At 29.7% G+C, this 60,948-nt stretch overlaps 7 protein-coding genes across 9 annotated transcripts in view; 3 read left to right on the top strand and 4 right to left on the bottom strand.

The window, feature by feature from the left end:
* Positions 1 to 2,084: 2,084 nt before the first annotated feature.
* LOC109599718 (THO complex subunit 5 homolog) lies at positions 2,085 to 4,916 on the top strand. Its single transcript, XM_020015742.2, has 13 exons — positions 2,085 to 2,262; positions 2,318 to 2,661; positions 2,713 to 2,797; positions 2,848 to 2,977; positions 3,042 to 3,236; positions 3,292 to 3,419; positions 3,471 to 3,687; positions 3,746 to 3,951; positions 4,002 to 4,107; positions 4,166 to 4,351; positions 4,409 to 4,527; positions 4,584 to 4,747; positions 4,804 to 4,916. Exons 1-13 carry the CDS (start codon positions 2,179 to 2,181, stop codon positions 4,868 to 4,870), a joined length of 2,031 nt encoding a protein of 676 aa, XP_019871301.2. The 5' UTR covers positions 2,085 to 2,178; the 3' UTR covers positions 4,871 to 4,916.
* Positions 4,905 to 6,495, bottom strand: LOC109600615 (DNA polymerase delta subunit 2). Its single transcript, XM_020016793.2, has 3 exons — positions 5,980 to 6,495; positions 5,128 to 5,925; positions 4,905 to 5,075 (listed from the first exon to the last, which is right to left on the bottom strand). The coding sequence occupies exons 1-3, from the start codon at positions 6,359 to 6,361 to the stop codon at positions 4,951 to 4,953; spliced, it is 1,305 nt and encodes a 434-aa protein (XP_019872352.1). The 5' UTR covers positions 6,362 to 6,495; the 3' UTR covers positions 4,905 to 4,950.
* Positions 6,496 to 7,869: 1,374 nt separating this feature from the next.
* On the bottom strand, positions 7,870 to 11,814 carry LOC109599901 (integrator complex subunit 13). Its single transcript, XM_020015956.2, has 5 exons — positions 11,527 to 11,814; positions 11,014 to 11,469; positions 8,706 to 9,449; positions 8,315 to 8,651; positions 7,870 to 8,259 (listed from the first exon to the last, which is right to left on the bottom strand). Exons 1-5 carry the CDS (start codon positions 11,764 to 11,766, stop codon positions 7,949 to 7,951), a joined length of 2,088 nt encoding a protein of 695 aa, XP_019871515.1. The 5' UTR covers positions 11,767 to 11,814; the 3' UTR covers positions 7,870 to 7,948.
* A 5,762-nt stretch (positions 11,815 to 17,576) lies between these two features.
* On the top strand, positions 17,577 to 27,748 carry LOC109600577 (germ cell nuclear acidic protein). Its single transcript, XM_020016747.2, has 7 exons — positions 17,577 to 17,682; positions 19,714 to 20,126; positions 20,185 to 20,256; positions 21,496 to 21,942; positions 26,509 to 27,137; positions 27,193 to 27,327; positions 27,384 to 27,748. Exons 2-7 carry the CDS (start codon positions 19,718 to 19,720, stop codon positions 27,519 to 27,521), a joined length of 1,830 nt encoding a protein of 609 aa, XP_019872306.1. The 5' UTR covers positions 17,577 to 17,682; positions 19,714 to 19,717; the 3' UTR covers positions 27,522 to 27,748.
* An 18,573-nt stretch (positions 27,749 to 46,321) lies between these two features.
* LOC109599810 (telomerase Cajal body protein 1 homolog) lies at positions 46,322 to 50,191 on the bottom strand. 3 transcript variants are annotated; one of them, XM_020015871.2, is made up of 6 exons: positions 49,898 to 50,191; positions 49,525 to 49,846; positions 49,128 to 49,405; positions 48,903 to 49,075; positions 48,646 to 48,810; positions 46,322 to 46,642 (listed from the first exon to the last, which is right to left on the bottom strand). In XM_020015871.2, exons 2-6 carry the CDS (start codon positions 49,686 to 49,688, stop codon positions 46,418 to 46,420), a joined length of 1,005 nt encoding a protein of 334 aa, XP_019871430.1. In that variant the 5' UTR covers positions 49,689 to 49,846; positions 49,898 to 50,191; the 3' UTR covers positions 46,322 to 46,417. The 3 variants fall into 3 exon arrangements, with proteins under 3 accessions (XP_019871430.1, XP_019871413.1, XP_019871422.1); XM_020015854.2 differs by having other exon boundaries at positions 49,525 to 50,191; XM_020015863.2 differs by lacking the exon at positions 46,322 to 46,642 and adding an exon at positions 46,702 to 46,913 and having other exon boundaries at positions 49,525 to 50,191.
* A 61-nt stretch (positions 50,192 to 50,252) lies between these two features.
* LOC109600026 (lysophospholipid acyltransferase 7) lies at positions 50,253 to 53,002 on the top strand. Its single transcript, XM_020016089.2, has 6 exons — positions 50,253 to 50,559; positions 50,609 to 50,904; positions 50,955 to 51,106; positions 51,821 to 52,035; positions 52,086 to 52,401; positions 52,544 to 53,002. The coding sequence occupies exons 1-6, from the start codon at positions 50,348 to 50,350 to the stop codon at positions 52,787 to 52,789; spliced, it is 1,437 nt and encodes a 478-aa protein (XP_019871648.2). The 5' UTR covers positions 50,253 to 50,347; the 3' UTR covers positions 52,790 to 53,002.
* A 123-nt stretch (positions 53,003 to 53,125) lies between these two features.
* Positions 53,126 to 60,948, bottom strand: part of LOC109600537 (uncharacterized) — a 9,669-nt gene continuing 1,846 nt past the window's right edge. The window contains exons 2-4 of the mRNA XM_020016700.2: positions 58,002 to 58,258; positions 57,637 to 57,900; positions 53,126 to 55,831 (exon numbers count right to left, since the gene is read on the bottom strand). Coding sequence (XP_019872259.1) covers positions 55,449 to 55,831; positions 57,637 to 57,900; positions 58,002 to 58,258 — 904 coding nt within the window. The 3' untranslated portion in view covers positions 53,126 to 55,448. The remainder of the gene's footprint in view (positions 55,832 to 57,636; positions 57,901 to 58,001; positions 58,259 to 60,948) is intronic.

Here is a 60,948-nt window from a genome sequence, read left to right as displayed (position 1 = left end):
TGGCGAATATTCCTGTGACGAAAACTAAATTGAGTGTTAATCGTTTTAAGAAAAGTTAAGAGGTGACTTGCAAGTAAATTATGATGAGAAAAAAGTAATTTTAAATAATCAAACAGTTTTTATTATAATATGCGTTACATGATCAAAACATATTATGACTAGAACAAATAAACAGTAGATATTAAGGATAAACTAATTAAGGACACGATGCAATTAAAAATTACTCATTATTGCTTCGCATTCTTGAAGTATTTTCTGATTGTTATTTATTAAATTGTGGTTTCATTAAAAGAAATTACGCATAAATAATATATTATAAATTATATCAACTAAAAAGTTAAATTAATTTCATATTGTTTTAGAGACTTGAAGATTAGTATGACTTATTACTTCTAAAACAAAAAAAAAATACTTAATACTGACAAAAATTAGTATAATACAACGTGTTTCTAAAATAGGCGGTCATAATTTGGGAGCTGATAGAACACCAATAATGAAGAGAATCTAAATAAAACATACTTATAAAGTTTCTCTTGAAAAATACAGCCCCTCTAAAGTAAATTCCAAATATTGTTTTTTCCTCATATTTCATACCTAAACCCAAACCTATAAGGTAATTTTTTAGCCATGAAAATTAAAGAAACCATCATCAATCAATCAGCAAATTTTTTATAGAAAATATAACTACAACTCGGAATAAAGCACCTCCTTAAACGGAGTGGTACCTCGACATACGAGTTTAATTCGTTCCTTAACCTTACACGTATGTCAAATTGCTTGTATCTCAAAACAATTAGCCCTTAGCTGGCGTTATAACGTTTATCAACTCCTTCTGTTTAAACACAGTACATATCATTGATGTGCTACGCCCGTACATCCTCGTCAAGTCGATTGCTCGCAAACCTTGCTCACGTTTTTCTATGATATCACGCTTTAATTCAATAGACATCATCTTCTCCTTCGGACCTATGGTTATAAAAATAAATATGATAATGTTTTGTAAATGTACAAAAAGTAAAAAACGCGAACCCGACTTATCAAAAATGCATCTAAAACGAGAGAAACAAACACAGACAGGTCTAGTCTGAGATGGAAGATACTGTTAGATGCTATACACTATTTCTCGAATCTCAAAACACTCGTATATTAGGGCACTCGTATATCGAGGTACCACTGTATACCAAAATTTATAAAAAATATGCAGTTAGAACTGTAAAAGAATAACAGGTGCATCATAAAATTAAGTCCAAATACTTTTCTTCCTTCAGAACAGTACTTGTCGAAGGTATCTCACTGAACAGATATTGTGATCTTTGATAAAATGCATGGCAGTACTCTTCCCCATTTAATTTCCAAATGCATTTTTTTATTCTTTAATTATCAATGCTAATCAAAAGTTTATGATCATACCTACTTGATTTTTATTGTATGAAATTCACTTTAACTTTCTTCAAACATTAAAAGTGAAATATCTCAAAACGGGTGTAATAATTAAAATTAATCAAGAGTATTTTTTTCTTCTAAATTATGCAAAGCTTATAGCAAGCTTAATAGTTTTAAAAAATATTCAGTGGTGTAGAAAATAGGGCGAGAAAAAGAGAATAATCCCCTAGAATCTACCCTACTCTATGATTATAGAAAAAGTTGAAGTTTGAAAAGTTTTAGAATAATACATACTAAATTTAAATACAGTTGGACCAAATATTATCGAAATATAAATTTTTTTTTTTGAAATTTTTAAAATTTAAAATATTTACTTTGGGAGAATGTTTAGAAAACATTACTTAGATTTTCTTCATTATTGGACTTCTTCCACCACCCAAATTTTGACCACTCATTTTGGAAACAGTATTTTTGAGGGAATTCTTGCAGTGTCATTGTTTGATGTAAATCACGACACTTCGAATGACGATTATCTTTATCAATTCTCAAATGGAAATAGGTATGCCACATAAAAATATTGTAATAAACGTAAATATCACATGAATATTGAATTTGAAATAATGTAGGCAACTAAATTCACACATACAAACTGTAAACAACTAGTTTTAACAGAGCCGCCATCTGTGATTAAATTATACCTTTGAAATTCTTTCCAACCTCACTTTACAAATCCAAACATTCGAAAAATATCATTCATCAAGTACACATTTTTATTAACTTAACTATTAACTCAAAATGGTTAAAGACGGCGGCCAAGTAAAGAAGAAGCGTAAAACTGTTATCGCAAGCGAAACCGACGGCGACGTCGATATTTACAGGGTAAACGTTAAAACAAATTATGCTATATACATAACAAAAGTCGTATAATTCACAGAAAGTCGTCGAATTTGAAGAAAAAGAAGCATTATCCCGTAATCACATACAAGATGCTGAGACTTTCACAGAAACATGCAATGATATTAGGCAAATCCTTGCAGAGATGTATGAGATTAGCACGACAAATGCAACTCAGAGGAAACAGGAATTACTGTTAGATTTATGCATCAAAATCAGTGTAATTAAAAAACTCAACAGAATTGACAAAATACAGCATGTGTTTGGTAAAGAAGCACTGAATGCTGAAAAACAAAAGTGTGACTCGATTAAATTGATCTACCAGAATTTGGTATATGAACTGAATCACATTGTGCATGAGATATCAAAATGTAACTCCTTTAAGTAAGCACTTCTGTTGTAATCTGTGGGTTTACTACATTGTTTGTGTTTCAGGTCAAAACATGAGGATATTGATCTTATAAAGTTTGATGAGTTTATGAAGGAAGCACCAAGTGAATTAACAGAAAAGTTTAAAAATGTATGTATGGAATAATTTAAAAAATAATATTGATTATTCCTTTTTTCTAGGGCGATCATAATGATCCTGAATATGCTCATAATTTGACATTAGCAAGATTAGAATATGAACTTGAACAAAGAAAAGCACTAGCAAAATTGTTGGAAGTGCAACAAGAAGAAAAGAAGAAATTTGCGGGAGGTATTTTATTGATGTTACATATGCAATTTAAAAAATATATATATATATATAAATTGTTTTACAGAAATTATTGAAAGAAAAAACAAACTAGATGGCTTATTGCCTTTGTTGAAAGCAGTAGTTAATGCCACCAAACCTCTACAAGAATACTTAAATATACCAAATGACAAAGTCAGAGATGAACATGTATTAGCCAAATTACTGCCTGACCCACTTTATATTTTTTATGCTAATGCTGTAGCTTATAAAAATGTTTATGGTAAGCATTTTTTTTTTGGAACTTTCTCAGTGATTCAATACCTGTTTTTTCGCAGATGCTCAAATAAATGTGGATATTTTGGGTGATCAGGAAGAAGCTACACAGTTCAATGAGACAGCCAATATGAATGCACTTTCAGAAGCTATTGATTCTGAAGTTGACACTGAAAGTCAGGAACTGGAGGTTGTATTGAAAAAGAAAGAAATTGAATTGTTTCTGTATTGCTTGTTTTAGGAAGTGGTTGAAGTTAAAAAGAGAAGACACCGAAAATCCGTTCAAATTGATCCAATGGAAGAAAAAAAGAAAAAAATTGTTGAAGTTCATCCTCTTTCCATTAAGGTTTCACTGAATAATCCAGAGTTACCCATTGTTACATTGATCCTCAAGTATTGCACAAAATTAAAGATTGTAACTGTGACATCAAAGGTTGATCTTCCTGCTTTTATGTCTGGTATATTTCAAGATTTTTTTTAAACTGAAAATAATATTAATAAATAATAATTCTTTAGGACACTGTGCTCAGGAATTGTTGTCTGGAGACAATGTACTTAGTGAACTATCGCCGGGAGATTTTGGTGTGGAAAGTCCAAATCCTAGCACTCCATTTCAGTTAAAGAGAGCTGGAATTAGTTCATTCAAAAGTTTAATTCCTCAAATTGGTTATGCGTATAGTTGGGCACAAGCAAGTTGTGGGCTTGATTTTCTATCTAAAAAGGTTTTCATTTAATACTTCAAAAATACATTTGCCAAACCTGCTTGTTTTAGATTGCTCCTGAAGAATTGGGTAGAATTAATGTGGAATATGTTTTGAAGAGTTTGAACAAAAGGTTAACGTCAAGAACGCAACTAGCAAATCAACTGCATAAACTTGGTAGTTTTCAAGAGAAGAGTAACAAATTTTAAGTTTAATTAATTATATTTTTTTGCAGAACAAAATTTGATTCCGGAAATTTCTGATACTGAGGTACCCCTAAATATTGTTTCTTCCTTGATTAAATTCTCATCCTCAAGTTATCTTTCGTTTTGTTTAGCCCCATACACACAGTCTTTAGTGGAAGAGGAGTGTGTATCTCCATCTGACTTATATTTTCTAGCTACGATTGCCAGGAATAATGGTACGTACATTGTACTAAGTTATATAAAATGTGTTAATTTTTTATTACAAATTGCAGCAACTCTTGAATCTTTTGTGGTTATTAAAAATAACTATCCTCATGAGGCACCAGTATTTTCTTTATGCTTTAGATATAAAAATGCAACTTACAATTGTATAAACAATGATGACATAAGGGTAATAGTTTTAAATTGAAAACAATTTATTAATTGACTTATTCAAATGAATTTTAGGATATGGAGAGAGCTATAAATCTGGATGTGAATAAAGATTTGGTGGCCTCTGAGCAACTTTTGGCGGTTCAAATCACTTATTTGTGTTCATTTTTGGATATTTTTTTGCAAATTCAGTATCCTAACGATTTTCCACAAAGCGCAATGGTTGTCAGAAATATAAGGTGTGTTTATTAGAGTTTACCCTATATATTTAATATAAATTGTTTTGTCCTTTCAGCGGCAGATCCAGACGAAGTCCGTATAAGTTTAGAAAAATTGGTATTGGTATTTTTACCCAGTACTAAAATGTTGTGTGTACAAGTTTAAAAAATAAACGACTATATTTCCAAATACTTTTATTTAAAAATTTACAAACAAATTATATTTAAGCGCACTTATTATAAAAAAACATTGTATCACATTCTAATGTTTTGAGATTTAATAAAACAACTTCTGAAGTTTTGGAAAATTCAGGTACAGAAATCAATCTCACTTCCTGATTTTCTGGTCCTAAAAATAAAATATATTTCACTTCATCCTTGTGCAGTATTTAAAATCATACCTTTTACAACTGTAGTTAAAAAATTGTCTTGATTGCCAGCAAACATAACATGTGGACAATTTTCTATAATAAAAGGATCACTCTCATAAAATGGATAACAACCCAGTGTATCTGGTGCAGTTGGTGCCATGTGATTCCATTTTAAACAATTTTCCATTGCCTTTAAGGGATCCTCAATCTCGGAATACCTTAAAATATCAGTAACAGGTTGTCCAGATGTCCCCAAGAAATTCACACCCCCAACAGAACAGATATATGGATTTGGTACCAAGTTTAGACTTTTATACACCACTGAGTTAGGAAACATACAGAAGTGCATTTGTTTTTGAGGGAGAATGTGATTTGAAGGGTCATTTTCTCCTGGCATCACATCAACATCAATTACCTGACACAGTTCCAGTAAAAACGAATCAAATAATTTCACAGCTTCAATTGTAGTTGTAGCCTCTGGTACTCTTGATGTCATTGAAATTGTTTGTGCTTTCTGTTGTTCTTTCTGGGTTCTTACACTATTTCCTGCTATCATGACCCTTACAATTTTTGACACATCTTGATCTTCCATTATTCCTGATATCCATTGAATGAATATCTCCAGACTTGATGCCAACTTTTCAACATGTACCAGATCTAATCCACTCAAGAAAACGACATAACAGTCTTGCTCTAATAATGGCCGTTCAATTTGTGGTCTATAGTCAGCAAAAGTATAATCTTCAACCATAAACTTGCCCTTTCCTGTGTCTGTACCTAAAAGTGCACAAGTTATGCCTGTCACCAATTTTTTACCATCCATGGAACCTAAAAAATGTAATTTTTTAGAAACAAAATAAATTGTGCTTTAAAAATATTTACCAATAATTTGAAATCTTTGCAGTTCATCCTCTATAAAAAGTACATCTGATTCATCAGTAAACTGGGTTATAATAGGCTGCGGTATAAGTTGATTGCCTTCAGCAAGCTGTTTTAGCACGGAAGGTTTCAATTTTTGGTCCTTAAATAATGTTCCAATAACAACTGTTTTTCCTTTATTATCTTCAGATAATTTATATAATTTTTGAACAGGATACTTGTCTCCCCATTTATTCTGAATTCTTTCTAACAATATCTCTTCCATTTCTTTCAGTCTTGTTAAGTAAATGCTGCAGTATTGTTTATTGTAATCTTTTGTTTGTTTGGTGAATTTTTCAGAGTTGTTTTTATAATCTAACTCAATTCTTTCTTTGTGGATACCCATTTTAACAAACACTATTGGATGTATAATAATCGAAAAAAACGTTGTATTATATCAAGTATAAAATACTCTATTTAGTTCAATCAGTGGTACAGACCGCTTTTTGTTAGTGTTCTTCACTTTAAATTGGTGAATCTAACCTCAAGTTATAAATTGGCGCCAACAAGATCATTATTTATATTTTGAACATTTTCAAAAATGATAATTTTTATATACATAAACTGTTTGTATAACTATTTTGTTATTAATATTTAATTAATTTGATAAAAATTATATTAAACATACACAATAAAATAGTACAATGGATCAAGGTAGTTCAAAAATCACTTTGATTAAAACAATCATTAATAGATCATACTCTTTGATGGTTTGCTTTTTATAAAAATAATAGGAATTTTGAAAAATGTTTATTAATTTTTGAATCATTGAATTTTGAAAACTGACAGTGTAGCTGCTTTTATTTATACATTCAATTATTAATGCTTGACCATATTACAGAAAGCTGTAACTTTATTAATATCAGATTTAAAATTTAAATATATGGAAATTTAATATTTAATACATTAAATCTATATAAAATTTCAGAAAGTGGTGTCATAATTTGAAATTTAAAATTTTTATTTCTGAAGTCTAACTACATGAATCCACAACAGAAACAATAAGGTTTAATCTTTATTGATAAATCTTCTATGAAATGTAGCAAGTACATGGTCGTAACAGTGGGATTTATTATAAAGGTTGGCCTACTAAACGTATCGCGAGACATTAGTAGACTGGGAAAGAACTTTTCGACAAAATTGTTTAATTGTAAGGTAACTTTTGATGCTAAAAGTCTAACAAAACGTTTAACTTCTTAAGTAAGGATCACATCCTCCAAAATTTTTCTAAATGGGAATAGGTGTCACAAACACCCCAGAAGTTAAAAGTATAGGTTGATATTAATAGAAATTTTATTGTAGGTCCCTCTTTTCTCCAGAAAATTTAACAAGCGTTATGTATCTGGATTTACAACAAAATGCCAACGACTGAGCTCTGATACACATCATGGAAACGATTCTGTATGCAACGATCACGAATTGACTTTCCAGCAAAACCAAAAAGCTAGATAGACCGAAAGGGTATATTAGTAGTTACCTCGATCATCCGACGAAGTTCTTTACACTTTTGTGGTTACATAAAAAAACAAAGTTTACAGCATACACTGAAGATCTATGACGCATGCCGCAATGTAAAACCGCAAATGCTTTAGATTATACGGCAACGGTTTCTAAGTAAAATGAAATTCGATTTTTCGATTCATCAAATGCATTGTTGGTGTCTCAAAGCCCTATAATTTGGATGGATGGATTTTGAAAAAGTATAATAAATATATTGGTAAAATTTGACCTCCACTTCTATTTGAAAAAAGTTGTGGGATGACGTCTTTTTGGAATTTGTCGAAAAGTTCTATCCCAGCTGGTAATGCCTCGTGCCACGTTTCCAATGGGCCACCTTGTATACCAAACACTGTATAACTTTGAAAGATTTATTAGACATAAAATAAAATTATAAAAATATGTTCACATACAAATTGTACACACATGACATACTTTATTCAACTTCCATTCCCTCTCCCCTGGGCCTATCCCTTTCCTCAACCTGAAGATTGGGATATAGAGCGGCCTTCATTTCTCCATTCAGTCTTCCATGAAACTCTGGTCTGGACTTAATTTTGCTCTCCAAGTTTGACACGTAAATATCATAGAGAGAACGGGGTTGCGTATGAACGCCCCCGTTTCTTCCCGTTCCAGTCTTCGAAAATGTGGGGGTAATAGTTGTTAAGGGTGGAGGCGACATAGGCGAATCCGTCGTCGCTCTTATCACAGATGCTCTTTGTACGTCCGTATCGGCTTTTGCGGGGCCTAAAATGAAATCAAAATGTCTCACAAGGCCATATTTATCATTAACAAAACTTACCAGGCAAATCTAATTCCCTCAAAGCGTCGTCCAACTCGACCTTTTCAGCCTTATCTTCATCGAAATTAAATTTGTGACACTCCAACAGGCAACTATATACATTCCGGTGATTTTCAGTGTACAAATTATTTTTCAGGAGCATTTCCAATTCATTCCACATAGCTTTGTACTGTTCTTCACGTTTGGCACTCTTCATTCTTTGGCCACTGCTCGCTGGATGCAATGGTTCCATTTTAGATTCTAGGGATATTAAATTGTATATTACCTTTTTACACGTAAACACCTCTTCATCCGTTATTTTTTCCTTTGTTATCAGGCCGGGAAGAGGATCTATGTACTAAAAATGTTTAATATTTAATACAATACAGGGCAGATAAATTCGAATTCTTACGTTTTTAAGATTAAATATTACCGTTGAACTAATGGTAAGGGGCCAATATCTTGTATGTCTGTTCAGTCTTGTCTTCATTTTGTTAATTGCAGGCGCGTCTTTGTCTATTAAGCTAGATTTAATGGGTAGTAACGTATTTTGTTTAATAAACAGTCCAAAGTCTGTGATACGGTAGTCCGTAACTCTACCCCCAACTCCTTCCGATATCGATGGTGGATCTTCCAATACTGATCTTGCTGTGCAAAGGGTGTGGATGAAAATTTCACCGCCATGCGAGGCCAACAAATGACTGGTAATTTTTCCGCCAGATTTCCTCGGCATTTCCAACATGACGGATCTGCCATTTAACAGAAAATTTATCAGGCACAATGATGGCCTCGAATTAACATCCACAGGCGTTATTCGGTGCATGCCAATGCAATTTTGCAACTGTTCCGAACCCGTCGATCCTCTTGGTGTACACCACTTCAGCGTCACCGTTTCGTATTCGTGTCCCTCCTTCACAGTCCTACATGCAGCAGAATCTATGGGATTGCCCTTTAAAATAGCGGTATGGGCGTCGCTCGCATGAAAAATTTCAACGTCGTAATTAGCAGAAGAACTTGCGTTTTGTTCTTCCTTCATTGGAATACCAGTTACGGTTGTACTGGCCAAATTGTAGTGTTCCAATATCAGGGATGACAGTTTGTTGGGTATTAGGGGGGCTTTTAGCGAATGCACTTCCGTCGTTAAAATTGGTGACAGCTACAAACATTGCAAATGGAATATAAATTAAAATATTGTAATCCATATAATGTCATAAGTAAAATTATCTTACATTGATCTCTAGTTTCCGACGTTCCTATCATTTTTAATTATAATTATAGTCGCAAACAAATCAATGTAAGTCTTTAATAGATTTAATCAACAGGGCTTATTTGTCTATATATATGTCGATTATATTCTTATTCCATATTTGAATTGAGCTAGGCATAAATATAGCAACTTTAATTTTTAATGATTAATTGTGTTATTTTAACATTAACAAACATTATATATTATCTTTTTTGTTTCATAATTTTGGCCTATGGCTCCGCGTGGGTTCGAGGTTCGACTATTTTCTGAATATTCGACAAAACTACATTCCCTCAAGTCTCTTGAATTGGTGTGGTGAGTTTATTTAAATTTGTAAAATATTTGTCGAATTTAGTTATAAACGTTATCCCTCATGTTTTCTATAGGGTTTATGTCTGCTTATTGGGACGAGCAAGACAAATCATCGATGCTTTGTTCTTTTCACCCATCCGTCACAATTTTGTATTTGTATTTGGGATCGCTTTTATGTTGAAACATAATTAAAAGTATAATTTCTTCAATCAGTCTAAGGGAGCCTCTGTAAGAAGCATACCAATAGCAAATTGAACTACCTTCATGTTTCAGTATAACAACGCATATGCAGAACTACCATTAAAAAAAAACTCATCACTAAAAACTTCTTATTCCCTGTTCTGTGGTCCATTGAATGTAATCCCAAGCAAGTCTAAATTGGAGTTTCGCATTTTTAGAAGAAATCAGGGTTTTCTTCTAGGTCTGGGATCAAAGGAACCCCCTTAGACTAACCATCTTCTCACAGTCCTTGAACAAACTTCAGCAAATAATATTTCCTCCAGGTCAGCTTTAATTTCAGTTGATGATAAGTTTGGATTGTTTTTTGACATTGAATTTTTTCATAGCTACCAGTTGGCCAATTTCCCTAAAGTTTAAAATAATACTGGAAATGATTGACTTACTCATCCATAAATTCTTAGCCATCTCTTCTTGATTCTCTCAGATTTGGTAACGCTGAATTATAATTTTTCTTACAGTTTCACTTTGAACAATAATTATAATATGCAAAAAACTAGTAAATAATCAATTTAAATTCAGAGGGCAATGACAGACCATAAAGTTGCTATAATTTTGTCTATTGTAAAAGTATGCAATTTTTTAAAGAATAAAATTAAATTAACCAATTGAATAGTAGACATAACAATAAACATATTTGGTATGGACATTCAATTCAAGTAGTTCACCTCTCATTTTTAATGTATTCTAATAAGTTGCTATAATTATGGCCACTACTGTAGCTACTAGTTATGTAAATATAAAATTGTTGCTAACGATTAATTAAATTAAAATTATTTTTCAATGACATAAATATATAACATTTTTTAATTTTTTTTTTCGCAACTTTTTTGTGCGTCAATAAAAAACACAAAAGAATTACCATTAGCCTGGAATGACCCACACATAACTAATAATTTACTAAAATCAGATTAATTTTACTCACTACAGTTGGAGGATGATTGTTTACTGGTGATACAATGTTCACTGGATATGTATTTATAATAACCAAGTGACAGTGATCAATTTTCAACAAGGTTTCTGAGTTACCAACAACTTTATTCTGTTGTATTAGCACACTGAGAAAGATCTCCTCCAATCTTTTCATACTCTCATTGTCTCTCGCAGACGTGATGCAAATAACACGACATCGATTTGGAATTGGTTGTCCATCATTCTGTTCGATCTTTTCTTTCTGCAAGTCCGTGAATTCCGTTGCGACTTCGACCGCAGATCGCAGGCCATGCAAAATCGTGTAGTCTTGCTGGGGGGATCTGCTCGGTGCCAAACTTGGTGGTACACCAATAAAAGACATCCCATTCATTATGTGCAAGAGATTCTGATGTGAAGGGTTCCATGTGTTTATAATATTAGCAGCCATGTCGCTGGCTATAAATCTAACCTAAAATAACAATTATTTGTAAACGTATAAAATTTAATTCACCAACGACTATATTACCAATTTTCCTGAGGGAAACAAATCCCACACTATTCGGCAGTATTCCACCGCCGATTCCAGGCTCAGAGTCCATAGAGATTTGGTAATGGGGCTGACGGGAATGTAACCGGGAGTCCGGGTTTTCAGAAACTCGAATTCTATAGCACTTTCGCACGATATGCCGAAATACGGTGTATGATCCAATACGAATATTGTTTTGTGGTTGGACGGAAACATTTTGTCGTTTGTACTGAAACCCATTTTCGTCTACATTTAATGATTATCAGGTTAGGTTTTTCTTTAGTGGTTATGTTCTATTATGACATTCACAGAACATACTGACCGCCCAGCATTGTTATACATTTGAACTACCTGAATTTTTATAGTTTAAGATCGAATTTATCAAAACGATTTTGTTATATCTTTTTAATTATTTGATTCAAACATTAGAGAACATCACTCAGAATTATGAAAAATTGAGTGAAATGAAATTAAAACAAGTTTTGAAATGGAAAAGTGTGTGACCCAGAAGCGTTTCATGACCTAGAAATAAGTGGTAGCAAGGCCAAATTCTTGAACTTCTTTCCATTAATCACTTGAAAAAGTGTTTTCAGACTTTATGCTCTTATATTCTCAAGATACAAAATAGTAATTGTCTTTATTGTAATAATTACAATCAGAAGCTTTTTCTTCTGTTCACAACAATCACTTTTTGAAAAGAACAACAATCCGTTTTGATATGGAGATTATGTAGTTATTATACATTCAATGCCTAAATTATTGAAGGCCTCATTCAATTCTTTAAAAAAATGATGTCAGTCTCATCATAAATTATTTTTAAATGCGACATTTACAACTTATTATGTGGCAAGAATGTAAAAGAGAAATGTAAATGAACAAATAACTAAATTTTAATCAAATAAATCTTTTTTTTATTATAAATATTCTCAGATAGAAGTAACTATTTTTAATTATAATAAATGAAAGTGGGCATTTAATTTTTAATTATTACCATAATAAACTATCTAAATATTTTTGTAATATGTAATAAGTATTACTAAATTTTAGTATTGCCACAAATTTTACGAAAAAATGATGAAACAAAAAATGGTTTAATTAGAAACATTTTAAAATATTACAATAAAAATAACAATATAAGCAGACCACATTTTAAGAAAATTAATTGAGTTAACAATTAATTAATTAATAAAAGATTTTTTAATTGAATAAGAATTTTTATACAGCTACAAAATCACTAGATATTCAGATGGATTTAGTATAGACTAAGATTCCTTCATATTATCATTAATATGAATTGATAAAAAAGTGATAATAATAATAATTATTTTTTAATTTTTTTTAATAATGATAATTATAACAAAATTTTATTAATATAACAATTTAAGTTGATTGAAAAAAAAATATATGGTTCAATTTTAAACAGTAGTACAATATAAACAAACCACATTTTAATAAAATTAATTAGATTATTAATTAAATAATTAATGAAAGAGATTTTTTAATTGAATAAAAATTTGTATAGAGCTAAAAAAGTACGCATGTTCAAATGGATTTGATAAAATATGAATAAACAAAAATATGTATTTCATTTTTAATTAACGCTATAATTTTCCTAGTATGAAAAAAATGTGAGAACAATAAAATATGGTTAAATTGGAACCTTTTTCAAAATATTACAATAAAAACTATAATTTAAACAAACCAAGTTTTAAAAATGATAATATGAATAAATAAAAGTGGGCATTTAATTCCTAATTATTACCATAATAAACTTAAATTATTTTTTGTAATAAGTAATCACAAAATTTTATTATTGTAACAATTTAAATTGTATTAAAAATGTTTGAATGTAAAAATAAAATATGGTTCAATTACAATTTTTTACAAAATATTACAATAAAAAAAACAATATATAAACTAACCACATTTTAAGAAAACTAATTGAATTATTACCTAAATGGAAAAAAATTTTAAATTGAATAAAAATACGTATGCAGTTCAAAAATATACAGATTTTTAGAATTTAGTATCATCTGATTAAAAGTTTAATGTCTACAAATAAACGTTATAAGAAATATCGACGATAATTTCTTTCTTGATTATCTTAAGTATCACAAAACAAATTTTAAGGTACAGAGGTATTGTATGATCTACAATATAAAGAAGAGACTTAATAAACATAGGTCTGCAAATAACTAGTTTCGGAGATATTGAGGATTATTTCTTTCAATGGTCGTTTTGTCTTTTATTTTGATTCTCAAAAATATATGTTAGCATTATGGGATCGTAGACAGCCGCAAGAAATCTCTGTTAACATACAATTAATATTTAATAGTAGATACCTGTTGGCTGGGTCAAAAAACAATGATTTCTCTTTTTTAAATTTATTTTTGTTAAAGTAGAAGATGAGGTAATCTAGGATACAATATTACTAATTTCGCCAACAAAAACAAAAGAGAATAATGAAAAAATAATGCGACAGGAAAAATAATCCTGTATATCTCCGAACTCGTTTATTAGTTATTATTGTACTGACATACATTTATTTACATTGTTTATAATTGTAACAAATTAAATAATTTACAACACTCTAATAAGTATCTTAAGCTAGTTATTCTAGTAACAATTATAACAAAAAAATACGTTAATATGGTTCATAGCCATTTGTAGAATATTATATGGCTGCTTTGTACAATATTATAATAATATCTCTTATAAAACGAGCAAACCAAGTTTTAAATAAATTAATTGGGTAGTATAAAAATCAATAGCCATAAAGGAAAACGTTTTCGTAGACCGTTTATTAATACTGTCAGTGCGCTCTCAATTATTATGCCAGCCGGTGTAATTGTCTATAAGGATGTAATGATATGTAATAATGAAATAATAAAGGCTACTGACTAGCGGTTTTAATTAATAAGGAAAATCAGACCGGACCGTACAATATGAAGGTCGTTGATTAACCTCGATATCCAATTGAATTGCATCGAAAATTTCGGTTGGTTAGTCAGTAATTTTTAATTGAATTTATTGAAAATTATTCTATTGATTATAATAATAGGCAGTAATGCACAATAATTTAATATTGTTCAGCTAAATTAAATTATTGCACCTAAAAAGGCATATTTCGTTGCTTAAATAACTTGAATAGATAATTATTTAATTAATATTCGAAAATACGAAAGAAATAAATTGAATCAAAATGACTTATTAAATAAATTAAGTATAGTAACAATTTATGTTGACTCATAAGTGGTCAACCTACTTTGAAAGTGCATTACCCTTTTTCCAATTCTGAACATACGAGAGACAAGAAGCTCGTATGAAGATAAATCGTTGGAAGGTAAATCATAAAAGAAAGTGGAAGTTAAACACGAATCAAGAACCTTTCTCGTACGTTGAAATCGATGTCCTTGGGAATATGGGTCTCCGGCTCGTCCACCTTAAATAAATCAGAAGATGTTCTACAAGTTCACAAGAAAGTGTGTATATTTGAATAAATTAGAGGTTGTTTTACAGTAAACACCAATTTCTTCTGTTTGAACTTTTACTTTGTAAACAAACTATCAAACTATTATTTTTGCTTAAACTGTTTCTATGAAATCAAAAAAGAAAAAAAATGGGATTGAGTGATTTCACAAATGCAAAAAATTTCAGTGCATGATTCATTCGCAGCGCATTCCACCAGCCGAATCATACTAGTGGCACAGTCCACTTGTGTCTGGGCAGCATAATCTGTGATTCGTTCACTGACTTGGACTCCACGTTCTTTTTAGGGTCAGTAGGTGGAAGAAGCTACACACGGAGTTGAATAAGTAATGAGTCGATTAATATATTTTAATATATTGACCACAACAATCGCGGTTGGCTTTTGTTTAATTACATTTATATCCGCCCATACGGTTTTTCGTTTGCCTGCTTTCTAATGAGTGTCTCACGGGGGATTTTGATAGGCGTTTTCAAAGAATTGTTTAAAAAATGGTATTTTACAAATTCGTCATCATCTAATCGAATTTAAAAGCAGATCAGCATCGAGGAAAGAGCAGGAATCCATCAACTAGTTTGAAACTCTTCACTTTCTCTGTCGCATGAACTAGTATTCCATAAACAACACTTAATATTCCAAATGAAGTGCAAATAAAAACTATCAACATGAACCCGAGCAACGCAATAAAATAACCAGTCGCACTGCCGAAGATAATAAAAATCTGGATTGTATTAAATGAAAGTAAGCAATGAAACACGAATTTAACAATAAAAGTGTGCAACTTCGTGTTTGGACTTTCTTCTTAGTGCCCCGCTAATCACACTCATTTTTTTCCAACGGCACACTACAAACAAAACCGTACCAATCATGTGATCATTTCGTTTTTGTTTTGAACTAGTTTATCTCGTCTGGAATTCGTGACGGAAGTGTTTCTATTCACTATATCCGCATAGCTTTTTCGCGATTTTGAGTCGTACTGCTTTTTAGTGACTAGCGACCCAGAAATATCTATTTTTGCGAACCCAACAAAATATACCTTTCAATTTTTAACAGAATTTATGAGAATTAATTATAAGAATGATAATAAATATACTAAAAGACATAAGAAGGAAGAAAGATTGTAGATTTATTTTACTTGTTCAACAATTGTAAGAACTGCAAGATCATTTAATTTAATTGTTTATTTTATTTCTTCCAAATATATTTGAGGCCTTGACAAACCAGTAGTGCAATTTTATTTCAGGAAAAACAATTATTTATACCTTTTCACACGATTTTGCATTTATACTTGTTAATCACCGATGATTAAGTTTAATTGCCTTGAGTACTCTTCACAATTAACATATCAAGCATAGTGCTAAACAAGTAAATGTCTCTTACTGTAAACTTTACTTCCTTTAAATTTAACGGTTAACGACAACCTAAAACTGTTACATGGAGATTTTTACAAACAAACAGATGGTTAGTTTTATTTTTATTAAACCATAAAATGTAAACAAATTACATGACCACATTACTCTTCTTTTTAATGGTGAATATAAATATTATCATGGTTTACTTTTATATTTCGTCTATTATGCGATCGAATTACAATAAACTAAAACCAAAGAATATTATACATATAGCTTAAGTGAAATTTCTTGATGGTTGATCCTGACAAAAATAGTATCATGTTTCATGTAAGTTTCTAATTTGTTAGTTAAAGAAGCATTACACGTTTGCCTTTTAATAAATTTGCATAAAATTAAAATTCCAAATGGTAATTTTTTGAATGTGTTCTAAAATTTAATAAGTTGAAAAATTAGTTTTTTACATACCATTAAAGATGAAATAAATTTTTTGAATAATATTTCAAAAGATGTACTACTACTATTTCGGAAAAACAATTAAAAATACAAACAGATTACTTAATTATAGATGTGGAGGGGGACTCAGATTATTCTTGATTGAAAGAAAAACTTTATATAACTTTTATACATTTATTCTATGTTTAAAATAATTGACAAGAAAGTTATTGAAATACATTAAAAAGGATCTAATTTACACATTAATTCCAACTAAATACAATCCGTCATTTTATATCAAAAAGAATCTAAATGTTGTTTATTTTTGTATATAATGCTATCAATATATACAGAAAAAGAAGTTAGTTCAGTAACTTAAATGTAATTTTGTTTTTTATATCAATATCTTCTTCGACCTCGTAGAAATAAAAATTATTTTTATAGATTTTTTAGTTTCAATGATTAATATATGCCACTTCATCAACTTGGATAGTAAGGGTGAAGAACAGTGGTATCTTGGTGATAATTTGAAATCAATATCAATTTGAAGTTGTTAGAAGTTACCTTTTGAATTAATCAAAAATCTAGTTTCATTGATGACTTCCCAGAATGTGAAAAAGTAATCGGATAAACCAGCAACGTATCGATTTTATCAATGGACCGATGAAGATGCGGTCAAAGTGGAGGCCAGTGAAGACATGTAGAAGAAGTGGTGGCGGAAGAAGTGACGTCAGCTCGCGTATAAGAACCAATCAACCGGTGTCGGATGAGCATTTTGTTGTGTGAGCCCCATAGAACGGTTCCCCAGTAAAGGTGCGTTTATCTGGACCTAGTGACAAGTGTTGCACTTTATTCGTGACCTACTATTTCTCACACACACAAGTGGTAAGTGGTTAATTAGAAAAGGCTCTCTGCGAAAAGATAATAATTCTGGCGTGCGATTTCTTCGATAAGTGGACTGCGCTAAGTGTGACACAGGATGCGGTAGTGATTGAACTGGCGGAGGACTCGATTTGGCGATTTGTCACTGCGTTAAGGTCAAGGGAGCATCTCGTTGCTCCTTTGATACGATAATTACAGATCTGACAAGCACTTGACACAAAATTTCGCGTATTAATGGCGTCAATGTGCTTCTTCAGATTACAACTTGTTTCCGGATCCTTATTAATTATGTTGTACATTTTCGTAGTACCGATGTTACGAATTATTGAACTTCATAAATCAATTATAAGTTAATTAAATATAATATTTTTCTAGATACATATGTACTTTTTATGTAACTTAGTTCTTAATGTAAATTAGACTTTTATTTAGTCGAAGATAATTCTTCAGATCAAATTGAAAACTAAAAAATTAAATCACATAGATAATATTTAGAATTTTTTTTGAGAATTACTTTTTTTCAGAAGGCTTATTGAATTAGAAAATAAAAATTATAAATTTAAGTTATATATAATTTTACTACATTATTGACAATTAATACTAATTTTTGTACATATTTTTTATTATAATTTTATGCACAATATTTTTAATACATAATTCGGAAAATTATTGATTAATTATTACCATTATTAATTTTTAAAATGTGTACAAATTAATTAATAACTAAAATGTCTAAATAAATGTCAAAAATTAAAAATTATTTTAAAAATTATTGTCATTTATTTATTGTTAATTTGATTATGCATTTTAGAAGTATTAAAATTATTAGAATAGATGATTTTTATATTAAATAATTCAATTTGGTAAAATGATATTCTAATAATACATTTAAATTAATTTTTCATTATTTATAAAAATTATGACTTTTTTAAATTAAACTTAACTATTTTTATATATTTCATATCTAATCATCCAGATAACTGAATTATACGAGTGATATTTTTTACCTTTGAAGCAAAATTAGTATATTTAAATAATTTTATCATTTTTAACTATGTAATTAATAAATCAATTTTAACTAGCTAGCTTTCTTGTTAATTAAAGTAAAGATTATGTATTATATTATACAATCTTTATTTTGAGTTAACTAAAATTAAATTTTTTAAATAATTCACTTATTTTACTGAACTCTTATTGTAATCATGCTAAAGTGTTTGATTTACAGTATAAAAATGATATTGAACAATATTCGCACCAAACTAACATTAATGATAATTGGATCATAATCAGTTACCGTTAGCAAAACATATGGAGTGTAAGTTTAAAAAATGTTTTCTGACAAACGCATCACATGATTAAATGCTTATGCAAATGACTTTGACATCATTATGTTCGGATTGTAACAAATAACAATTTTGTGTGCCACTTACAAAAAACACACAAATTCATTGGGGAAAAGAGAAACTCTTTATTTACTCTTGATGATTAAACTTTGAATAGATTTTGACCTATATTGAAATATTTAAGAATTGACTTGGTGAAAATTTGCTGACGTATAAAATTGATTTTTTATGTTCTACGGTTAATGTGAGAACATAAAACAGTTTTATTTAATTGAACAAGTAACCAAACAGATATAACGACAGGTGACAATGATAGTACCATTATATTTTTATACCCATATGTTGTATTTTTCATACTGTCCACGGTCGTCTACTTAACTGTTAATCTGTTTACAGTTAATTTGCACCCATAAGTGAAAAAGTTCACGCTTTGACCTTATATGAAAACAAACTATGGGAATATCAACCAAGTATTGTTCTTTTATTATTAATACCAATTAAAACCGGAAGTCTGAATGCAGACACTTGAATGCGGGATTAATAAACTGTACACAATACACTTGCAGGACATTATTAAGCAGGATACAATTTATAATCGCTAATTAACACAACACACCTGCTGGCAAAGCTGCATCATTAATGAATTAAGATTTAACGATTCATAAATATTTTGATTGCTCATTTCTTCCAGAACGATGAGGTTGGTGCTACTGGGGGCAGTACTTTGTCTCGCCATTCTAGGATGCAGGGCAAACCCAATCCAAACCATAACCGTACCGGATGAAGCTAGATCGCTAACCGATCAAGAGGCTGTCCAGAAACGAGGTGAAATTCAAGAGGCGCAAACTGGTGTGTTTAAAACTGAAGAGAAACCCGAAGAGAAGAAAGAGGAAGTGAAACCAGAGGAAGCGAAACCCGAAGAACCTGTGGCCGTTGAAGAGACCCAAGCGGTCGTTAAAGAGGAAAAGAGGCCGAAGCAGAAGATCAAGGTTACTGGCAGACAGTCGAGTGATGACGAGGATGATGATGATGATGACGACGATGACATCGGTTTAGGGGATGATGACGATGATGATGACGACGATGAGGAAGAAACTGCCGCAGGTACATTGGACTCTTGTTGAACAGTGATTTTTTTTAAATACACGATTATCTTTTTCAGATGGTTCTGATGACGATGACGACGACGAAGAGGAGGACTACTTCGAAAGATTATTCGACGACATCTTAGGAGGTGAGTGTACAAAGTTTATTGGGTTATTTGGTGTTAAATCTACGTTTGTTGTTCCTAAAGATAAAAAGAAAAAAAAGCGAATGGATTATGAGGAGGATGATGATGATGATGATGATGATGCTGTTGGTGATGAAATGAGTGGTTCATCTCAGTTCATGAGCATACTCAAATTTATTCATTTGTTCTCATCTCAATATTAGTCACTGGGCTTTGTAACTTCGTGATGGAATCTGAATCTATACGCTTGGGAAAAATCTGAAATCGAACTTTTTATTGGATTTATTTGAAAATTTACCAGTTTTGATAGTTACCAAAATTATTGAAATCTAGTCAAATTTAATGTTTTATTTTGTCCAATTTGAAATTCGATTTCAGGAATTTGGTTCAGAAATTTTGTAAAATAATTCCATAATAATACCAAAACGTTTTTTGAGTAATTTTACAAAATTTAATGAGCAACTAAGATGCACGCATTAGTAATTTATGCACTAGTAGTTAGATCTAATATTGTTATCACCACAAATAGAAAATTATGATCATTTTCATTTCATGCTTTTTTATTTGGTGGTGTAGAAATTGGTTGTTTTATATTATTACTACTCAGTCACTTATCCACAAAACACACATGTTCAAACACACCTTTTCAAATCAATATTGCTGTCATTGTAAATTGTTAAATATTATTCAACTGCTTTAAGCTTTGGTTCAAAAACACAAGGCATTTGAAGCATATCCAAAACCATCTGCTAAAATGTTAAATCATCATACCGCAATAGATGTTTTTTTCAACATTCCATTACAATGTTAATAAGTCATTCACTTTTAGATTTAGTAGAGCACATAAATGCTTTTTAACAACTGGACACTCAATAAAATGCGTTACTACCTTTTTACTTTCGGCGTCAACGAAAGTGTTTCTGGTTTGTTGGACATGTTGGATTTCGCGTTTCAACTGTTGAGTTTTCAATTGTTTTTCACTTTCGGTGTTTACTAGTTTTTATATTGGTTGTTTGTATTAATTGTCTAGGTTGACTTGTTATACTGGTATTGCGAGCTAAGTGCCATACAAATGCTTTAGAAATCAAGAACTAAAACTTGATCCACTAGGAAGAATATTAATCTATAGTCAATTATGTGCCATAAGATTTAAATTAACATTGGCTCGTAGCAATTCCAAAGTGTCACGATTGAGAGATGCAATCCATTGTAACCTGGTGACATTCCTTTTTTGTTTCAAAGATGACGACGACGACGATGAAGAAGACGATGTCTCCCCATCTACCGGTTCCCAACAACCGGCCGTCGTTCAGCCCGCCGAAGTCGTCCCCGAGGTGAGCCCGTCCGAAGAGCTGGACGCCGCCGAGGAGGCCGCTGGCGAAGCAGAAGCCGCCGCTGAGGGTACGGAAACGGAAGTGTCCGAAAGCGATTCCGTAATTGACAAAGACCCGTCCGACGCTAGCGTACAGAGCACGGTTCAGCACCCGGTCGTCGTAGACCCAGTGCCGGCCGTCGAGGAAGCTAGCGACGACGATGACGATGACGATGACGACGATGACGATGACATTGGTGCACTTGACGATGACGATGACGACGACGATGACGAGGGTGACGAAGACGCGGCCGATGATGACGAGGATGATGACGAGGAAACGGATATTGAAGATGTGATCGAAGCTAAGCAAGCACGTGAGTCGAAACAATTAAAACACAGTAAAAGGTCAACAAAAAAATCTAGGAAACACCACCATAAAATCTCTTCCAACAAAGTGAGATAGATGTTAGTCGTGCCTGTTATGGACTTTAAACAAACACCTTTTTCCCCGCTATGTACAAACTGGCCAAATTCGTTACCAAAATGTTTAGTTCGATCAGTCTCTTGAAGTTACATACAATCTACCTGTCATTATAATTTCAATTTACACAGTCGCTGATTTTAATATTTAAAATCGTTTAGTCCTCAAGGCATTGGATATTCTGCAGGCTATTTATTTCCATTTGGATTAGAAATGAGCGTTGTAGAATCATCGGCTTCAGTTTTCCTTTAATCAACTGCGAGGTATATTGTATATAATTTCCTGCTTACACAGACTCAATTCTTATTTATTCACATTCTATATTTTACCTTCAAAACTAAACACTTTGGTGGTTACTTCTCAGAGTTTAGACGTATAGCCTGTAGTGTAGATCTATTTATTTCTTGTAATTTTTATATTAAATTAATTTATTTATTTATTTTAAATTATATGAAAATGCGCTTTGCATTATACTAGGTACATGTCACATAAATGGTGACTTACAGTTTTTTTAAACAAAAAATTCCATCGGACATTTTTTTGTGTATGATTCTGTACAAATTGTTTAAAAAATAGATTGTGTTTTTTAAAAATTCTGTGTTTTATTTTTTTTTTTTTAGTATTTTTCCCAAATTGTTTTTTTGTATGTTCTAACATTCAAGTGACATCTATCTAGCTAATGCATTTATCTTGTTCCACTAACTGCATGCCCTTTAACCTGTTTCTTTCTGGTCAGGTGGGTATATGATCTACTTCCATGGGCATGTCTTGCATCTTTGTTATGAGTGGTAGTAGTTAGGTGACATTAACAGGTTAACTCATTCATCATTATATGTTAACATTTTCATAAACACTACAATAGAATATACGCTAGAAGGTAAGGCTGCTTTGCTGAGATTTACAAAGAAGATTTAAGTACCAAATGGTTAACCTGTTGATTATTATAAGTAATGGAACGTGTAATGTAAGTAGATACTTGGACTAAAGACTGACATAGACATTGACTAAAACGGGGTATTTTAGAGGAGTAGCATTAACCATTCGTTGAATAACTGTCCATTGATATTATTCGATAAATTTTAAACACAACCGACAGTTATACAACGAAAACGGCCAAGTAGACTAAGATAGTTGATTAGTTTAATTGGTTGTTGTAGTTATTTTCTGGAAAGCATGGAAGGATTGACATTTTGAATCGTAGATATGAATTTGAAGTAGTATTTTGAATGCTTTAAAGTTGATTGCATGTAGTTGGATGCACCGCCAAGAAAGTCCTAAAGTGTTTTCTTAGATTTTATATAATTGAAAACCATATATATTGGAAACCCAAGGTAGGTGACAAACTCGAATATATATATATATATATATATATATATATATATATATATATATATATTCAAAAATATTAATTATGATGCACATTTACATTTTCCTTTTTGTTCAGTTCCAAAAAAGCCAATCTTTCTCAATGTATTTTCTTACATACCTTACAAAAGTACTAATTAAAATTTAGATTCGGATAATCAAATTTAGATTTAGTGATATCAATTTCGTGCGTGTTGTTGGTTCACTTTTCTCGTCCGCAGAGGGCAGACACCTGTTAATGATTTAATAGATAGAAAGCACGACCCTGACCCAATCTGGCCACTGACCCGGCCATCTCGTTCACTCGTACCGTTACCGCTCGCGCCTCCTCGTTTCCACATTGCCACGGTGAATACGACGACGATTTCCAACACTTACCACACTTACCGTGATCATGAACTTGAAGTATATATTAATTTTTAATTTCGTGATTTTAATCGATTGTTTCTTTACCAGTGAATATCAAGTATATGGGGATTGGTTTAATTTTATGCAGTTGGTTTCCAATACTGACAGTACATTATATTACAAAATAAAATGAAACAAAACAAAATATTCACTAAATATATATTTTTAAACACATTAGACATTAAAATTACTATGTTAATTATAAAAACATAACAATATTTTAGATTTTTTGATTTTTTAAAAACAAATTTGACATAGAGAAAAAATATTTTTCTACGCATTGTTTCTAAATATGTTTTACAATAATTTAAATATTAATTAATTAAATTATATAGTTCTTCTATTTCTTTTGTAATTTTGCAATATCATTTTTTATTATATTATTATTGAAAATATAATTAACAAACAATTTTATTTAATTTATTATTAGAATTAATTAAAATTAACAAATTCTTTAAAATTTTGACATGTTGATTAAGACTACAAAAACTCTTATCTATGAATATACAAAACGTTAGTCAATAAAAACAAATAAATTTAACTATTTAAAGAAAAATAAAAAAAATAAATTTGGATTAATCTTTATTATATTAATATTAATAATACAAATTATTCGCAATTTAATATAACAAAACTATTATGAACAACAAATTATTAAAATTCATTAACTAATAATAGTAAATTTAAAAAATTAATAATAATGCTTATCCTTTTTTTTTGATTTTAATTCAATTGTTTTTATTTTTTAAAATATTCTTTTATATTTTGATATTAACTCAACCAATTAAGATTTTTAATTAAAAAAGCATGAAAACTCTAAATTTTGAACACACAAAGAACCAGTTAAAGAAATATAAAAAATATATATTAATACTAATAATACAAATTACCTACAATTTAATTTAAAAAATTGAATTAATTTCTAACAATGAAAAATAATCAACAATAATAGATATAAAAAATAAAATATTTACAACAAAAAATAAGAAACATTTCAATAATACTATTTAATTTATAAGTATAAATTTTCTAGTTTTGAATATATTCAATTTAAAATTTAATATATATATATATATATATATATATATATATATATATATATATATATATATATATATATATATATATATAAATGGTTCTATTTGAGATAAAGTATTTTTTTACAACAGCATCTAAATCAATTTCATGTTTTACGAGTATCTTATACATTGAAAATGTTCGAAATAAATTTTGGTTCAAAAATATACATAAAATTTTGAAATTTCTTTAAAAAAATTTAAAGAAGAAACTACTAAAATATTTATTAAACGTTGGAATGAATCGTATTAAATATCTATAAATGTTATTATGTTACGTATTGTTATTGTTTGAATACATTTGTATAATTTAACACAGTCATTATAATAATCAATAGGACGAAAGTATCCAGTTGTCTCGTAAATATTACGAGAAATTCAAAAGATCGATTAACACAAAAAAGAAACGAATCCCCAAACGAAAAAATTTATTCAAATCGTCGCCGATTATTCCGATCGTGTCCCATCCGAAGAATTTGATCACCATCGGCGCGCCACGTTTCGCCCGTTGAACAGTCGATAAATGACCAAATTGACCCGTGGCAGCAGGTTTTCAAGTAACAAGGTCACCTGCTGACCCACATCCTGTCGAACTGTTCCATGAAACGTGATGGCCTACTGAGCCACGAGATTTTCCGACAGATTCCTGAACGTCAAACTTCATCGCCACCACCTACGGGTTTTCACTTTTGTTTCGTCAACTTTTTTTTAAACACATGCATAACTTCAACTTTGTATGATAATGCGGTGAAAGTTGGTGTTAATTGGCTTATTTTAATTGCACTCCGATTTATAATCTAAAAGTCCAAATAAATTGTACAAATATGTTGTTAGTGAAACAATTTATGAATTGCTATCGAGGAACTGCTTTAAATGGCGAATGCGCCAGTTTTACAATAAGTATTTGATTAAATTTACTACAATATATAAATGTTAAGAATAATAAGAGTTTATACGTAATAGTTACAAATTAATCCAAATATTATAAGAACATTAATTTGTACTCATATACTTTAAAATAAATATTGAATGAAAATTGCTTACTAAATATTAATATAATTATAACAATTTTGGATATTTAGTTTAGTATTTTATCAAAAATTCCATACACAATCAATTAAATTGTTTTCCAACAACCTTTTATACAAATGATTTGATAATTCTTTTTGGTGTGTATAAAAATAATCCATTAAAAATAAAATATAAACAAATATATTTTTAACATAATATTTATATACCTAAATCAGTACAAAATAATTTGTTGACGTTTGTCAATTATTCACAACTAAAATCATTAAAATCTAAATTTAAACAAATTAGTTTTAAATGATTTGAATATTTTAAGTTCTATAAAAATTTGATGTATATGGTTTTCATTACAAAATAGTAATACTAAGTATTATTATTAAGAATTATGTTTTATTAAAAATAATGAAACATTTTTGTTAATAAGGCAAATAACAACAGCAAAATACAAAAACGATAATGTAGTGGTTAAAATTTTGCCATTTACAATTGTATTATATCATAGAACACACCACTCTGTTTGTATTTTGTTGTTCATAAATATATTTCTCTCAAAACTCAACGTTAACTAATAAATAATACAGGTGCGATGCAAAGTATGCCAAAAATGCCGGCAATCTACATCTCAAAATACAACCGATTCGTCGATAACATAGTAGGTAGGATCAACAGAATCCTCGGCAAGTCGTACGATCCAGTCCGCGTCAAACTCCAATCGAACGAAGCCAAGAGCAAGAACAACAAAAGGAAGAAGAGCAACAAGAGAAGGAACAGCGTTAGGAGGAACTCCATCAAGAACAAAATGGGAAATTTGTCGATTGCCAGGAATAAGATGGAGGAAGTGGCCATTGCCAGGTCTACGGAAAGCGAAAGCAGAGAGCCGGCGTTCATTTTAATATCGAAGGCTGGAGAGTCATCCGGATATCCGATCAGAAACGTCACCGTTAACACGGAAACCAGAGCCGCGCCAACCAGAACCAAGACCAAAAGCAAGAAGAAGTCGAACAGAAATAAGACGGGCAATAAGAAAACTTCCACGAAGAAGACAACAACCAAGCCCACCACCAAAAAGAGTCCCAAGGCACGCGCCACCCTGTTTGGTCTCAGTTCAATTAAAAGGGAAGGAGACGTCATCGTCAACATGATGTCCGATCACACCACGGTCAAATCCAACTTCGTTTTGGGACCGTTGACTCTGCGAGTAGAACGAGAGGTAATCTGATACATGTTTCTTTTAAAAATTTGCTTAAATAAAGTGTTTTTTGTAGTTTGGCAGAGGAGCAAAAAGAGAGCTGAAGAGCGCCACAGCAACAACCGCGGAAATGTATGGGAGATTAAACTTGAGGATAATGCACGGTGGTGCGGCCACACTCCACTCCATCAGAGTGCTCCAACCAAAACAGGTAATATTTCTCTGTAATTGGTTTTAACTCTTATTCAGACAAAACCTCGATTGTAGGTGAGAGTGGACAGCGCTGACGATCACGAGAAAACCAAAGAGTTTATGTGGAAGAGGAGTTCCAACATTGCCTCCGTCGTATCACAAAAACTTGCATCTGCCGCTAGATCGATGTTAAAGCCGCCACCAAGATCGTAGTTGCGAGATTATCCAAATTGTACAAATCTCATAGTTTAACAATGTGTTCTGTCTAATGGGGTGTTAATTGCAACAGTGCCTCTACTAAATTTAAGAACGAACTAAACGTACTGTGCCTTTTAGATATTTTCTTAGTGATATTATTTATTGTGTTTCATTAACTTATGTATTTATTTGTAGTATTTATTGTAGTGTTATTTATTTTATACTAATAAATTGATTTTACGTTTTTATAATTACTGTTCTATAATTGAATTTTATCATTCATATTATCAGTGGCATCTGTTAGTTTGAAGTAAGAAAAATAATTATCTGCTATAGTAGCAGTGAAATCTTTTTTAAGCAAATTTTAATTTTTATAAATCACTATGTTTGTTATTACAAACAGTAAAATTCGATATAACTACATAAAACATATTAAGTGAAAAGTAATTTAATAACACTGACTTACAAATTTTGAAATATGAAAATTGTCTCTTATATTTATTATAATTGGAGTACACTGAACATGAAAATCATACATTTTTCATTTTATGAAATTTTTGTCGATTTTCAGTAATGTATAAACCGATGAAAAGAGGATAATTGAAATTCTCTGTAATTTCAATTATATGGATAGTAATTTAATTGGTATCTGCTTCCTACAAATTTTCGATAATGTCCAAATGTCCAAAATGTTTAATGGAAACTTATATGGATAAGACCATTTTGGGTCTTCAAATCATTACATATGTAGTTCACTGGGTATTTAGACATAGTTCACTTCTTGGTGCAGTACAAATGTCTTAATTAAATTAAAATGATCGGTACACTGTATGAGATTTTAAGACATATTCATCCAGAATATTTAATTTGGATTTCCAGGTTCAAGTATAACAAGATTTTATTCACTCAATTGGTTTCCTTCCCAGAAAATCTATGTAGTAAAAGCTATTAATAAAATAAAAGCTTCAATAACAAGCAAATAATGGCAGACGATAGCTTCTTAAAGACTTTATCTAGAGAAAACGTAACAGTTTAAGTGTTATATGTGGTTAAAAGAGAAACGCACTTATAATTTTATATTTATTAAATAATAAATAAATAATATACTATAAAATAAACTTTAGCATTGATTTCCTAAAATAGCTTGCTAAAATTAATTTTATTATATGAGTTAAGGAAGAAAGTAATTTATGTTTTTGATTCCTGATATATTTAGTAAAAACGTCACATTCTGAATGTATTTGGAAAAGAAACTGTAAGTGACGAAGTTGTACAATTTTGATTTTGTCGTTGTTAAAGTGAATATAGTGAGGTTTAATTCTATTATTAAACATCAATTATGAAAGAAATAGTAGTAAAATATATTCATCAACGAAGTTTATTATCAAAAAGAATATAAATAAACAATAATTTTAAGAATATTATACTATTTTTTCAACTGTAGCCTAAAGTAGGTCAGAAATACTCATTGTAGGATCTAAACTCTTATAAAATTAATTTATTTATTAATTTAGCCTAAGCAGTATTGATAGAAGGAAATACAATTTTGTTACCATCCATCTAGTAAATAATGATTATTCGCTATTAATTACGAGAAATATTTCTAGTAATAAATTATGTATATTAATATCTTCTACAAAATTTAATAATAACAGTCATTGACAAATATAAGTTATATCTTATTGTGACAAAAAAAATAAATTATATCTCATGTCTATAATATTCAAGTTTTATTTTTATGAAAAATAAATTTAACAACATATATTAGTATTTTATAATTATTATTATATTTTATTACATTTATATTTATATTTTATTATAATATTTTTATTTCAATAAAATTAATATAAAACTGTTATACTATATTTCCCTAATACCTTTTATTTTGCAAGTAAATAACTAGACAATTAGATATTGTTAATTACTATGAGGCATTGATATTTATGAAATTGACTATAAAATCTATTTTTATGTGATATACCAATTCACAGTACTAATTATTTTAATGAAAATAATTAGTACTGTGAATTGTTATTATTTGTTTTAAACTGTAGAAGTACAAGGATTTTAATTAATAAAGTAATCATCATTATCGAAACGAATTTTCATCCATAAAAATTGATAAGTTTTAACAATCTTGATTGATTCGCAGACGAATATACATTTTTATAAACATTTGAATATCGAAAATTTGAATAAGACAAGGTAAGATTCACATTCGAGTTCACATTTAGAAATTGATGCAATTCAATACATTTTGGTTTCCAAGATTTTCGAATTTGAAAAGTAATTATAGTTTAACCTAATTTTTTGTAGATCATTCACAATCCTAAATCTCGAAATTTATAACTGCATAATATATACTTTCGTTGTGAGGATAATTTTCCAGTTTGATAACACCTTTGGAAATACCATAACAATTTGATTTTAGATTGAGATTGTTTATAAAACAGCATGTACTTCTTAAAAAAACTTGTAAAGTTGAATAACATCTTTACTGAATATTATCTCTCTGACTATCAAAGATATATGATATGTATGGGCATTACACCTTACAAAATATATCAGTATTTTGCAATATATATCACATTATGTCAATTGCCCACAATTGTTGTCCATATAATATGTATGGTTTTAAAGTGGAATTTGGAATTCACCATTCGATATGCTATAATGTTTAGCTGTCATATTATGGTAATTAAAATAAAGCAATTCTTTGTGATAAAATGTGAGTCAATTATTTTTTTTTTAGTCTGTTTGCTGTACCATATTTAGTTTATATAGTTTTAATGTAATTGGGCCTATATTAATGGAGTTTAAAACACACATATATCAAAGATGTTTAGTAAAACCCTCACCAAAAATATCCATTTTGATAAGAAAAAAATTTTGTATGATTTTATACATTTACTTACTAACAGCCTGTACCACAATAGCAGCTGCTTTCTTGAATATGGACAACATATATTATCCCATTACATTATTAAAAGAAACAGAACATTATATTTCAATGCCATTGTACTACTTACATAAAGTTAGCTTTATATTATCACCCATAGCTGGTATTTCGTATGCGGCGTGCTTTTTCTTACTCTCAACATACATGGTTCATGAAGTAGATTATATAAAACAAATATGTGACAGTTTTCCAACTCATGAAGAAGCGGTTTGTCAGAAGGCAATAAAAAATAAACTGATTGAGTTAATTAAAATCCACATCCAATTAAAATTGTAAGATTAGTATATTTATATTTGCTCATAATAGATTCTCTAACAATATTTATTCCAGTTTAATTGTTAGAATTAAACAAATATTGGATAATGCCATCATCCCTTACTCAATATCTGCAGCAGTTACAGGAATATCGTTTTGTGCATCTTTCATATATTCAAACGTAAATTATGTTACAAGCATAATAATTTATGTAATATTTTTTTATTTTAGTTGGATAATATGGGATTTTTTAATAAAATTTTTCTGATTATATTTACTCTACACGGAGTGGTTTTTATTTTGGAGGGAGGACAAATTATAGAGGATGAGGTGAGTTGACAAATCGGAACACATTGATAATATAAATTTCGTTTAATTATTAGAGTGAAAAAATATTTGATTACATATCACATATGGCGTGGTACAACTTTGATTTAGATAATTCCAAATTATTATTAATGTTACTGACAAATACTTGTAGACCTATTACTATTTATTTTACCAAGGAATTGTCAGTTAACCATATATTGTTGATTCAGGTAAGATATATAAAATAGAAAAAATATGATGCAATAAATTGAATGTTTTAATTTTTAGATCGGAAAATCTATCTATTCTGCAGTTGCTTTAATGATAAATATGAATAAAATCAATAAATAATTATTTATTTATTTATTTCATTTACATATAATACATTTATTTAGATAATAGAATTATTAGTACATATGTTCAATATAATACTTAAATTATATAAAATAACAAATAATCATTTAGGCTAGCTAGGTTTACAATTTGTATTTACATCTATTATATACTAATTATATCAAATTTATTTATTATCATGAGTTAAATAATATTATAATACTTAGGAACAGGAACAAATGTAATATTTATATCAAGTACATTGTCTCAGAAGACAAAAATATCATTTCGAAATTTCATAATATATTTAAAAAGAACGGATTGAAATAAACAAAAGAAATTATTCAAATAATTATATAATCATATAGAGCGTCTATTAAATTTTAAAACGCCTTAAACATACTGTGTATTTAGATATTTTTTATTGCAATTATTTATTACATTGATGAAAGATTGAACTATAAATATGGATTACTATCACTATAAAATTGGATTAAACGAAGAATGCATTTTATTCGTAAAAATTTGAAAAATTAATAAAATATTTCGAAAAACACAATAATTTTATAGAATTTTGTAATTTTGTATTTAAAAATCAAATTAACAATCTGAAAAGTGTGTAATTTGACCAAATTTTGATAGAATAATAATTCTTTAAAAAAATATATATTTATATTATAGTAAAATAATTTTAATAATGGTATAGATTCATATTTAGTGAGCAACTATAAATATATAAAAAAACAACAAAATCCAAGATGATGGGTTCAAAAATGACCCATTTATATTTTAATAAAATTAATAACACAGATTTATGAAACATAATAAAACTATGTAAAAGTTTTGATACGTTGATTAAATAACAGACATTAATTAAATTTATATTTCCGATTATTGTAAATATTAATAAATTATTGCATGATTTTATTATATCACATAAATATATTTTAATTTTGCTATTAAATAATCTTTAAATTTAACCTTTAGCTTAATTCTAAAATTCTTTAATTTTAAATAAATAATTTAGTAATAAATTTAATTCTAATCGATTTACTGGAAATATATAAAACAAAATATATTATAAAAATACACATACATTAATTATATAAATATTATTAGAGTAATACATTTTTATAATTCATATTAGAATTGTACACATTAAAAATATTTATCAGGAAGGACGCTCCTCACTCATTGGCCATTGACCCTCAAGCTCATTGCTAATCAAAGTACTGTTTTCCTTTATATAACAATAAGGTAAGGGACACATAATTAAGATTTTCCTTGTATCGTTCTGATTAGCAAGTAATTAAGATGGAACCATTCCCATAATGTTTTTATATACCGATATTAAGGAAGAAGGGCTCAGTAAACAGAAATATTACTTTTGTAGGTGATCATTTCGAAGTTACAACGTATGTTGGTAGAGAAAGCAGATTATTTATAAATAATTGTTTTTAGTTAAAATTTAGTACAAATTTGGACACTCATTTCAAAATAATTCATTTTTATGTTATAATACAGTTAAAAACGAAATATGCCATTAAGATTTTCGTAACACCTTAAAGATAATAAAATTGTAAAGCCAATAAAACAATTCATTTCTTAACAGAACAGCATAAAGTCTAGTTATTGCTGATACACCTCGACTGGAATGGAGTACCAAACTCTCTTTGCGTCTTCCCACAATATTTGTTTATAGGTATTTTCTTAACAGAAACCATTATCCTGCTACAAACCTTGTGTGTTTGGATTAAATTCTTTGGATATTTTTCTTTATCTAACAGATTCAAAAATATTTTCTTTTGTTTCGTCACTACACGATATTTTTTGAATTGTGATTGTAGTTTCGGTTAAAATTAGATTTAGCAAATTTATATAGATCTTGTATATTTTTACGTAAATGTGGATTTTTCTGTAGAGTCAACTCTTATCGTCTTCTTATAGTTTTAATATTGACAATTACGATGTGATAAACGGATCTTTGTCTCTCTTCTAATCCGTTTATCAAGTCTACAGCTGGTTTTTCTTCGTCGACCTCTATTTCCTTGCAGTGTTGTTTCTTTAAAATTTTAACAATGATATCCTCATAACGCTTTAATGCATTCTCAATAACTGTATGCTTTTTTATTCTTCTGGAGTACAATGTATCTCACGACCTATCTTTGCACTATTAAATTATTATGATATATAAAAGTGACTTGCAATAAATATGAATAAGAAATTGAAAAATAATACTGAGACATACAACTTGTTAAAGATGTATGTATGTACAATATTTTATTTTATATAGGTATTTTTATAATATGATGCTTTGTACTCTCATTATTTTGACCATTTCTTCTCATTTGTTTGCCTTTATTTGTTATGATAGTCTCCCTTTCAGAATGGGGTAACTAATATGTATGGCACTAAGAAATCTTGCTCAATTAACATTATCAATGACTTCAATCAATTAATATTTGACATTGTTAAAATGCTGATGGATGATATTCATTATTCAATCGAAAAGCTTACTATAAAATTAAATTAAATAAAATTGCAGATTGTTATAAGCTATCAATGATAAAATAGAATAATATGTTACGAAGGCCATTATTAACGGTCTTGCGTCGATGATATTGATGTTTGATGACATTTAGTAAAAACAGTATACATAAAATATATATTACTACATAATTATGCACCGTGAATTATAACAAATGTTGCTATTAGTAGTAAATGTTTATTAACATACCTGATATAATCATAATTAGTTCTCTTTCTACAACCAACTTAAATTAATGAATAGTTATCATAAACAATTGCACTAAACACTCTTATCCAAGGAATGCAATAAACATAAATCATTTAAATATTTAGAAGTTATCATATAATTAAGACGTTAAAATAAAATTATATAACTAAAAAAAGCATATAAAAATAAAAATTGAGGTATGTATTACAATTGTTATTAAAAAATTGTTATAATAGTTTTGTGCACAGGGTACATAGCTTAAAAAATCATTAAATTTCCTATTACGCAAACATAGTCAGCCAAATCTTAAATATTAAATTATAATAAATTAATTTATGTGGAATTCGTTTGTCCAACTTTTTTATGAAACTCATTCCATGCATGAAGCCGCTTTGTATGTGTACTTTGCACGGGTTTCACGACGACATTAATCAGTGCCGGATACTCCCGTGTTCAATTTTAGGTCGGCCGCGCGCATGACGTCACGCGTAGAGTAACTTGCATTACGGAGATATGAATTTTATACGAATATTCTCAGAAATGTGTTTATTTTCATAGTTTACAAAAAAATCTAATATAAAAAATGCTTGTTATGCCATATTTTATAAATTAAAGATAAAAAAATTTTGCGTAACTGTGCTATAAGATGCATTACTGTTGCCGTAAAAAAATTTTTACTTAAAAGTTTATTACAATATTAAAGTTTATAAGGATAACCAACCATGGTTTTAAATATAAATTTTTATTAATACATTTTGACAGGTAAACATAGAACAAAAAACATAAAAACCTAACACTTGAATCTACGAAACAATTTTTTTCCATTTTCTTTTGCCGATTGATTTGTCTCTTAAAGCCCTGTTGAGTTCCTTAATTCTGAAGAACATTCTAGTTCTAAAAAAAAGCTGTTTTGCTTGTATGGGACAATCAATTTTACTACTTTTCATTAAAAGATCATGGATAAAATTCTGTTTTTCGGTTACTATGAGTTCACCATTAACTTCGAGAAACACTTTGTTTAATTCTTCAACTTGAGACATAAAACTTAACGATGGTTTTGATAAACCACCCTCAGTGAGGTGATCAATCCATGACCATGATTGACTTGGACTTTGTAAGGTGGAATCTTTTAGCTTGTAACAAACAAACCCTGCCAAATTTTGTAAAGCGTCATTTTCACTAAAAACCCGTTTAATTGCAGCAAGTTGTTTTTTAAGTTGTTCATTTTCAAGTGCGAGGTCATCTAAGTTTTTCCATGTTTCGTTTGTTTGAACACTAAAATTTTTAACACATAAGCAAATGATATGATAAATGATTTATAGAAAAACCATTACCCTTTTCCAAAGTAATATTTGATTCCACTACCATATTATTATCTAAATTTTCCTCCACCTTACAATCATTACTAACTACAGGCTGAGCTGCCCTTTCCCCAACCCTGTTAAGCAAAAAGATAAGCTAGTCTCATACAATCAAAGCAACACACCACCACAATTTGATATTTCAAAAACTTACGTGTTTTCAGCCTCAAGCATGTTCTTTATAAAACGTGCTGTTTCTCTTTTTTGTACGCAACTTTTCTTCTTTTTCCAGCTCCAGAAGTTGAAGGTGATTGTACAACTGATTGGGGTAAATTTTGCGTAGGAACAGCATCATCTTTCAGTGCGCGAAAATTTTTAGGAGTGTAACCCAGAAGGATATGTTTTAAGATAACTTTGTAATCAGTTTCACAGAAATGTTTGGAACACATTACAGCGTTTTTTGTGTTTACTTTGTCTTTTCTCTTTGTGAGATGTAACCACGTTTTGCATAGATTATTGTCTTTAGGAAATCTAAAAAATCTAACGTTTCCGATAGGACTACGTTTAGACTGGTTGTCAGAATTACATCCTACAACAGCACACCGCATTTTTATCACTTTAATACACAAATTTAATCCAGAAATTATGTAAAAAACAATACACACAGAAACAAAACGCCGAAAAGAATACCGTACATATGTTAAATAAGTATATGTATGATAGATTAGCGACTGTTAATCTGTCTTTTTAGTTTGATTAAAACACTAAATTCACAATAATACGCTTTATTACAACAAACGTACTTTAACCCTCTACATCTAAAGCTTGACTGCCTGGTTCTTTTTTAAGAACTGCCCCGATTATTAAATGTAAACAAATACTTCAGATTTGTTTATAAAACAAAACTAGTCTAAATAGATGTGAGCACGTCGCATTGGTCCATCGGTGAAGGTGAAGACGTAAGCTAACATGTATATTCAACTATTTACTTTTAATAATGCTTATTGAAACAAAATTGCCAAAGGGCATAGTAATTCGCAGATTATAGGTCAAAATCATATTGTTCAGTTCAAAACCTACTCTACGCGTGACGTATTCGCGCTAAAATAAGCACCGCCCACCATGCGCAATATCCTACCTTATATTCAGTGTATCATGGACATTAATGTTGTTCATGTCCAGTACATACAAAGCGGCTTCATTCCATGCATGAAGCCACTTTGTATGTGTACTTTGCACGGGTTTCACGACGACATTAACGTTGTTCATGTCCAGTACATTTATTGCCATTTTTAAATGGATGAAACCAAAATCGTGATACTTCATCATTTTCAGCTTCTTTTCCAAACGCATTGCGAATACGACTTGTAGTTTCTACTGCTGTCAATTGATTTTTTAACAACAATGATAGAATATAATATAAAAAAATATTCAAATAAATCATGAATGAAATGAAATTATTTTCGCGCTACCCAAGAAATATTCTAATTAACTAAATTCTGATTTGTTTAAGTCCATATCACTAGTAGATATGAATTTCAAATAACCACATTTTAAAAGATGATTTCTTTAGGAATACCTTATAGATATTAAGCATTAAATTAGCAATACTAAAAGATTTCTTATTTAACCTAATAAGTTCATAGTAAACTTTACCTTAATCTATTTACAGATATAAAAACATATTTAAAATATTTTTAAGAAATTATGCTTTTTTGGAAAATCATTAAGTCTAAGAACTGGAATAATTTTAAAACGTCTGTTAACTATTATCTAACGAATTATAGAATATATTGGATAATAGGCTTAAGTATTAGACCATATAAAATATTCCAGCACTTTGCACAATACATTACTATATGTCAGTTTCCGACAATTATAGCCCATATTGTTTATATGGGAGTCAATTGGAATTTAGAATTCGTTATTGAAAATGCGGTAGCATTTAGTTTTCATATACAGGTATGTAAATTAAACAATTAATAACAATAATAATAATCATATTTTAATTGCAGGTAACCTGTTGTTCATTATTCAGTTTATATAGTTTTAATTTAATGAGACCAATATTATTTGACTATTTGTCAATAGTTCCCCACAGAGATCAGTTAAGACATTCTCTTGAAATTTTGGTGTTCATAAGAAAAAGATTATATTTGACATTATATTTTTACACATTAACAGCTTGTACTACAATAGTAGTAGGTAAAATACACATGGAGGACTTATATTACCCAATTAAACTTTTATATAATACAGATAATTCTATTTCAATTGTATTGTACTATTTATATAAAAGTAGCTTTTTATTTGCTCCTGTAGTCTGTATCTCCGATGCTGTATGCTTTCTTACACTTTCAACATTTGTGACTCGAGATGTATATTATATAAAATACATATGCAATAATTTCCCTGTAAATGAGACATCAATTTGTCAAGAAACAATAAAGCAACAATTAATTAATTTAATAAAACTTCATATGCAATTAAAATCGTAAGTTCGATAAATTTATAATATTATAAATTAATAAATTTAGCCTAGGTTGACAAGTCGAATTCAACAGATATTAAATTTTGCGATCATTCCTTATGCCATATCTGCAGCTGTTACTGGTATGTCATTAAGTGCAACTTTCTTATATCCACATGTAAGTAATTTTACAAAAAAAAAAAGAATAAAATTGACCTTATTTTATTTTAGATTGATAAAGTTGGATTACTGAATAAGATTTTCCTCATATTAATTCTTTCACATACTGTGATGTTTTTATTGGCAGGAGGACAAATGATAGAAGATGTGGTGAGTTATTGATAAAAATAAAGGAAAAAAAGAAAAAAAATAAATTAATAATAATCTTATTTGTTGTAGACAGAAAAAATAATTGACCACGTATCACATACACCGTGGTATAATTTTAATGAAAGCAATAGAAAATTATTATTGATGTTAATGGCAAGTACTTCTAAACCTATTACTTTCTATTTCACCAAAGAATTGCCAGTCAATCACATATTGTTAATGAAGGTGAGTGAGATGTACTTATGATGAATAAATTAGATTTATTCTATTATACGTATTTTATTTTTTTAGATTGCAAAATCTATCTACTCTGCTATTGCTTTATTGGCAAATATAGAAAAGGTATAATTATAGTTGATTGATTTAGTACGGTGAACTGATTGTAAATTATTACTAGCAATCATAACACAAATGATTATGATAACTAAAGTAATTTTAAATGAAGTTGTTCACTTCCAAAAAATATTAACATATTCACTACTTCATATTAGTTTAATTTTTTAAAAATTTTAATATTTAAATTTTCTATTTGAAAAAGTGATTAGTTCCAATTATATGTATAAAAGACAAATTCTATAAAAAAAAATAAAATGATTAAATTATCAAAAAGATACATTATATTAATATCGTAAGATAACATTTATTATAGACACAACCTCAAAACTTTTGGACAAGATAGAAACAAAAACTAATATCAATAAAACCCTTTTATAGAAATGACTGCACACAAAATGTAGTTCTTTATCATCGTGCAAAAATGTTCAATAATGTTTTCGTCTACTTTTAACACAATTATTACAATTTCTCAGTCTGGTGTAAATAGAGATCGAAATAATTTATATCTACTTGTCGAAAAATGTCTAGAAATCAAATCTGATTTACATAAAAAAACCGAATTTCAACGACACTTGACAAACCTAACATAGATCATCTCTGATTAAAATAGTGCGATTATTCCAAGAGAGTGGAAATGTGCATAGAAGACCAAGTGGTGGATGTCCAAACGTAACAAATGCAAGGGAGAATCGTTATATAGTCAGTTTTGTACGACGCAACCGTAACATTACTGTCTCAGCAGCACACAATTTAGAAGAACCCCCGGTCGGCTGATTTTGCACCTATAATCCGACGACGACTTGCTGATGCTAAATTAAGATCAAGACGGCCATTAAGAGGACTAGGCAACGTATAGTCGTTTAGAATGGACTCAAGAGCACATAAATTGGAGAAACATCTTTTTTTAGACGAGTCCACGTTTGACTTAACGAGTAATAGCTGGCGCCTCTGGGTTTGGAGGGAACTGTCCATTTTTATGGACGATAATGCTAGACCAGCGCACAGGAAAAGTCCAAAATGCGTTAGAAGAAGCAAATATGCAAGGATTGAATTGGCCAATGAACTCGCCAGATATGAATCCGATCGAGCACGTGTGGGATATACTAGGTCAAGCAATTTTAAGAAAACGAAATCCACCCCCAGCTCATCAGGAGCTAATTGTAGCAATTCAAGACGAATGGTCCAATATTTCGCAAGAGGTAATTTAATTCTTTCAATGCCACGACAGATTATTTCACTGCTTCAGAACAGAGGAAGACATACAGTGTTTCTCTAAAGTACATTATTTAGCAAATTTACAAACTTCAATAAACTACTTCCTTACCGACTAAAAACCCCCCTCCATGGTACTGACTTCAATGTGACATATATGAGGAAACTCATATATGGATGAAAAAAGTAAAAAAGAAAGGCAGGCAAAGATGCCCACCCCTGTCGACTGAGTTCGGGAGAACAAGACCACCAATCAGAGAAAGATTCGGACATCTTCCTAGTGAGGGATTGAAATTGTAATTGGACTTCCCACCACCACTGGTTTGTGAAGTGGTACTGAGCTCCAGGACCACGGCAATAAAGGGGGAAAAAGCCCCTCTCCATGGTACCGACTTCAATGTGTTGTAACCAATTGGGTGACGTATATGAGGAAACTCGTATATAGGTAGAAAAAGGAAAGATGACATATAAGCAGGACATATATGGATGTGTTCAACATACAATACGAAAGGCAGGCAAGGATGCCAGCCCCCGTCGACTAAGTTGGGGTGAACAACACCAATCCGAGAAAGATTCGAAGCGCTTGGATCCGTTAGCTTGGACCACTCCTGGGCCCCAGGACCATGACAAGGTGGATCCATTCTGATGTCTTTCCTTTTCTACCCATATATGAGTTTCTTCATACTGTGGCAAGATGTTTATTGTCTGACAGATCGTTTTTACATTTCAGTGTATTAGTGGGCTACTTTATTCCTTTAAATTGTAGTGTTTATATTTGAAATTGTATAGAGAATGAATGCCATTTATTTATTAATTTTAATAAATGTGAAATGAAATTTTAAACATAAGGTTAAGAAAAATAGAATAAGAATAAGGTTAAGAAAAAAATTTTAATAAAATTACATTTTAATACAAATTTCTGTTAATTTGATTTTGACAAAAGTCTCGCCTTACAAAAATTTACCTTGTATTTTTTTGGAACGAAGGGGGGAGAGAACTTTCCTCCATGGTACCGAATACCAAGAGCCATGACCAGTAAAAACGTGTATTAAGGTCGGAATATGAAAACTAATCATCATTCAAAAAATTTTAGTTGGAAGGCTTGGAATTTGTTACTATTATAATTATGTAATTGTTACATGTTATTTAAATTGGCTTGTTCGGAAAGTAATTTCGTTTTTTTTCTCTCTGTGAGAGCTTCGAGGATAATCCCAGGCCTTTCAAGTTACATAAATAAATAGAATATATTGATTTTTATAAGAATAACTAAATTTCCTCCTCATTTATTACAGTAAATGCAAAAATAATAATGACACCTATAATAATAATAATAATATAATATAAAATTACTAATAGAAATCAAAAGGAGTATGGTAATCTACTTAAGAAAACTCATAAACAGGAGTAATATTTTTATTAAATATTACCTAACCAACTATCAAATATACTGGATAATAGGTTTAAGTATAAGATCATACAAAGTATTCCAGTGTTTTGCAATATACATCACAGTGTGTCAGTTGCCAACAATTATATTCCACATAATTGGCATGGTTTTAAATTGGAATATAGAATTCATCGTTCGAAATTCAATTATGTTTAGTTTTCATGTTTCGGTATAAGAACAGAATAATTGTTAATAATAAAATGATAATAATTTCTTGTTTGCAGGTTGTTTGCTGTAGCACATTCGGTATAAGCAGTTTTAATTTGGTAAGACCAATTATATTTGAGATAAAAGAAATTCTACTTCAAAGAAGCTTAATAAATCGCAAAATTTCTCTTTTAATAACAAAGAGATTGTACTTGACTTGACTTGTATACGTTAACAGTCTGTACTACAGTAATGGTTATTTACTTAGATCTGGAGAACTTATATTATCCAATTCAAATTTTACAGTTAACAAAGTATCAAATTTCAGTTGTATTGTGTTTTCTACATAAATTTAGCTTGATATTAGCTCCAATTGTCTGTATTTCGGATGCAATATTCTTTTACACCCTCTCGTCATTCGTGGTTCAGGAAATAGATTACTTAAAACAAATATGTGACAGCTTTCCAACTCACGAAGAAGAGGTTTGCCAAAAATCAATAAAGAATAAATTAACTGAATTAGCAAAAATTCATATTCAATTGAAATGGTAAGATCAAATTTCTGTGTGTACCTAATAAATTCATTTCCAACATTTATTCCAGTATAACCGGCAGAATTCAGCAAATATTAAATAGTGCTGTTGTTCCATACGCAATATCTGCTGCTCTTACTGGAATGTCACTTTGTGCATCTTTCATATATTCAGATGTAAGTAATATTACAATCACAATATTTTTTTAGATTTTAATGGCAAATACTTACCGATCAATCATTTTTTATTTTACCAAAGAATTGTCAGTTAATCATATAATGTTGAAGGTAAGATCTATGAAATGGTATAATTGGATTGCAACAAATTGAACGTTTAAATTTTTAGATTGGAAAATCTATCTACTCCGCAGTTACTTTGATGCTTAATATGAACAAAATATAGAAAGAAAATATTGTTTAGTAAAACGTAGTCTAAGTTTAAAATATATTGAATGGATTGTTGCTAATCGATTACTATCTAGGCCTTACCCGTTATATCTATTTGGAAACGGAAGGAGAACAGTTTCAACACTGTTTATAACTTTATTTTTTATTTCAAATGTTTTTTTGATTGTTTATTCATAACAAATAAGTAATATTTTCGAAACCATTAATTTACAGTCCATATTTGTCCAGTATTAAGATTTGTCTGTTTCTTAAATATTATATATAATAATGTAAAATATGTCCTATTTCTTAAATATTTTTAAAATCATGTATTAAAATAAGTGAATTTAACCATAATGTTATTGAATATTGTAGAAGAGAAAACTGATCAATTAAAATTTTCAATTTTAAGATTTCAAGAAACATAATCTTTGTTATTAAAAGAAAGATCCTTCCTCACAATATCAAAAAATTATTTGTTAGCTTATTAGTAACTGATTTAAAACATTATCATAAATTTAACAGTCATCTCATTTCATAAAGTGAGTTCTAAAATTTATAATAATAATAATAATAATTTTTGTCTAGTATAATAATATTTGTGATCTAATAAAATTTGTTGCTAGAAATAAACGTAACTAATTAAGTTTTAAATTTAATGTATGAGTATATTAATTTTTTCCATCTATTATGATTTAGGTTATTGGTAGATTAAGTACTTTAAATTATATTAATTGCGTCATTAACTCTATAATATTTATTGATTAAAAAACGTTAATTATCGAATTTTCTAAAAAAATATATAAAAAGTTTTTGTCAGCAACCAATATGAGCCACCTTGTGAATTGGAGTTTAATTAATTACTATCTAACGAACTATCGAATATATTGAACAATAGGTTTGAGTATCAGACCATATAAAATATTCCAGTATTTTTCCATATACGTCTTGGTATGTCAGTTGCCAACAACCATTATACATATATTTTGTATGAGTGTCAATTGCAACTTTTATTATTCAAAATGCAGTTGCATTTAGTTTTCATATATTGGTAAACAATATGAAACAATTCTAATGATAGTGATATTAACCAAATTTTAATTACAGATAATTTGCTGCACTGTATTTAGTTTATACAGTTTTAATTTAATGAGACCAATATTATTCGAATTTATGAGAATATTTCAAGAAAGAAATCAAATAAAACATTCCCCCAAAATATACTTGTTGATAAGAAACAGATTGTATTTAACATTATATTTTTACACTCTAACAGCTTGTACAACTATAGCTATTGTATGCACAGAGCTGGGTAGTGTGTATTACCCAGTTACACTTTTACAAAATAGGAATCACCATATTGTTGTATTATTATATTATATACACAAAATAAGTTATATACTAGCACCTATAATATGTGTTTCGGACGCAGTGTTGTTTTTAACACTCTCAACTTTTGTGTTTCAAGAGGTTGATTATATAAAACATATATGTAACAGTTTTCACTGTAATACAGACACGATTTGTCAAAAAGCAATAAAAAATAAATTGATTGAATTAGCAAAAATTCTCATTCAATTAAAATCGTAAGATTGGTACATTTATATTCGTCGTATATAATTCACTGATCAAATTTATTCCAGTATAACCAGTAGAGTTCAACAAATATTATACACTGCTGTCATTCCTTATGCAATATCTTTAGCTTTTACTGCGTGCATCTTTCATATATTCAACTGTAAGAAATATTACAAATCCAATAATTTTTATAACAAGATTTTTATTTTAGATGGATAACGTAGGATTTTTGAAAAAAATTATTCTCATTTTAATTCTTCTACATACAGTTATGTTCTTATTGTTAAGCGGACAAATGGTAGAGGATGAGGTGAGTTGACAATATAGTGGTACAAAGTATTAAAATAAATTTAATTTTGTTGATAGACTGAAAAGATATTTGACTATATGTCACTCATGCCGTGGTACAACTTTGATTTATATAATTCAAAATTATTATTGATGTTCATCTCTCGGGCAGTACCGCTCCACAAGCCAGTGGTGGCGGGAAGCCAACGGATCAACTGCAAGCCCAATCCTCACCCAGGGAGGTTCTAGGACCTTCCTCAGATTGGGCTTGTTCTTCCGGGAACCAGTTGACAGGGGGCTGGCATCTTTGTCAGTCCCGTCTTCTGGTTCAACTTCACCCGTGTATGTATATACACGCCCTTTCCCCCATATGTGCTAGCACATATGGTTTCCAATTGGTTATGATCTCCGGATCGGTGCCCGGAGGGGGGTTTACACTTTCCCCTCTCTGTCCCCAAAAAAAAAAAAAAAAAAAAAAAAATTGATGTTACTGGCAAATACTTGCGATCCTATTATATTTTATTTTACCAAAGAATTGCCAGTCAATCATATTTTATTGATGAAGGTAAGATGTATGATATAGAAAACTAGAGTAATAATCAAATGTTTAAATTTTCAGATCGAAAAATCTGTCTACTCTGCAGTTGCTGTAATTACTAATATGAATAATTTAATTTAGAAATAAATATATATTAATATAACTTTAAATCACATTTGAAGCACCAAATGCAAAAATATATGGATCACTAATTGATTAAAAGAATACAATTTTAAGCAACACCATCGCTGAATATAGATAATGTTAATTTATCGAACAAAATAAAATTAAATTAATACATTTGGTGTTTTATAGAATAATGTTCATAGATTTTATGATTATTGAAGAAATTAGTTTCAATTTTCTAACATTATTAAGATATTTTTCTTGTTCAACTAATTAGATCATTCTCAAGGATTAACATTATACGTTTACTAAAAAACGAAATATCAAAATCATCAACTTTTTTTATATTCAACATTTTTGAATTGGTAAGTGTACTTTTTTCAAAATATTTGCTTACTTTTAAAACTAAATATAAAATGATTTAATCTTTATTTTTACGTATACGTTTATTTATAGACTTTTCGTATCTTAATAAATTATGTTATCAACTTTACTCAATTATTTCAATTTATTGTAAGGAAAAATTAATTTAAAAAGCACAGAGGCTTAACATGCACTATAGAAATTGAAGAGATGAATGTAGTTTGAGAATTTATTTTTGTGAAAACAAACAAATTATATTAACATGTTTTGTAACATTTTGTAACGAACAAATAGAATTTACAAAAGGCAAAAAAAGAATTGTTTAATCAAAGAGGACAACAAATAATAAACCTAAAATAAAATTAACAAATGTTATTTATCTACATATTTAGTCACATCTGTTATATCTATTTAATTTAAGAACATCCTAGTTCATAAAAGAAAAATATGGAATAGCTATAGTAATTGGTACAGATATTTTATTTACCACAAATCAGAGTATTTCGTAATTTCTATCGAAATTTGAAAACATTTTGATTAATAACGTTTGTATTAAATTGATAGTCGTATTAAAGAACCGGATGAACTTTTGTCACAAATCCTAACATAGTCAAACTGAGATATGCGGAACAATTATTTTCTGCTTAAAAAATTTTAAATAATTGTTAAATTCAAAAACTAACCATTAATTTAAAAAAAAAACATCTAAAAATTACTACGAACGTTCCACATTTCAAAATAATTCGTACATAGTTTATACACATGCATATTTCAGGGGTTTTATTTTGCTTAAAATCCGGTCTTGAGTAATAACGGGTGTTCTGTGATAATAACCATAAAACCCGCACCGTTTCTTTTACCTACTCCGATAAGTGAATTCGAAGTTCCAATGTGTAGATGCACAATACAAGTACTTTTTATACCTATTTCACTATCGACACAGAAATCCTGACAGAACACCTATCGGAATTGAGGCAGAATTCTTATACAAATATTTAAAATTTCATCTTCAGTAAAATAATTCAAATGAAATAAAGGCTTGAGTGACTAGTGTTACTTTTTCGTTTCAAAGTCTTACTAAAAAAATGTTTGTTAATTTTACAAGTAATTTACTTTGACCCTTGGGAACAAAGGGTATAAAAAATGATACCAAAATAAAACAAATAATTAGAAAATTACAATCTTTAATCCATCATGACGCTAACTACTAACGTGCGAATTCAATTTATAAAAACAAAATAATAAATAACAAATGTATATATTTTAAATTGCAGACGAGTTGGTAGCCTGCTTGATAATGGTCGCCATAAGATCGGGATCGTCCTGCTGCTGGCCGACCCACCACATGCACAATGCATTCTCGTAAATCATCGCCGTTCTAGTGTGATGCAGTGGATCGAGGGCGTGATGTTGGCCGGATGCGGTGGCCAGAATTGGCCTGTACGGGTGCAAACTGACCCCGTTGCAACTGTCCGAGTGCAGGCTCATCTGTAAAATTGATGGTGTGTTAGTATGGTTCGAATATTGAATGCGACAGATACATTTACCAATAGCCATAATATGTCACTGTTCCTATTCGGACCGTATTTGATGATTTTATATTATTTTTATAAAAGATAGATTAAACAACTAGTTAATGAACTATTTTAACTTATTTTGTATATTGGAGCGCTAACTTAACAAATTATCCTGGATCGAACGGCTTCTTTATTGTTGTCACTGTACGCGTTACAGTGATGAACATTTTAAGAACGACAGCCTGTAAATAGTGCTTGCTTATTATCAAAAACAACATTTACAATTAACTAGTCATATGTACAGAATATAATTCAAATTGTACACAATAATACGTTCTTAGACGATTCCCAATTATCAAAGTGTGGTGCTGAAATTTTGTTTGTTAACTATTAATAGAACTAAAGGGGATTAATTATCAAATTATTTAAGCAATTGGTAAATTTACAAAAAAACTTAAACTGCAAGTAAATGTTGTATGATTATACTATAATAATAATCATTATAGCTAGTTAAAGTCTACTTCGTTGAAGACAATAGCGCCAGTGTTTCAAAAATAGAAAACAAGCCGCAATTCATATTAAATGTAATAGTGTAATTATTAACCTAAGCCAGTGAAGTGAAACATGTAAATAATAACGCTGTGTGGTTAAAACTAAATATTAAATCAGTCAACGCACATGCATACATTATAAAAACAATAATTATCAGAAATACGTCGCTAAATAAAAGATGAAATATAACGAAGAATATGAGTGTTCCTAAAGTGGAAAATAAATGAAAAATATTCTACAAGAGAATACGTCTAAAATGCATGATAACGAAAATGATCTATTATCAAGATGGGTTCAATTATTGTCTATGTGTCTACAAATATTGTAATTATAAAAAAAATCAGAACCAACGGAAATGATAAACTTTATTGTGCACAATTTGTATGGTTTGATTAATTAAAATCGCTGCAATTTAATATTATTCATCTATTATCCATAATGTCATTTATTATTTCAACTCACAAAATGAAGAAAATTGCAAAGATTTTAATTTGATTTCTAATGTATTCAATTTATTTTTAATACAGATTGGATGAATATTTGTAAAATTCATTTAGATTTTATAAAGTTTATAAATACTCTAATTCAAAGATATTTTGAAATATTATATTAACATAATATAAATTAAATGTTGTTAATTGTATTAAATATACACACGTTATTTGAAACAATTTTAAATATTTTATAGGTAATTAAAATAACTACGTCAATGAAATATAGTTAGACGGTATCTAACCATTATAATTCTATAACCGTATATGTGTATAAATCGTTATTTATCGGATGTTATACATTATTATAATTACTACTTACAATAAATGTACACAAAACATAAACAGAAATGTTTTGCATCCTATAACTGCAAACAATAATATATGTATATTACTTCAAATTTATCAATAATATACAAAAATAACGTATTTAATATATACATTCTGTAACTTATTCGTGAAACTTTAAAGGGCCTTAAATTTTTATTAAAGCAATCTTTAAAATTTGACAAAAAAGTTAGGGAATAAATTTTATAATGTTAGTCCCTAATTCTAATTGGAGTCTACACATAATTTTAATTAGTTTTCAGAATTTTCAAAAAGTTAGTTATGTATTTACAAAATTTATAAATAATATAATTAATATTTGTAGTATATTTATAAATTCTTGAAGGTAGAAGACAAACTTAATAAAAAATTTGAATATAGGAAAAAATTAGAATATGAACCATCAAAATCAGAGTATTTAAGTGAATATATTAATATAGAGGGTTATACAGGAGTGTTAATAACAAAGTTCCCAGTTTGATATACCTATCATTTATAAGAAAGGGAAAAACCGTTTTTTAAGCACTTACACAACCTTACTAAATACAAAGAGTAACAATAGAGAAATATGTAAAATAATAAAAAAGCATGTGTTGAAACTTACTTGCATGTGAATTGAAGGATAAGTGACCTCGGATACATTCCACACTTGTACTTTACCATCAGTACCGCCGCTGACGAGCCACTTGCCATCCATAGACAAGTCAATGGTAATCTTCTGATTAGTGCTCACCTCCCTCTGTAATGTGAAGAGTGGCCTTCCCGGTACCTATAAAAAGTTCCCATTCAACATATACTGTATAAAATTGAAAAAACTAAATTTCCTTTGATTAAAATGAATTGTGATGGTAACAGCCTTACACGAAGGTCCCAGCAGATTAATTCTTTGTCTTTTCTTGCTCCACTGTATAACCTAAAACCATCCAGTGAGAATGTCATTGTTGTAATTCCTCCTTTGTGTCCAGTTAATTTACACAAGTGTCTGAAGGTACCATCACTTTGGGAAACCAACTCAATTGTATTTTTCCATGTTCCTGAAACCAAAATAATGTAAACTCTTCCTTCAAAATAATTTTTATTATTTACCTATGGCTACAATTCCTGGCTGTGCCTGACTAGCAACAATACAGGATGCAGGATGATTTGTGGCATATTCAGTGTATTCTCTTCCAGGCTGACTTGTATTGAATATTTTCACGCTTTTTTTATGTCCACAGAAAATATTCTGGCCGTCAGCTGAAAACGTCACACTAATTGGTGCTTCCACTTCGTCAACAAAATTGTAACCCCTGTAAGAGCACCTCAAATCACCGGTAAAGGCATCCCACAAATGTACAGGACCCTCGTGGCCGCAAGACAACCAACTAAAATAAAATGCTCAATTATTAACCTGTTCAGTGCAGTAAAAGTTTGTGCTAAACCTGCAAGTTGAGTTTTGTGCATACTTAATGTTTAGGATTACAAAATGGGTGGTATGACATACCAACAAGTGGCAGGGTTGGCGCTGTTCATTCCCGGGTACCAACAATAATCGTAAATTAAACCATTCTCGGGAACACTGACGGCCGGGTTTAGCGCCGCTATCGGACGGCTTGTCATAACGCTATCGCCCGTGTACAGATCACTGGGAAGCTCCATAACGTGCATGCCGGCCCCACGGACCACCGTGAGCAGGCACGTGCCGTCGGGGGACCATTTACAGCCCCTAAGATAATGCTGGTCAGCATAATTCGGCCACTGGGACCTCGCCAATTCAAGTGCAGTATTCTCGAAGTTGTAGTGGGCGTATGTTACTTGCGTTTGCTCTACAACCGCTTCAGTCATTCTCTATATGTGTTGCTATTACTTATACGAACGCTAATTTTGTAGTTGTTTTGACTTTGACTGCACTAAATTATTTGCACATTTATATGCCCACTCAGATTTTACAACAAAGTTTGTTTTCTGGAATGTGATTCACTACCAACATAAAAACTTGCAGTGTTACAAATCACTAAATTTTCACCGCTAATGTGTGTACACTTCAATAATTCACATTTAACTCAATATTTAACATGTACCAAATTATAATAACAGTTATATCAATTTATAATAAATATACTTTATTTTGTATTACTTGAATAAAAGATGCAATCCTAACTGTATCTTACAGGAACCTGTAACTGGTAAAAAAGACGATTTTGACATTTATTAATTTATCAAAACAATGATTAAAACGTAATGCTATCTCCTTGAACTTCTAACTCTATTACTCTCCGCCGATCAAATTCAGTTGACTACCTTGCAGAACAACTTAATGAATCAAAATGAATCTAGAAGATATTATTTACTTAGCTCTCTTAATTTTTACAATAGTTTTTGGATATTATTATAGAGCTTTAACTGATCCTGCACTTAAGAGGAATGTGGGAACAGCAGTTGGACTTTTTGTGGTGTTTATGGTATCTGGAGTTCACATAATTCATCCAATTATTACAACAATAATAGGTGCTTTAATAATATTATATGTGGATAAAAGGTAAGACTTTTAAATGGAATTAGCTAGTTACTAAACTTGTATGTTTCAGAAAATGTCACTTAGTATGTTTTCTCTTTGGATTTATATATATATTCTTTTTCCGTTCAACTGCATACTTTGGTATTCCATATCCTCCATCTCACACAAACTTAGTACAAATGATGTTGACATTAAAACTAATTGGATTAGCACTAGAAGTTACAAATTCCCATGAATCCAAGAAGAAAAAAGATAATAGTGAAAAAACTGATGAAGAAAAGTATGAAGATGAATTTAATAGAATTGATCAACTAACATTCACAGATATTTTTCATTATTCATTTAATTATGTAGGAGTTTTAACAGGTATGTTTGTTAAAAATATATTTGATTTTAAATACAGTGAAAATTTGTAGGCCCCTATTACAAGTATAAAACATATGTGGATGCTATTGAAAAACCTTACATAAAATATGATAAATGGAAAGTATTTTTAAAAGAAAAAATGCTGTTTGTTCCCGTTTTTGCTGCCCTATTTCTGCTGGCATCTCATTACTGGCCTTTATCAGTAAGTACTTGAATTCAATTACTGTTATATGTAAATTTTTGTACAAGTGCTTGTCCTATTTGTATGTATTGTAACATTTATATTGAACCACAAATCTACACTACAATCTAAATTGCCAGGTCTATAAATAACAGTTTAAATAGATAATTGCTTTGTAGATCATTGAACAATTTAACATAATTTGTACTTTGAACATGATATTATTAAATATTTAACTTAATAGCTGAATTGAAATATTAACATTTTCAAATTTGTATTGAACATTAATTATTATTCAAGGTATATTTTTTCTAGTTCATGCTAATTACATTGTTCTTTATGGTTTATTAAATTCAAAGTCCTCATTTTAATTGTGTGACACTAGTCTTTGTTATAACGTTAATTACACATGATGTATAGAAATAATCAACTGTGATAATTTGGTTCTAATCTAAGTAGGAATTATTAACAACTGGTAATAATATCTAATATTGATTTTCATTCAGAATTTCATTTGTTCATCATAATTAATAATTTAATAAAGGGAAATGATAAGTATTAAAAATGTGACTGAATTTGTTAGGCATTACTGACGTGTTCCCTATTTTAGTTAGTGCGCCGCCTCTTATTGATTAAAATATTTCACTATTATATATAAAAATTAACTTAATTTTTTAATTTTAATTTAAGGGAAACTATTTCTGAAAAATGTTATTAAAACGAATTATGCTTTAGTACGCGCTTACCGATGAGTTTTACAACGAAAGATCATTCCTGTACAGATGGTGGTACATTTGGCCGAATTTCTTTATCTTCAGGATGAGAATGTACACCGGTTTGGTGTTATCGGAATGCGCCTGTATCGTAGCAGGAGTAGGTTTATATCCCACCTTTGCGGCGAGCAAACCTGGCCTGGGTCCATCAAGAAATTTCAAGGAGCTAAAGGAATTGTAAGGAGCGTAGTATCATATAGATCGAAATATAATAAAATTTGTTTTAGAACTGATCCAAAAGATTTGGAAAAGGTGGAATATGATTACAAGACGGTGTTCAACATCAGTCCACAAGGGGCGGACTTTTGCACTACATATAGAGAGGGCATGAAGAAGTGGAATATTTGCATTCAATATTGGCTGAATGTGAATGTTTTCAAACGGTTTCCTTATAAAAAATTCCGTGTTCTTGCCACAGTTATGACGTCAGCCATGTGGCATGGTGTTTATTCGGGTTATTACGTTTGTATCTGTACCATCCCACTTGCTTTAATGGTTGAAGATGTTTGGGTGAAAATTCTCCATATAGAAACCAAACATGTTGTAAGTTTTCAAATTATTTTTTTAGATAACGTCCAGACGTGTTATCTGGCTAGATAACACGCCAGACACTCACAATAAGAGAATAGATATTTGTCTCAATTACTTTACGTAATTTTAAATACACGTTTTTTCTATTTTGCAGGCTTCTAAACCTAAGGAGTGGCTCTGGTTGATGTATAAAATGAACATGTTCTCATATCAAGCAATAGCATTCCATTTATTAGAAGTGAACAAAATTTTCAAGTTCTACAATTCCATTTACCACGCTGGACTGATTCTACACATAATACTTTATGTAATTGGAATACAGATTTTAAAAATAAAAAAACGGAAACAAAAACACTCAACTAATAATGAAAATAACGTTGCCAAAGAAAAAGTAAAATAGTTTTGTTTAGTTTTTAGGATTTTAAAATTCAATTTAAATACAAGGATATTAATAGGGTTAACTAGTATTAATTGCTCATAATATTAAAGTTTGTGATATCTATTGATATTTGATGAATCGAGTAAATCATTCACGACTGTTTTCATATCTGCATGAATTTATATCAAGTGTTTATTTTATTAAAATAGCTCAAATATAGATTTTACCAAGTTACTTGTGACCTTTATTTGTTTTTGGTGATTTGATTCATAAAGGAAGGTAAAGTGTTTTAATAAAGTTTGTAATAAACATGTACTTACCTCTTTTAATTAAAAGGGGGAATAAAGAGATCAGATGTTGGCCGTGAAATATTTATATTTATGAAAATATCCTACAAAAACCTCAAACTCATCTGCTACAACTGATATTTATTTTTTACATAATACAGATTATGAATATCTTTGTGTTGTTCAATTAAGAAGCAAGAGTGAGTAAGATGCGAATCAAAAATATATTATACGAAACGTAACGAAAGACATTCACAATCTGACAAAAATTAACACCTCACTATATATATCATATATAATTTAAATTAACTTGCTAACTATTTGTTTTTCTGTAAAAGTGTATGTATACGTACTACAGTATTATTTTATTCATAAAAGGCATTCAGTTATTTGTTGTCTCTATATATATTTATATATAAATATTTATATTAAAAATGGAGTTTTGCTATTTTTTCATTCGAAATTACAAAATCGTTTAATCACTTTGTACTCCGTTACAACACACGATTTCGTAAAGCCGAAAATTGAACAGTTACATTTGAAGTTCAATTATAAAATTAACTAAAATCGCTACATCAAATAAAAATATATATATCAAGACTATATTTACATATAAATTACAATGGCATTATTCACAAAAAGCAACCCAAAACAAACAGTTTCGATTGTGGTTAATGTTAAGCGAAATACAATTTTCGTCTGTTGGGGGTTGATTTAAGGAAACAATATCATTAAAAACACTTCAAATGCAAAAATTCCTCATGTTTTGTATAAAACAGATTCATTTGGACAAAACAAAAATTGGAATGTACGACAATAATAATACGAAAAAAGAATGCCTAATGTAAAAGGAATACAATAAAACAAAGAAATAAATTACTTAATCTAACCCTAGTATGGTAATAATTGTTAGTTGATTAAGACAGTATCAAAAATATGACTAAATATAAAAAATAAACAACAAAACAAAAGACAAAACAGTGAATTTTTACATTGTTTTTTTTTTATTCTTCACGTGAAAAATCATTAATCTTCAGTGGTAACAATGTTGTTTGATAAATAAGCATTATGAAAAAGTCGACCTTACCGCCAACGACTGAAAAATTAATGAAAAACTTATACAACAAATCACAGCTTGGAATTTTTTCCATGACCTCTCCTGGCAGCATAAAAAGATTTACCAGTTAAATCCGACAATATGGCATCAATATACATATTTGCAAACTTGCTTATTCCTATACAAATTCACCCTCATTATCTTGGGTGACAAAAAACACGTTTCCACACTTGTCCGGATTTAACTGTACACGTAATACAAGGTCAGAGAACTTATCGCATAAAACAAACTATGATTGATTACAGCAGTAAGGTCCTATGAAAGAAAAGAATATAATAACACAGTTCCTGTTAAATTTCTCGCAGACGAAAATAATTCAACAACTCAATGAATTCAATTTGTTTGGTAACTTTTACGTAACTTAAGCCGAAACTATATAAAAAACAAAACGCTATTCTTGACAATATGTGATTTATTTTCCGAAGAATTCAACGAGAACCAGCGAGTTAACAGCCATTGCTCATATACAATAAAAAATAACTCGGATTCAGTCATTTTATTTATCCTATTTTACTATATTTAATAAACTGAAGCAATCGATTGAAATACCTATTTATCAAATCACAACAAAGTGGTATACGTTCACAAATTGATCCATTTAAATCTAGTTCAATAAAAAAATATCTCGACAATGGATGAAGGAGGTGGAGGGGAACCTAATCAAATGAGTGACTGTCGTTTCTTCGAGAGAATTTACGAGAGAGATATACACGAAGGGGACAAAAACGACCTAACAGCTAAAAGTGTTTATTTTTTTTTATTTTTTGGAGCGGTTTCGGACCAAAATTTGTACAGTTGATGATTTGATTCGGTAACGTTTTTTGATAACAGATGCGCCACAATGATTTACAATTAATATTACCAAGACTGTTAAATGAAACGATGCGTCCATTCAGGGGAACGCTCACGCAAATTCATATAGAAAAAATTGCTGTTGCAGCAGTTGGTCAGTGTTCATATATAAATGGCTAATTGATTAAAAGTACACGAATACGCAATAGGATCTAAGAGTACAATTAGATACTTACTAGTGTGATTATTAAGGTCCTTTGGGCCCCTTCTCCGCGCGCCACTCGAAGTCGTCTTTTTGTTTATAAACCGGGGGTGTGTAAATTGAAAAATCATGGTCCTGAACACTCACAGAACATAACCACAAAAAATCGCAATGCATGATAGTGTGTGTTGTGTATAATATACTAAATCTTACGTTACAACATAGTAATAAAAAAATATAAAATAAAAAAAATATATATAATTAAAAGTAAGCCCGTAATTGTCACTTATCGCCTATGTCGTCCTTCATTTTTTTGCTAACGGGCGCCGTTTGGGGCGCGTTGCTGTCGTCCTCGTCGAGTGGCCGCTTGTTGAAGCCGATGCTATTGGAGTCATCGGACACGACGGAGTCCTTGGTCGAGTCCGAAACGAGCGAGTCGTTTGTCTCGTCGTTCTGGATGGAGGGTGGGCTGTTGTCGGTGAACGAGGTGGTCGTGTCCTCGTCGATGACGGCGGCGGGTGGGGCTGGTGTGTCGGCTGCGGCGCCGTTACCATTCAACGGCGTCGGGCCCTGATTACTTTCATCGGACGTCGCCGCGTCCAGCGAGTCGCCGTTCTGGTGCACGACAGCCGCTATGGAGTTGCCGTTCGCCACCGGGCAGATATCTAAAACAAAATCATTTTCCATCATAACTCATATTTTGGCATGATTATGCGAGGAAGTCGTACAGCACACATTCGTTTGAAACCTTTTGAAATGGTACGGAAAAAAGTGAAGAGGTCAAATATGAAGCAAAAATTAAAATTTCTGTAAGATATTTCATAAGATGAACTGACACAAATTTTAACCGTCGGTATGTAAAATGAATACTTCATAAAAACGACGGCAATACTACGGTTTTGAGATATCACTGTACAATATTCTTAATAGTAAGTACTCTTTTAGTGTTAAGGAAGAACCACAGCAAACACGAAAAGTGATGGTCTAAATATTGCTGATATCGCTAGAAACTTAAAATGTTCATTATAGATGGTTTAACAATCTTATTAGCAAACATTAAACCACACATTCATGAAAATTTGTTTGGTGTTTTTTTTTTTGGTGTAGAGTATTCTAAATTTATAAATCCAAATGCAGACGGTAAACAATATTAACTTTTTCAACCAAATTAAGGTTTAGATAAGACTAAACTGAACTGAAATGTGGTTACAGTGTAGGGTTCTTCATCTTGACATAGAATCAAATACATAAAATTATTAGAAAAATGGACGGTTTCGTATACAAAAGACAGGAAAATGTAACGAAACCAAATGGCAATAACAATTTACTGTTTACATAGATTTTTATGCATCATAATGATGATTCAAAAGCATTCGTCTAAGCTTATTGAGAATTGGTTAAAATATGTTTAAATTCTCCATTAGCCAGCACAATGTCCGGTTCTACATCCAAAGGAAAACTTGTGCAATAAAGTGAAACCTCGCTTAAACTATAAAAACCTTCAAATGTTGAAGCTTTTAATTAATGAATCATGGAAGCGTTGAGCTTGACGTTTGTTATATTTACAACTAACAAACGTTATCCAACAAAATACTGATCCAATTTTCTTATTTTATAAAACAACAATTTTCAAATGTATGCTTTTTCTGTGGCCAATATTTACATTTAAATTTGTTTGAATATAATAGAAAAATCTTTGTTAAAAAATAAATAATTATGGAAAATACATAGTGTACTTATTTTGAATAATATAGATATTTAGATTCTGGGCACTCGTTATAGACTATAAATGATAATCGAAAATTTCGAAATACTGATGGATGAAATGTTTCGAAAATTATAAGTGATGAAATATTTCGAATTAACGAACGATTTCGTATCTCGTTTAACAGATTCTACTCATTTGTGATGTTGAAACTAAAAAGTAAAACTCTACACTGTACTGTATAAAATTTAAATTTTGATCTCATTTTTCCCTTATTAATTTATATGGTAAATCTTTACGATCGAGTATACTCCATGATTTAGAGATTCAGGTTGAAACGCTGATAAAGATGCATTCACAAGATCAAAGACTTAAATATGACGACCAGAGAAGACCTGATGGTACCAAAAATATCAATTTACTTTTAAATCAAAAATGCAATACAATCATTCATCCATTCGTTTTTTATGTTCATAGACAAAATATATTGATTATTCCATTTATAGTCAAAAAATATTAAATTATAAGTGATTACTGAAGTTTCAATGTTAAAGCAAACAGTTTCAATTTGTTACAGCATTGTTAAAAGTTTAATTGATGGAGACAAATAGATTGATACGAGACCATTGGGTTCCTTTGACCTCTTTCGATTATCACTCATAAACGTATCCAGGTGCGCAGAATCTAATTTCATCAATCATAATCGATCAATCGATTCGACCATTGAAAAATATATCGATTATCCCAACAATGTTGGGAACTTACTAGAGAGCAAGTCGGGTTTGTGTTCGGAGACGACATAGTGGGTCCAGAGGGCGAGCTCAACCTTGTGCGGCGACCAAACGACGCTGTCGGACCGCTGCGACGCCTGGCTCTCCTTGTTGAGACGGTCGGCCACGGAGCTGATGTGCGTCGCGAACTTCAGATACTCCTTGGTGGTGTAGTCGATGCCTTCGATGTCCGGTATCGCCATCAGGCATTCGTCAGCCATGAAGGGAGCGCTGTCGGGATCGGCGGCCGCCAATAACGCTGAACAAACGAAGGAACGATTGATTAACTTCGAATACCGTCTTTCGCAAAATCGACAGCTGTTAATGGTTAAAGTTAATGAACGTAACGTAATAAATTACCTGAAGCCATCGTGGTGCCAACGCCCTTAAGGTTCGACAGGGCGGTGATGGCCTGTTCAAGATTGGGCAGCTTCTTGAACGCTTTCTTCGTCTCCTGCATAACGGCTCGTGGAGTGTTCACCTTAACCAGATAGTTCAGTTGCGGATAGAATTTGCCTCTGGTCTGTTTCCATTTCATCGTTTGCACGAGTTCCTCATGGTTCATGTGCGCATCCTTTCCACGGCTCTTGATTTTCTTTGGCAACTCGTTCTGGTACCTGGAAACAGTCGCAAACATATTATTTATTTGTGTGAACCTGACATTAAATTCGGACGTATTTTAATTAAGTCCGTAGGATAAATTTGTTGCGTTGCATTTCGCATGGTGGGTTATTGCAAAATGTCAGCGCTATAATCATAAATGACATTGGGTCCAGGCGTTTGTTGTTACGAAACTCGTGTCCCGCTCTGGTTTTAACGCAACATCCAAATAGAATATTGCTTTTTTATGTGTTATTGACTAGACATAGTTTTTCACGTTTAACATTCGCCGTACAATATTTTAAGTTTATAAAAGACATTTCGTAAAACGAAACAAATTTTAAAACAGTTCTGAACGTATATCAAATTAATAAGCAAGTTATGCGTTGTTTACGTTGCCTGTTTGTATATGGAAGTTATCGTTCAAACAACGACGTGTAACTAAACAATCAAAGAAAATACAGGCGCGATTACAGTTTTGATATCCCCACCAACGCACACGATGCATCGGTCAAGATCAATCAATTTATGTTGTTTGGAAAACGTGCGATTAGAGTTAATAAATAGACTGCGCGATAATGTGCTGCGACAGTTTAAATGGTCCATTTTTTCATTTTTAAATGCACGTCAGTGTAAAGTGCATTTCCGACCGTTTTGACGAGCTTTGAACTTTTTTGACTAAACTCAACCTACATGTCATCAATTTAATGGCAGTAAAAGTAAAGTATTTTAATTAATTTAACGATTTATTTATTGCACAAAATCGGGAAATTTCACAAATTAAATGAGCACTCGTTTATATATTTTTTTTAACAATTTTATAATTTTGGTAATTTAGTATAAATATTTATCTTAATATATTAAGATAAATATTTATTATTCAGTTTCGGTTTTACTTGATTTAATTAACAGTTTTCTCCAATTAACCAAAGTGATTTGATTAAATACTTATAATATTTTAACAAACCGTCGATTATTAAAAAAAATTAGTAAACAAAATAAATTTACACAAGTTGTTTACGTAAAAATTGTTTATTTATTTAATTTTTATTTTCTTGAAAAAATAAATGAATTGCATGTTTATGAAATACTGAAGAAGAAATTTCACTCTTCAATTCTAATTAAAATAAATTGGCTTTCAAAACAAATGACAAATTATTTATCATTGTTTTACTGGTTCTAGGTGAAACAACTAAGAAGCCAACTTATTTTAATTAGATTTGAGGAGTCATTATTTAATTTATACTTTATACTATAACATTTCTAAAACAATATAAAGTGGATTGGTATATGTAATTTACATAAAATTATATCCATTAAAAAACATAACTTTAACTCACCACAAAATTAAGAAATCCCTAATACTTATTTCACTTTTGCGTTAATTTAGATTGAACAAAATATTAGTATATATTTTTTTAAATTTTATTAGGACTTTCAAAATAATCGAGCGTTGATAAACTTATCAGCGACCCTGTATATAAAATACAGCTTAATCTCAGATATATGAGATAATTTTTCGTTTTAGCTGTCGTAAATATGGATTTAAATTTTAGTTTATGAAATATAAGTTATAAAAAAATAAATTAAAGAAAATATACTATTATACATTTTCCACATTTTACTCCAATTATTGAATAAACATAAAAAGTGCATACACATATAACATATCAATTTTATATTTAAATATTTTAAAAGTGAATTATTTTTAAATTAATATTTTAATATAAATTAATGGCTTTATATGTAATTGAATTTTTGAACTTGTATCAATTAAATTTAACATCTGTATAAATAATCATTTATTTCGTCATTTTATTATTTTTAATAAACTTCAACCACTAACAATATTTAAATGAACAAATTTCAACATTTAATTTTGATAGATTTCCCATTATTATTTTAACTTCAAATATAAAAAAAATAAATTTTACTCTAAATTGAATACATAATGTATTAACAAAAAAATGTTAAAATAATTGAAATTATTATTTTAATTAATAACTAATAATAATTACTATAATTAACCAATTGCATAATTTTCTTTTAAAAATTTGGAAGGATAAGAAAAAGAACTTATATTCTATTTCTGTATTCTTAATGTTAAAAACTTTTTGAATATTAATAAACGATAACTAAGCCAATTATAAGGTTTTTTTGTTGTTATTGAAATTATTTTCATGTATAACAATTTTCAGAATTAATGTTTATAAATTTTTGTTTCAATATGTAAAATTATGATTTCATACACAGTCAAAAATATATAAGGAAGCAAAAAATAGTAAATCCACTAACTTATAACGTCGTAGGTTAACTTCTGTGCCTATAAAGAGGCAAATGATAATTTTTTATAAAAAAGCAGGTCATGGTTCAAAATAAAGTGTAAATTTTGAAAATGAGAAAATGAAACATAAGTACTAAATAAATGAAATATTATCAATTTGGAATTATACACATTGATGACTAAAAATAATTAATCTTTTAATAATATTTAAAGGAAGATAATATTTATTTTATATATAAAGCTTTTTTATGTTAATAAATATTACGTATGTAAACATTTTAATTAATAATATTTCTTAATTTTGTAAACTTTAATGTTTAAAAAAATCTTTCTTGAATATTAAAAACAATTAATTACTTACAACACACAATTTCAAAACTCATAGAAATATAAAAAACATGTACATAAATAATATTCATTTTA

Source organism: Aethina tumida, chromosome 1 (genome assembly GCF_024364675.1).
Source record: "Aethina tumida isolate Nest 87 chromosome 1, icAetTumi1.1, whole genome shotgun sequence".
In the NCBI taxonomy this organism is placed as follows: domain Eukaryota; kingdom Metazoa; phylum Arthropoda; class Insecta; order Coleoptera; family Nitidulidae; genus Aethina; species Aethina tumida.
Note: the sequence above shows the minus strand (reverse complement) of the source record. Positions and strands in the feature narration are given on the sequence as shown.

Excerpts from the sequence above, each read along its gene's own strand:
- LOC109599718 (XM_020015742.2), top strand. The coding sequence starts at position 2,179 with ATGGTTAAAGACGGCGGCCAAGTAAAGAAGAAGCGTAAAACTGTTATC. Across the intron at positions 2,978-3,041 it reads AAAGAAGAAATTTGCGGGAG|AAATTATTGAAAGAAAAAAC; the intron begins GTATTTTATTGA and ends ATTGTTTTACAG. Across the intron at positions 4,528-4,583 it reads TAAACAATGATGACATAAGG|GATATGGAGAGAGCTATAAA; the intron begins GTAATAGTTTTA and ends AATGAATTTTAG.
- LOC109600615 (XM_020016793.2), bottom strand. The coding sequence starts at position 6,361 with ATGGGTATCCACAAAGAAAGAATTGAGTTAGATTATAAAAACAACTCT. Across the intron at positions 5,926-5,979 it reads GCAAAGATTTCAAATTATTG|GTTCCATGGATGGTAAAAAA; the intron begins GTAAATATTTTT and ends TACATTTTTTAG. Across the intron at positions 5,076-5,127 it reads TTTAACTACAGTTGTAAAAG|GACCAGAAAATCAGGAAGTG; the intron begins GTATGATTTTAA and ends TTTTATTTTTAG.
- LOC109599901 (XM_020015956.2), bottom strand. The coding sequence starts at position 11,766 with ATGGGTTTCAGTACAAACGACAAAATGTTTCCGTCCAACCACAAAACA. Across the intron at positions 9,450-11,013 it reads ACAATCATCCTCCAACTGTA|CTGTCACCAATTTTAACGAC; the intron begins GTGAGTAAAATT and ends CAATGTTTGTAG. Across the intron at positions 8,260-8,314 it reads GAGGGAATTAGATTTGCCTG|GCCCCGCAAAAGCCGATACG; the intron begins GTAAGTTTTGTT and ends ATTTCATTTTAG.
- LOC109600577 (XM_020016747.2), top strand. The coding sequence starts at position 19,718 with ATGAGGTTGGTGCTACTGGGGGCAGTACTTTGTCTCGCCATTCTAGGA. Across the intron at positions 20,257-21,495 it reads ATTCGACGACATCTTAGGAG|ATGACGACGACGACGATGAA; the intron begins GTGAGTGTACAA and ends TTTGTTTCAAAG. Across the intron at positions 21,943-26,508 it reads GATCGAAGCTAAGCAAGCAC|GTGCGATGCAAAGTATGCCA; the intron begins GTGAGTCGAAAC and ends TAAATAATACAG.
- LOC109599810 (XM_020015854.2), bottom strand. The coding sequence starts at position 49,865 with ATGACTGAAGCGGTTGTAGAGCAAACGCAAGTAACATACGCCCACTAC. Across the intron at positions 49,076-49,127 it reads GCCAGGAATTGTAGCCATAG|GAACATGGAAAAATACAATT; the intron begins GTAAATAATAAA and ends TTTTGGTTTCAG. Across the intron at positions 48,811-48,902 it reads TAATCTGCTGGGACCTTCGT|GTACCGGGAAGGCCACTCTT; the intron begins GTAAGGCTGTTA and ends AACTTTTTATAG.
- LOC109600026 (XM_020016089.2), top strand. The coding sequence starts at position 50,348 with ATGAATCTAGAAGATATTATTTACTTAGCTCTCTTAATTTTTACAATA. Across the intron at positions 51,107-51,820 it reads CTCATTACTGGCCTTTATCA|TACGCGCTTACCGATGAGTT; the intron begins GTAAGTACTTGA and ends ATTATGCTTTAG. Across the intron at positions 52,402-52,543 it reads ATATAGAAACCAAACATGTT|GCTTCTAAACCTAAGGAGTG; the intron begins GTAAGTTTTCAA and ends TCTATTTTGCAG.